This window comes from Eucalyptus grandis, chromosome 11 (assembly GCF_016545825.1).
Source record: "Eucalyptus grandis isolate ANBG69807.140 chromosome 11, ASM1654582v1, whole genome shotgun sequence".
NCBI classification, from domain to species: domain Eukaryota; kingdom Viridiplantae; phylum Streptophyta; class Magnoliopsida; order Myrtales; family Myrtaceae; genus Eucalyptus; species Eucalyptus grandis.
The window spans coordinates 10,911,556-10,972,503 of NC_052622.1; the positions used below are offsets into that span (position 1 = coordinate 10,911,556).

The following is a 60,948-nucleotide window of genomic DNA, read 5'->3' on the forward strand; positions in this document are numbered from 1 at the left end:
GCTGACAAAACGTTTCTATCAGTCTAGTCTGAAGTTTTGCAGACTCTTCTATTAAAGTCTGAAGACCTCCGGAACTACCAGACTCAAGACTAAAAGTCTATTCTCATTGACAGTTTCTAATCCATTGAAGAAAGGCTATCCAGATCTACTTCATTAAGGATTTGGCCTTATCGACTGGAGAAGATCTCTTGGCTGGATATGACATAACGGATTCCTTTATTCAAATTCAGAATGATTAAAGATCCGATGATTGGCGAAGTATTCTTGGAAGGTTCTACTTATGGAAACCAAGATCCTGATTGTATGGGCGAGTAGGATTGATGAGCTATCGACATGTTCCTTTAATAGCTCGAATAATCTTCCTAATTGTTTCTTTCAAACGGGAGGATTGGAAGAATTCCTTTGATAAGTGCCAACGGGTATGATGGCACAAAGGAGTATAAAAGGAAGACGTTCCAATTGTTCGAGGTGAGTACGATAGAAGAATTCCAAAGTCTGAAGCTCTTTGATTCTTAGTCAATTCATTTGCTGAACGAAATCTTGTACGCAAAAAAAGAGTCTATACTTTGAGATACCTTGAGGAAGTGTGATAGAATATCTACACTGTGGAATCAAGGGAAAGCAGTGCTGTAACATTTCTCTTGTTCATAGTGAAATCTAGCCAGTGGGCTGTCAATGCAGAAGAGTGGACGTAGGCTTGAAATAAGCCGAACCACTATAAATCTTGTGTTCAATTTTCTCTTCCCTACTCTCTGCTTTACTTTAATCGTAGTTCGATTTGTTAACCAAATGAGAGCTTCCTTTCTAATTTGTCTAGTGTTGCTTTCATATCTCGAGAAATTATTTAAACACCTATTCACCCCCTCTAGGTGCTATTACTAGCTATATCAATTGGTATCAGAGCCCATGTACTCACTTTGTTTGAAGTGTTTTACTTCAGAGTTAAAGATCCATGGCTAGTATGCTAGCTCCAGGGCTGGTGGAAGGACAGAGCAATACCAGACCACCTTACTTTGATGGAAAGGATTACAACATCTAGAAAAACAAGATGAAAGCGTTTTTACGATCAAATGATCCTTTGGAATGGGACGTTGTAGAAAAAGGAATCACTCCTAAAGCTGCATCTGTCACAGAAAGAGGAAAAGAAACTGTTGAGTCAAGTGAAATGACTCAGGAAGAGATAATCAAGAGACAAGCTCTTGATGCAAAAGCAATTTATTCTTTATATTGTGCTTTATCACCTACTGAATATAATAGAATATCTTCTTGTGATACAGCAAAAGAAGTATGGGATAGATTGCATATCACCTATGAAGGAACTGATCGAGTGAAAGAGACCAGAATCAATATTCTCATCGATCAATATGAAGCCTTCAAAATGAAATCAAGAGAATCTATAATTGACATATTTAGTCGTTTTACATAAATCGTAAATGGTCTTCAAAATCAAGGTCAACCAATTTCTGATCCCATGAAGGTAAATAAGTTACTGCGTGGACTCTCCAAGGATTGGAATCACATAAAGACCTCAATAAGAGAGACACAAATAATCATGCCACTATCCGTCGATGAGTTGGTTGGAACTCTTGGTCTTATGAAGTGGAACGAATCAATGAAGATGAAGATCCTAAAGGTAAGAAATCCATTGCATTAAAATCCAATGATGATTCGATGTCACAGATTCTGAAGACGATATGGATGATGAGGAGCTTGCTCTCATGATAAGAAGATTCAAAAAGCTGAACAGAAAAGGAAGAAGATTCAATCCAAAGAAACAGAGTTTTCAAAAGCAACAGACCAAGTCTGTTGATGATGATGAATCAAACAAAGATGTAGTCGCTTTGAATGTAAGAAAAAGGGACACATCGGACCCAACCGTTGTCCTCTTCGAAAAAGAAGAAATGAAAAGCTGAAAAGTATCGAAAAGCTCTTAAAGCGAAACACGGAGTGATACAGAGTGTGAAGAAAGTGATGATGATTATGCCAATATATGTCTAATGGCACAATCGGATTCTGAATCAAACTCCGAGATAGACTCAGATTCAGACAGTGAATTTGAGGTAAGTAACTTTAAAATCCCTGTTAAAGTTTCCAAATACATTGATGAGCTGTGTTTTAGTCTTAAGACTTCTCTTAAAAGGATTTCCGAACTTAAAAAGGAAAACTCTGCACTAAAACAACAGGAAAATGTTTTGAAAGAAAAGTTGAAACATCTAGACACGAATGTTTCTACTCTTAAAGAAAGCGAAGATAATCTATTGAAAGAAAATGCATTTTTAAAAAATGACTTATCAAATATTTCAAAAAGATTTTCAATAGGATATGAGAAACTTGAAAAAATTCTTTCAGCACAAAAACCTTATTTCAATAAATCTGGTTTAGGAATGACAGCGAAACCATTCCTTTAATTGATTTTCCTAAAGTGAAGGAAAGAATTAAGCAGAGACCTTCAAAGACATTTTACAAAAATCATTTTCAAAAAGTGTTTGTAAAACCGGTGGGTCGAAATGCTCTCGGATGTTCAAAGTGCAATAGTGCAGATCATTTTGAAAAATAGTGTCCTATGGTTTGGAAACCTGTTAAGAAAGTATGGGCAAAAACTGCATATCATACTAACACCAATGGACCCAAGAAAATATGGGTACCAAAGAAAGCTTGAGTTTCTCTTTTAAATACAGGTTACTATAAAAAAAAAAGGTAAAATGGTATCTGGATAGTGGATGCTCAAGACATATGACAGGAGACTCAAATTGTTTCATAAAGCTCGTTCAAGTAAATGGTGGAAAAGTCTCATTTGGAGGAAACAACAAAGGAAGAATTGTGAGATTTGGAACTGTAAAGATTGGAAACCTCACAATAAGCAATGTTTCCCTAGTGGAAGGACTCAACTACAATATGCTCAGTATCAGTCAGCTGTGTGACACTGGTTTCAAAATCAATTTTCAAGAGGGAATATGTTTAGGAATCAGTAAAGACTCTACTCAGTCATTCATGGGCCGAAGACATGGAAATATCTACCTCTTGGATGTGAAACCAGATGAATCGCAATGTCTAATCTCAATTCAAGATGAAGCAAGCTTATGGCACGAAAGCTTGGGCACATCAATATGAAGCGAGATAGCCAAAATTTCAGCAAAGAAGCTTGTTCGTGGTCTACCCAAATTATCATACCAAAAGTCGATCTATGTACACCATGCGTATTGGGAAAAGGGTAAGAAATTCCTTTAAACCAATAAATCAAGTTTCCATTAATCGTGTACTGCAGGCTTACGCATATGGACCTTTCGGACCTACCGAACTCGAGTATTGGAGGTAAGAAATATTGCCTAGTAATTGTGGATGATTACTCATGATTTACTTGGGTATATTTCCTGGCAAGTAAGTCTAAAACTTTCTCTTACTTTGAAAAGTTTGCAAAAAATGTTCAAAATGAAAAAGGGTATGTTATCTCGAGTATAAGAACAGATCATGGAAGTGAATTTGAAAATCATGATTTTACAAAATTCTGTGATGAATCTGGTTTTCAGCATGTGTTCTCCTCTCCATATACTCGAGCAAAATGGAGTTGTGGAAAGAAAGAACAGATCGCTTCAAGAAATGGCTAGAACTCTTTTAATTGAAAGTAACATCTCTTCACGTTTTTGGGCTGAAGCAGTTTCAATAGCATGTTACATTATAAATAGAGTTTTTCTAAGGCCTATTTTGGCTATATCTTGCTTTCTTAGTGTAATTAGACATTTATTTGCTCACATATTGAAAAAAAAATTGCCCTATGAGATATTCAAAGGAAAGAAGCCTATTGTTTCATATTTTCATGTGTTCGGATGCAAATGCTTTATATTGAAAAATGCAAATGATAGAGTTGGTAAGTTTGAAGAAAAATCATATGAAGGAATCTTCCTTGATATTCTACCTTAAGCAAAGCCTACAGAGTCTATAACAAAAAGAGTCAATCTGTGGAGGAATCAATGAATGTCAAATTCCAGGATTCTATGCAAAATGAATATGCTCAGACTCATCTTGAAGAATCGAACTGCTCCAGACTTTACAAAGTCTAAATCTCAAGAAGCAACTCGGACTCGAAAGACCAAAGCAACAAATGGTTATTGAAGATTCAAATGAAGGAAGTGATCATCAACCTAACAAATCAACCAAGAATGCGGAAGCATAAGTCCAATCATCCCAAAGACCTCATTATTGGCGACATTAATGAAGGAATTCGTACAAGATCCAAAAGGCGCGAAGAGTCTAGCGCTGTGGCTCTTATTTCTGAAATAGAACCAAAAAGCATAGAAGAAGCTTTATCTGATGAAAGCTGGATTGAAGCTATGCAAGAAGAACTCAGACAATTCAGTATAAATGATGTCTGGGAGTTAACTCATAAACCAAAAGGTAAATCTATTATTGGAGCTAAATGGGTTTTTAGGAACAAGATGAACGAAAAAGGTAAAGTCGTAAGAAACAAAGCAAGACTCGTGGCCAAGGGATATACGCAAGAAGAAGGGATAGACTATGACGAAACTTACGCACCAGTAGCAAGGTTAGAAGCAATTCGATTATTACTTGCTTTTGCTTGTTATAAGAATTTCAGGTTATTCCAAATGGACGTCAAAAGTGCTTTCCTGAATGGATTTATCCATGAGGAAGTCTATGTGGAACAACCACCTGGGTTTGAAGACCCAAGGAAGCCAGACTCAGTATTCAGACTGAAAAAAGCCTTGTATGGATTAAAGCAAGCTCCCCGAGCTTGGTACGACAGGCTAAGTAAGTTTTTAATTCAAAATGGATTTGAAAAAGGTAAAGTAGACACTACTCTGTTTATCAAAAGAGAAAGCAAAAGTTTTCTACTTGTTCAAATATATGTTGATGATATCATTTTTGGATCATCTAATGAAAGTTTGTGCAAGAAATTTTCTAAGTCTATGCAGGATGAATTTGAAATGAGCATGATGGGTGAACTAAACTACTTTCTTGGACTTCAAGTGAAACAATTGAAGGAAGGGACTTTTATTCATCAAGAAAAATATGCTAATGATGTTGTCAAAAAGTTTGGACCGGAAAACTTCAAAAAGACTGATATACCAATGTCAAGTTCCTTGAAGATAGACAAAGATGAAGAAGGAAAGAAAGTTGACCAGAAGCTATACAGGAGTATCATCGGTTCACTTCTTTATCTTACTGCTTCTAAACCTGACATTTTGTTTAGTGTTTGCATTTGTGCCAGATTTCAAGCAGATCCTAAAGAATCTCATCTAAGTGCTGCAAAGCGTATTATCAAATACATTGCTTCAACTTCAAGCATCGGCCTTTGGTATCCTAAAAGGGAGACTTTACTCTTCTTGGATATTCGAGACGCGAGATCTAGCCGGTTGCGAGTTGATAGAAAGAGCACCTCGGGTACTTGTCGTTACTTGGAAGCGGGGACAGTGTCTTGGTTTTCAAGGAAGCAAAATACAGTAGCTCTTTCTACAACAGAAGCAGTATGTAGCCTTTGGAAGTTGTTGTTCACAAATTCTGTGGATAAAACAACAGCTAAGAGACTTTGGAATTGAAGATTCATGCACGGAGATTAAGCGTGACAACACCGGTGCAATCAATCTCACCAAAAATCCAATTCTTCACTCAAGAGCAAAGCATATAGAGATTCGACATCACTTCATTAGAGATCATGTTCAAAATGGAGAAGTTTCGATTTAGTTTGTTGACTCAAAGAACCAACTAGCGGATATATTTACGAAGCCTTTGGAGAAAAATCAATTTGAAATCATCCGTTCTAGACTCAACATCTTGAAGCTTGAAGAAGTTAAAGTCTAAAGACTCTCAATCTCAGACAATCATGGTTCTTGATTGTAAGTCATTTTATTTTCTCTTTTATTAAATCTCGTAAAGGTACGATCATTTATCCATTCATAATTTATTTATGCTATCTTCAATTTCCGTGAAAAGTGCAATTTTTCCTTTTCAAAAGAGTTAATGGCAGTTATCTATTTTTGAAAAAGGCAGTTATTTTTTTTTTTAAAATGTATCTTTTAACCTTCCTTTACGACGTTTGGCATTCTCCCGTTTCGACTAAGCTATATACAGTCAGTTCCTCTTCACTTAACTCCAAAACCCTAAAAAGCATTGATCTTTCATTCCTGTCTTTCTCCCTTGTTTAATCTTCGAAAAAGTTGTCATCTTTCTTGGGAAAGTCAAGGAAGGAATCTCTCAAAAACTGAGAAAGATGTCGTCTTCAAGAAAGTCTTCGAGGATTGCAAGTAGGGGACCACGGCGAATGAGTAAGGGGCCTACTCACTTTGATCTCACCGAGGAAGAGGAGTCACCAAGTCAACAGCAGAGCCCACAACATTCTCAGCAACGTCATTCTCCACCATCTAGTCCACAGAATACTGTTCATCAACAAGAGGAAGAAATCGTCGAAGACGCAGATTCTGTAAGAGTTCAAAAGCCCTCTTTTATTTATAAGCTTTACCGTGCTTTAAAGAGCATTGGTACTCCATTGAACTACATCGATGAGTTTCTTAAGGACAAGGGATATGGGAATGAGTACATCTTTTTGCGAAAAATGGAGAGTTTGGAAATTGCTCCTAAGGGGTTGGTAGAAAAAACCCTTGCAAATATCCCAAGTGATCCGCGTGTTGGGGGATTTAATCCGATAGATGGAAATGATGATGACAGATTGTACAAAGAATTTCAACCAAGAATGGGTGTTGCGGCGAAAATTCGAGGAAAAAGAACAGAGTTGTTTATATCAAAGGAACAGAATGATCTATACTCCAAATTGTTGAAACGTGGGGTGATAAACCCTAGGAGTGTAGATTTTGATTTCCTTGATGCTGTGAATGTCAATTTGAGGGAAAAGTTCAGTTTTCTTCAACTTGAACAGTTATGTTTTGACACCACAGAAGCTTATGCTCAATTAACTGCATATTTCTATTCAAATCTTAGTTTCTTGGATGCGAATAGAATCTCCTTCAGTGTCCGAGATCAGGACTTTGTAGTGGATGTGGATATATTGGCAGATGTTATTGGGGTTGAGAGAGGAAGATATCAACCCATCAGTGTCTCTATAGCTCGTGCCACATTGGAACTTGTTAAAGACAAAATGACAGAGGGAATGATTTCCTATTCAAGGATGCATGCGTTCAACATTCTGCTTCACAAGATTGTTATCAATTGCCTCAGACCCAAATTAACTTCCAAGACTGATGTTTCTAACTCAGAGGCAAAGCTGATGTACGCCATCAATGCTGGGAAAACGTTTTCTCTTCCTCACACTATTCTATTTCACATGTATAGAGCAGTGGTGAAGGACAAGGGCCAACTTCCTTATCCAGGTCTTGTGTCAAAGATATTCAGACATTTGAATATTCAGCCTCCACAAATTCTCTGCGTTTGATCTTGTGACAAAATGGTGGTAGGACTGAAAATGGTGTCCAAAATGCGTCTGAAAGAACTTGACAAGGCATTGGAGAAATTTAAGGAGAAAACCCCTGTCAAATCTCATCAAGTCTCTTCAGCAGCGAAAAGAAAAGGGAAGGAACCCATGGTTGCTCTATCTAAGAAGAGAAAAGCTTTCATTACTGATGAAGATGATGAGGATGACCTCACAATTTCTACTATAGCATTAAAGAAGCTGAGTCGTTCTGTTCCTGAATCAATAGAACGATAGGGGAAAGAAGCAGAGGAGAGAGAAGAACAGGAGAAAGAAGAAGATACAGAAGCAGAGGAGAGAGAAGCAAAGGAGAAGGAAGAAAAGGAGAAAGAAGCTGAAGAAAAAGAAACAGACGAGGAAAGGTTTGAAGAAGAAAAAGAAAGAGAAAATCAAGAGGAATGAGAACATGAGGAAAACTCTTCTCCACCTGAAGCCATGGAAACAGGGGAGATGGTGAAAACAGAGGGATGTCCTCATATCCTGTTACCAGTGAAGGAGTCAGTCGCTCTCCAGCAGATCCAAAAGACATTCATGCCTCTCAATTTCCTGAGGAGGGACATGGTGCTTCATCACCAAATCTGCGTGATTATGCTGATATACCATCATCTGCCTTTACTCCATCAAATCGTGCCGAAGCTAGTACGCAGACTGATAACTCAGCAGATTTTCGCAGAATCATTGATGTTCTTTTGGAATTGCGGGGTTAGATATATGCTTTGGAAAGCGAAGTTTAGAACTTGAAGAATGCAGGACAAGCTTCTTCTGTTTCATTGTCTGATCAGATCCAAGCCCTTGCTCTTCATATTCAAGCCAATGCTAAAAGTGAAGAGGTGGATCATCTAAAGGAAGAATTGAAAAAGCTGGAAGGCATCATCCAGTCCATGGGAGATTTCCAGCTTGTTTGCATTCCCAAGCAAACTTGACTCCATTCTATTCCATCTCAACTTCTTTTTATGATGATGACAAAAAGGGGGAGAGATGCGAGATTTGAAATCTTTGAACTTAAACTTGTTGAATTTTTAGTTTGTTTTGATGTGTGACCTGTGTGTCTGTGTTTGGATGAGGATTGACTGAATATGGATTTGGATTTTGACTGCTGTTTATATTAAGTACTATCGATATCTTATGAATGGCTTTACTCTCATGAAAGACTAACCTATTTTCTGTGGTTGCAGATTCTAGTGTTATCATTAAGCTATTAATCTTTATGAGATATCCATATTTGCTTGAGTAATGTTTTGCAGGTCAAAGTTATTCAAATCAGAGGAAAGTTTTGTCACCATCAAAAATGGGGAGATTGTTGGAGAAATCTTTATGGAATATTTTGAAGCGACAAAACGTTTCTATCGGTCTAGTCGAAGTTTTGCATACTCTTCTATTAAAGTCTGAAGACCTCCGGAACTACCAGACTCAAGACTCAAAGTCTATTCTCATTGATAGTTTCTAATCCGTTGAAGAAAGGCTATCCAAATCTACTTCATTAAGGATTTGGCTTTATCGACTTGAGAAGATCTCTTGGCTGGATATGACATAACGGATTCCTTTATTCAAATTCAGAATGATTAAAGATCCGATGATTGACGAAGTATTCTTGGAAGGTTCTACTTATGGAAACCAAGATCCTGATTGTATGGGCGAGCAAGATTGATGGGCTATCGACATGTTCCTTTAATAGCTCGAATAATTTTCCTAATTGATTATGTCCAACGGGAAGATTGGAAGAATTCCTTTGATAAGTGCCAACGGGTATGATGGCACAAAGGAGTATAAAAGGAAGATGTTCCCGTTGTTCGAGGTGAGTACGATAGAAGAATTCCAAAGTCTGAAACTCTTTGATTCTTAGTCAATTCATTTGCTGAACGAAATCTTGTACGCAAAAGAGAGTCTATACTTTGAGATACCTTGAGGAAGTGTGATAGAATATCTACACTGTGAAATCAAGGGAAAGCAGTGTTGTAACATCTCTCTTGTTCATAGTGAAATCCAGCCAGTGGGCTATCAGTGCAGAAGAGTGGACGTAGGCTTGAAATAAGCCAAACCACTATAAATCTTGTGTTCAATTTTCTCTTCCCTACTCTCTGCTTTACTTTAATCGTAGTTCGATTTGTTAACCAAAGGAGAGCTTCCTTTCTAATTTGTCTAGTGTTGCTTTCATATCTCGAGAAATTATTTAAACACCTATTCACCCCCTCTAAGTGCTATTACTAGCTATATCATTATCCACATATGCCATTTGTGTTGACATCATGCAGACAAACTCTAGACAACGCCCCTTCATAATTGGTGTACTAGTGGGGTTTCGAATCGTGGCACCTCGACATCTCTTGGACTGTACATTTATGTTCTGCTAAAATTAATTCTTCAATTTTTTAGTAGAGGAGATAGGTTTCATGATGGTTTCAGATTGAAAATATCATAGGTAGACAAGAAACTACAAACCGAACATAGGAATTTCATTAAAGAAAAGGCTTGAAAAATACAATTAGTTCAACCAAACCAAATGTAAACAAACCATGTCGGAATTTAATCAACAATGTGACACTGAGGATAAAAATACACATCGAAATTTAATCAACAACGCGAATCTGGAAATTATATCTAAGAAACTCATTAGAATTTAATCGACATGAGTCTAAATTTGAAAGTACAATATAGAAAATCCTTCAACGAGGGGGAGAAAATGTAATTTAGGTCAAACTCCCTCCATCCAAACATGGCTCGAGAGAAACTGGATCAATTATTAGTGAGTGCACACGGTTCCTCGATACAATGCGCCATCCGTGCAAGGTTGAAAGCCATCCGCACAAAAGATTGATTGAAGGTTGAGTCACTGACTAGATATTTGTTCAGTTTCTTCCACGTTGTGTCGATCCGTTTTATAACGTATTGGCCAGCCTCTAACTCGGAGACCCCCATTTCTTGCATGTAACACCAGATTGAATTTGTCGCCTCTCCCCTCTCGAGCTCAGCCTATTAGGAACATGGTTATGCCAATTGTTTTAGAAGAAGCTGCTCGAGAAATTATAAATATGTGGACAGAAATTCCAGTTGTTTCGCTACACAAAAATGTGCCTGTATAAGGTTCATTGTGACACCAAAAAAGAAGAAGAAAAAAGGACTGAAGAGAGATGAAAACATGCATACCGATGAGGTAGCGAGATCATTGGTAAGATGGAAAATCATGGATGGCAACCGCAAGAGATCATGGTAATGTTCTAATGATTCAAGTTCCTCCTTTCTCATGCTTGGACTGGATAAAAAGTAGGCATGAATCAACATGACATGCCCTGATATTGAAATCCACCCATTGTTCAAGTACTCTTCTACTCGTGGGGTGATCTTGTTGTGACTCCATTTAGCTTCTTGCAAGAAGGCTTTACACGAATCATACCACTACGAAACAGTAGAAACACCAAATTTCCGTATTACGTAGGAGATTCCTAAAACATAGATGCATGCATGGTCGATTAATACAATGTCGAGTCATGTACCGCTTTTGTCAAATACGGGATGACATTTTCCCGAGTCTCCTTGAGAGTGTCGTAAGCCAGTTCGTTCACGCTGTTGTAGAGCTAAGAAGCACAACTTCCTATAGCCAGGAAGATCTTCCACAGCATTAATATCCCATCTGAAACCACGAATGATAAGATGACACTTATGAAATGCGTGAATATTATTATCTCCAGGCATGTCGATGAGAGATGGACCTGCGAACAGCGTCTGTGAGTAGCTCCAGTTCGTCCAATGTGCCATAAATATCGTACACATCGTCGATGATGACGATCAGCATGTTCACTTTGGTCAGCCCTTTCCGACAATTACTGAGTGGATGCTCATCTGCCACTGCGACCGCTGCAAAGCACTCCACTAGTCTATCCCTCGCGAAGTTTAGGTTGTTTGCGAGGCCAACATTATTCCACCATCTGCAGTAAATCAAAGAGTAAAATTTTTAGAGTATACACTGCAATTTTCTCGAACACATGTCAAGCTTTCTAAAGTCTAATTACCATACAGTCCATGATTTCATCGTCCATTATAGGATTTATCCTCATGAGTTTGCAGACTAACCTTGACATTTCCTGAAGATCTCTTTGGAGGATTGGTTGCGACATGTTGAAGTTCATCACCACAAATTCGAGGATTCGATGATTGGTGTATCCTCATCTGCTGTAAGCTTCAATGGACTGTCGAGCTTCTAGCAATGGCATTCTACAGTGCAGAGGCAGTTCTAATTCATGTTTCACTCGGTCTTGAAGATCTTTGTTGACTTTGCGATTAAGGTTTCTGAGATGCTCAATGGCGAATGATCTAGCCCCGTGCAATATTTCTTCTTCTTCAAAGGCCAAATGGGAGGCTTCGTGTAGACTCAGCATACCTTGGACATCACCACCAAGGGTCTTCATAAAACTGCCACTTTCGTCCATGAAAATCCTTAAAACATCTGTTTATTCGAAGCCAAGATTAGCCCATCTGATTAGAGAAAGATACTATGCAGTTTTTTATTTGTAAAGCCCTTGGCTTATGAGAGGATATCGTGAGGTCCTGTGCTGAGAGCTATTATAGATGTCACTACAAAGTGTATAGCATGTCATAGTGATTTCAGAATACTTTTGTGTTTCATAAAATCATTTCGAACCTTCATAGACAAGAGTTAGTATAACAAAAATTGCAAAAGCATCTTGGTCCCACTTTTGAGAATTATCTTCTAATTGCTTTTGTTTCATCAGATTTACGATGAAGTACCCTGAGAAACTTCAAAGCCGTGCTGTCTAAGAATCCGAAAGCTTAGAGCTGTGCCATGCAGGGACTTCTGCCGGCTCTTATTGACCGCATTCTTAGAGAGACATCTGCGAAGAGCTCTCGAAATGTCTTCCTCAAAATGTCGTCCGAGTCCTAAGCGTTGAATGTCATCAACCAGAGCAAATATGGTCATGGGTTCAGCTTTTTCGTCATTGAGAACACCTCTCACTTCTTCCAACATTTGTGCCTTTTCTCTCTGTAGCTCAACCTACGTTAGAAGAAAGTAAAATCCACAGCTTACTGTTTGAACCCTAGAAAAAAGCAATGAAAGATGCTCCCAAGGAGGAGGTGGAAATCTTCCATCTAGTGGTCCCATTTATGTCACATGCGTGGGATTATGACTATGATTTTTTAAAATGAAATAGTGTTGTGTAAAAGACGTCAAGATACACGAGGATAGAGGATTTCATCTTTTCGTGGCATGCCGTAAATTTTGATAGGTTTATATTGTTAACTAATCACAAATGACAATGGTTCATGACTCTCTATTCTCGTTTGGACAAGACTTACATACTTGTTGGAAGAAAACCTCTTCCAATCAGTATTCGGGTTGGTGGATACAAATACCGTGTGTGGCATAATTTTTGTATGATGCTCACTTAAATATCATAATTTTTTTTCAATTGTTTAAGTGTCATAATTTATATACGACACTCATTTGACTATCATAATTTTTTTTCGATCACTTAAATACCATATAACTTTTCAGTTGATTACTTAAATGTCATAACTTTTTTTAAAAACATTCACCACAAGTGATATGTCATGTTAGATTTCCAAGATTTGGATGAGCATTTATAAAAGGGTTTGGCACTTAAGTGATAGATTAAAAGTTACAATACTCAAGTAAATATGTTTTAGAAGTATGACACTTAGTGAATGCCGTAACGAAAGTTATGATAGTTGTGGTGTTCCTTACCTTTAGTTATATCCATATTTCGATGATGGCCTTCCAATTCATCCATCAAAAACATGATTAGAGGAAACTAGGTATGGAGGAAAACATGACCTATCAATAAAGGTGATAAATCTTGATTATGAGACCACATGAATTAATAATTATGACAATGGGGAGATCATTAAATCAAATGTCATACTCATCAAGTTAGTACAGTGACGCCTAACATAAAGTTACAGCACAACCGAGTTTGATCGACAGTTTGTCCTAGGGTAATTCTCCTCTCTAATTCCAAAATTTCATCTATGTTTTATTGAGAACGTGAGAATAATTGAACTTCCAATTAGACTAAATTCCCACCGATGCATTGAGCTGCCTTGTCCACGTACCTACAGCAATGCTCCACCCACAAGTGGCCAATGAAGGAACCAAGGTTACTCTGAGCGGAAGACATTATAATTCGAATACAGAATGTCTCGTATTGGAACCAAGTATTTAACCACTCATCTAAACATTATATTTAAGTTCAAACCAAATTACGAAAATCGTCTTCTTTTCTTTTGACAGTAGCATATATCTCGTATGGAGAACATATAGCTAGAGTGTAATTTTTTACCGCACGACGAGATTGACGGCTTTCATCGGCCACAAGTGACTGAAGGTAATTGTGAGTCCAGACGGTTGGCTGATAATTGGCCGATCTCCATCCTTCTTGAGTATCAGAGACCTGCGTGCTTGCTGAACAATGGACTCAACCATTAGCCGTTGGAGAGGGAAGCTTCGGAAGATAAGACGCAGACAAAAGACGAAGTGCCATTACTCACACGAACTGTGTTAAATTATGTCTCAAATTTGAATCCATATACGATACCTGATACGCACAAAACATGGACATGCTAAAACGAGAAAGATTGTCTGCGGAGCATTTGACGAGGAATGGCGTGTGATAGGAGCTGAAAGAATCCCGCCCTCGATATGCGCTTCACGTTGGAAATGAAGGCTACAATCCATGGGATTCTTCTCATTTGTCAGCATGAAATAAGGCTGAAGGGTTGATCCTCCAATTTCTTCTACGTCATTAAATGCATGCACATGGCCATGTGCATGCATGCTCGTAGAAAAGAGTTGGTCAACACTTGCTGCTTCAGAAGCCTATCACGTAGGCGCCGAATTCACCCTCTCTTCTTGGTCATCTTCTGTGGGCTTCTCTTGTTTTCATTAATAAAGAAAGAGGGAAGGCAGAAGGTATTCTACAAGTGTCAGTGCATGCTGGTCATTCGCTCACACGCTATCATTAATTTCATGGAGGCGCATGCTTTGAAGATCGGCACCGTTCTGACCATTGTGGAGTACAAGTTTATTTTGTTTTGTTTCCTCCCCTTCAACCGATAAAAGGTGAAGACGTCTGAAGCTCGAGACAGAGCGAAAGAATAGAGCTCGGCAAAGAGAACGAAAGGAAAAAAGCTCGAGAGACCAAGAGCGAGAGACGTGAGCTCAGAGAGATCTGTGCGGAGTCTGAGTCCATTGAGTTGTTTTGTTAAACACCATGAGTATCAGGTATAAAATAGGGCTGGGAAATACTTATGTGCATGAGTGATTGTAATCCCGTAATTCTCCAATTTATAGTGGATTGATTTGCTGGCTCTCCCCGTGGACGTAGGTTTCGACATTTGGACTGAACCACGTAAATTTCCGGTGTCCTGTCCTTTTATTGTTCCTCATTTTATTTCGATCGATTTCTATAGCTCCCAACATAATTGCAAAATACACGATCCACTTCCATTGCGACGCCGATTACAACAATTGTTATCAGAGCTGAGACTTTGCAATTATGTCTGGAGCAAAAGTAGAAATTGAGAAATTTAACGGAAGGAACAACTTTGGGTTATGGAGCGTCAAGATGAAGGCGTCATTAACAACTCAAGGATTAGCCAAGGCATTGGAGGGCAAGGCTCAATTGCCTGAAACAATGCGAGATGCCAAAAAGGACGAGCTAATGGAGAAGGCCAAGAGCATCATCATGTTGAACTTATCGGATGAAGTGCTAATAGAGGTGGCCAAGGAGGAGGATGCTGCAGCGTTATGGGCTAAACTTCAGGCCCTCTATGTAACAAAGGGTTTGAACAATCTCTTATATATGCTGAAGAGAATGTTCCAATTTCGATATACTAAAGGTACGTCCATTAGATCACACCTAGATGAATTTAATAAACTCATGATGGACTTGAAGAATGTTGGCAAAATTTTAGATGATGAAGAACAAGGCATGATGTTGTTGGCGTCTCTACCGGAGTCATGGGAGCACTTTACCGACTCCTTGTCACGGGGTCGTACTGCGATTACCTTAGAGGAGGTAAAATCTGCCATATTCTCAAAGGAGTGGCAGAGAAAGTTGCGTGATGACAGTCTAGAACAAAATGTAGCATGTGGACTGGTGATTCGAGGTAGAGACCAACAACGGAGGCCCGGCAACAGAAGCAAAAGAAAAAGCAAGTCGAAGTCGCGACATAGAAAATCAAAAGGTCGCGTGAAGTGCTTTGAATGTCATGAGGAGGGGCACATAAGAAGAGATTGTCTAAAGCTAAGAAATAATGGCGGTTGGCAAAATGCCACAAGCAGTGTGGCGAATGTTGCCGAGGAGAGTACCAGTGACGCCGAGGCTATCCTATGTGTATCTACAAGTTCGTCAGGAGACGAATGGGTGCTAGATTATGGATGCTCCTATCATATGACTCCTCACAAGAACTGGTTCACTACCTACCAAACTGCAAATGGTGGTAGGGTTCTTTTGAGGAATAATGCAGCCTGCAAGGTTGTGGGGATAGGAACGGTTCGAATCCAAATGCACGATGGTGTAAAACGGACGTTGACAGACGTAAGGCACGTACCGAAGCTCAAGAAGAGCCTTATTTCTTTGGGAACACTCGATGACCTCGGGTGCAAATACACAGCTGAAGGTGGAGTGCTGAAGATCTCTCGAGGTGCCCTGACAATGATGAAAGGGAAGAAAGTGAATTCTCTCTATCATTTACTGGGAGAAACTGTGACATCCCGATTTTCCTATTCTATTTTCAATAAATTGAGACGGGCATTTCGTTGGCACGCATATAGTTCTTTTCCTTGAGTCGGCTACTCATGTGGAAACTAGTCTATCGGGTGAAGTCGTTAAGAGTTTCTAATGCATCAGACTCGAGAATTTGACCAGGAAGCGATCTTTCGACCGAGTTAATATGCAAGGGTCATTACGGCACAATTAAAATCGATTAGAGATCGGAGATAGGTCGACTCGACAGAGGCATGTGATCGAGTGTGGGTGATTCCACCAGATCGCACAATTCTTGTCGATCGGCACTAGACCGAATTTTCTATCGATTGGGTACCCTGTGTTCATATTTGAAACCTTGAGATTTCCCCGACAACCGAAAGTCGCCAATGTTTCAAAGATGTACATTGTGGCTTGAGATGATCAACCACAGGTCAAATGCATGAAAATTTCTAAAGGCTATTCGGTAGGTTAGGCCGCGCTAGTATCGTGCCAAAGTGAAATTAACCGTGGAATTGAGATCGAATTCAGAAATTGGAAGTCTGAATGTGTCACAAATCATTTCAAGATCATTGAATCATCTTTGGGAAGATTTTTCATGCAAGCTGAGCTTTTCAGCAAAATAATCAAGAAATAGCTAATTTGGCTCGAGAAATTAGTAGGCCGCTTTTGGTCGCGCTTTTGGGACTTAAGTTGGTCCTATGGACAAGTGAAGATGTGAATTGAAGTGTGGTGACATTGAGTTAATTTTATGGACTTCAATTTAATTCAATTGGGAGAGAATTGATTGGAATTGAAGGAATTGATGTACAAAGTTTCATGCCCCGGCGGAAAAATAAAATGGACCCATTGAAGATTGTTGTGGGAAGGGATTTGAAGTTAGTGGAGTATGACATGGGATGATGTCATGGTGGGCCATTGTGTGGGATTAAAAGAATGAGAAAAAGAGAAAAGAAAAAGGGTCCCATCTCTCTCTCTCCTTCTTCTCTCTCCTCCCTCTCTTCTTCCTCCCAACCGTGCGACTCCTCCATCTCCATCTTCTTCATCTCCTTCTTCTTTGAAAACCCAGCAACCAGCGAAGCCGGAGAAGCCGCCGGACCTCGCGCCTTTGCTCGTCCGCTCATCGTCGCTGCCGCCCTGTGCCGCCCGCGCTCGTTTGCAGTTAGCTCCCTCCCCATTCCACCTCGGCCCGCGTCCCCAGCAGATCGAGAACCCCGAACCAGCAAGCCGAAGACCAGTTGAAGCCGCAGCTCCACTCGTCGCCGGAGCCCATCGCCGCCGTCGCGCGTCTTCCTCGCGCTCGCCCGCGCCTGGCCCGCGCCGCTCCGCCCGCTTCGCCCAGCTCGTCGTCCCGAGCTGCTGTTCAGCTCGCGCAAGAGCTGCCGGAGCTCGTTCGTCGCCGCCGTGCACCGCCGTTCGTCGCCGCCAGTCGCCGCCGTAGGTCCTCCGCCCACTCTCGACCCCAACTAGCCCCGGATCTGCCCTCCTTCGCCCCCAACCAGCAGCAAGCAGAGGAGAAGAAAATGGGTATGGTAGCCCCTTCGTGGGCCGTTTTGGCCGTCTTCCCGAGCCCGGATGCTCGGCCCGCTTTGAGGAAAGTCGATCCTCGCGTCGCCCTCGTCGTTTTGGTCCGCTCGGCTCGCTAATTCGGTGAGTTTAACTCACTAAATCTTGATTAGACGGTTAATGATGCCCTAAGTGTGCTTAGCCAAAGTTAAGTAAGCTTAGTTGGTTAAATTAGTTTATTTGGTTGATGATTAGATTATGGTGTTTAATTAAGTTAAAGTGTGTTTAGTTTAAAGTTAAGTATGTTTATTTTTAATATAAAGCCTTGATGTGACATAATAGGGTTTTAATTTTGAATTATTTAATTGCTTCGAAATTCTGGAAATTTATAATATTATATTAATTCCGAAATTATTAAATATTATTATTTAAAAAAAATCAGAAAAATTATTTTTGACCCCGGTTGCTCAGAATTTCGTGCCGATCGCTGTTGTGTAGTTGGATTTTGAAATTGATGATTGGATATTATAAATTGAGTGTGGATTTCGAAAACTATGAATATTATTATTTAATTAATTTTCGGAATAAATTTAATTATCTATTAAATTCGAAAATTTTCATTGGGATCTTATTTGCTCGAATTTCGTGCCGATCATTGTTGTGCATTTAGAATTTGAATTTGATGAATGGATGTGGCGAATTGAGTGCTGATTGTGATAAATATGGATTCTTTATAAAATTCTAAGTGTGGAAATTGATGGGCGATTGGCCGTGATATGCCACTTATTAGAGGTCGCGCCCAGTGGGGCCGTGATATGCCACCTACTAGAGGTCGCGCCCAGTGGGGCCGTTATATGCCACCTACTAGAGGTCACGCCCAGTGAGGCCGTGATATGCCACCTACTAGAGGTCGCGCCCAGTGGGGCCGTGATATGCCACCTGATAGAGGTCGCGCCCGTGGGGCCGTGCCGTATGCCACCTATTAGAGGTCGCGCCCGGTGGGGCCGTGATATGCCACCTATTAGAGGTCGCACCCAGTGGGGCCGTGATATGCCACCTGATAGAGGTCGCGCCCCGTGGGGCCGTGATATGCCACCTATTAGAGGTCGCGCCCAGTGGGGCCGTGATATGCCACCTATTAGAGGTCGCGCCCAGTGGGGCCGTGATATGCCACCTATTAGAGGTCGCGCCCAATGGGGCCGTGATATGCCACCTGTTAAAGGTCGCGCCGAGTGGGGCCGTGATGCCACTGATTCTAATTTTTCCGAGTAGGGCCATGATTGTGAGCAATGATTGATTTGTTGGAATGACATGTAATCGGCCGAGTCGATTGATCGCTGAGACGATCCAAGTGGTTGAATTGTTTTGATAATGTGATTGAGCCATGGTTGTTTGGTTATCATAATTGTACGTGGTTGAATTATATAAATTGCGCTAACCTGCAGATGAAGGCTGAGGTGTGGTAAGTCTTCTGTGTGATGTGGCTAGGCCATCCGGGGTGTATTTTCTTTCTAATAGGGGTTTAGGGGGTTGAACTTGTTGAGACATCGTCTCATCCCGGTTGTGGGATTAAAATTTCAGGTCCCCGGTGGACGGAGTGGCCAGATAGCTTTGGTTGGCATTGAGGAGTTGCGGAGGTGAAGTCATAAGGGTTGGAGAGCGTGTCCCGCTAGTTGGTTGTAGGATAGTTCCCCCTTTTGTCGATTTGGTCTATTTTGTAGAAAGTCCAGTGTTGTATTTAAACCCTTTGTGTTTGTAAATGAGTGTTTGATATTGTGATTAATTGCCTGCTTTTCTATCCCAAGTTAAATGTTGTCAGGGGATTTGTTTCGCTTCCGCATGCGTAAATAAATGAATGGGTCGGCAACATATTCTGGGATGTCGCATTTTTGATCGACCGTAGTGGGATGTGCGCGCGCTCGGGGTTCAGGGCGTGACAGAAACCGTGACCGGAGTTGCTGCAGTTTCATCAGGTGAGTCAGACTCAAATTTGACTCAGTTATGGCACATGCGATTGGGACACATGAGTGAGGTAGGTGTGACGATGCTGAGTGAGAAGGGGTTGCTGAAAGGTCAGAAGACAAAGCTGGACCTGTGTGAGCACTGCATCTTCAGGAAGCAACGTCATGTTAAATTTGGTACATCTCTACATTCGACCAAGCAACCAGTCAAATACATTCATTCAGATGTTTGGGGACCGTCTCCAGTTCCATCGAAAGGAGGTGCCAAATATATGCTAACATTCATCAACGATTACTCAAGGAAGGTATGGGTGTACTTCCTGAAGCACAAATCCGAGGTATTTGATCGATTCAAGAATTTTAAGGCATTGATTGAGAAGCAGTCAAATAAACAAATCAAGTGCTTGAGAACTGATAATGGCATGGAGTTCTGTGGTAAGGACTTTACCGAGTTCTGCCAAAAGGAAAAGGATTGTAAGACACCGCACAGTTCCCGAGACACCACAGCAGAATGGCGTAGCAAAATGGAAGAACAGAACTCTACTTGAGCGAGCTCGATGCATGCTTTCGCATGCAAGACTAGGCAAGGAATTTTGGGCCGAAGCAATAAATATGGCGTGTTACCTAGTTCATCAATCTCCATCTTTTGCTATCGAGTGAAAGACTCCTGAGGAAGTATGGTCGGGGAAACCTGTTGATTACTCTGAATTACGAATATTCAGATGTCCCGCGTATGCTCATGTGAGAGATGGTAAGCTTGAGCCGAGGGCGAAGAAGTGCATATTTCCGGGTTATGCACAAGGGGTGAAAGGTTACCGGCTGTGGTGCACTGATCCCAGATCACCCGATTTTCTAATCAGCAGAGACATGATATTCAATGAGACTGCAATGCTTCAGAAGAGGAGTCTTGAGACTCAACCAACAGAACAAATGGATCATGGTGTCAAAAGTGAGGTGGAGATTCAAGCGGAGTCTCCAAAGACCTCAGAGGTAACATAAGAAGAGATTGCGGATGAGGCCACAATTTCTGAAGACGGTGATACTGAACAACCAGCAAAGCCACAACACAACATAGCCACGGGCAAACAAAGGAGGCAAATTAAACCACCGGTATGTTATGGTTATTCTAATATTGCCTATGCATTAACTGTAGCTGATGAGGTGGAGATGGATGAGCCTTCATCCTATTCTGGGGCAATGGCTAGTACTGAGTTATCACAGTGGCTAGAGGCTATGAGTGAAGAAATAGAATCACTCTATCGAAATCAGACATGGGAGTTGGTCAAAGTACCCAAAAGTCAGAAAATTATCGGATGCAAATGGGTCTACAAACAGAAAGAAGGCATTCCTAGTGTAGAGGTAGCTAGGTTCAAGGCGAGACTTGTTGCGAGGGAGTATACTCAACGAGAGGGCATCGACTACAATGAAGTGTTCTCTCCTGTGGTAAGGCATACCTCTATTCATGTATTACTTGCCTTAGTTACTGCACAGGATCTTGAGCTGGAGCAGCTAGATGTGAAAACGGCATTTCTTCATGGTGAATTGGAGGAACAAATTTACATGAAGCAACTTGAGGGATTTGCTATTCCAGGTAAGGAAGACCATGTTTGCTTATTGAAAAAATCTTTATATAGACTGAAACAATCTCCAAGACAGTGGTATAAGTGTTTTGATGCTTTCATGACCAGTCAAAATTATTCGAAAAGTCAGTTTGATAGTTGTGTTTATTTTAGGAGATTGGAGGATGGGTCTTTGATTTATTTGCTATTATATGTTGATGATATGTTAATAGCAGCTAAACATATGTCTAATATTGATGTGTTGAAGCGGCAGTTGAGTGCTGAGTTTGAAATGAAAGAATTAAGTGCTGCTAAGAAAATATTGGGTATGGAAATTTTGCGTGACAAGGCTGCAGGAATGTTGCGTTTGTCTCAAAAAAAATATATATTGAAAAGATCGTGGCATGTTTTAATATGCAGTTAGCAAAATCTGTAAGTACTCCTTTAGTCGCACATTTTAAACTTTCTGACAAGTTATCACCGCAAACTGAGGAAGAGGAGGAACATATGTCCTGTGTTCCATATTCTAGTGCAGTTGGTAGTATTATGTATGCCATGGTATGTACTAGACCTGACATTTCACAAGCTGTAAGTGTTGTCAGCCATTACATGACGCACCCAGGTAAGGCTCATTGGGAAGCCGTGAAATGGATCCTCAGATATCTAAATGGGACAACAGACATCGGCATTATGTATCGGAGGAACGTCAATGGCAATGAGACCACAAGGTATGTGAATTCGGATCACGCTGGTAACTTGGATGACTGCATATCGCTAGCAAGGTACGTGTTTACGCTAGTAGGTGGTGCAATAAGTTGGAAAGCGTCTTTACAAGATGATGTTGCATTATCTTCGACTGAGGTGGAGTACATGGCACTAACCTTTGTTACAAAGGAGTCGATATGGCTAAAGGGTTTGCTCTCAGACCTTGGACTGGAGCAGAAAAGTGTCACCATACACTATGACAATCAAGGTGTGATATATTTGACTTATAATCCAATACATCACGAGCAAACAAAACATATCGACATCAGGTACCATTTCATCCGAGATGTCATAACGAAGGGTAAAATTGTTGTGAAAAAAATAGCAACAGCGGAGAACCCAGCAGATATGATGACGAAGCCTGTTCCTTGAGCAAAGCTCGAGCTCTGTATGAGCTCGATTGGCGTCTGTAGAGTATGAGCGCCCATCGGGGCGTTGGGAGAGCCGAGCATGGAAAATAAGCACTATAACCTGGCTTCAAACATTGAGCCAAAGTGGAGAATTGTTAAATTATGTCTCAAGTTTGAATCCATATACGATACCCGATACGCGCAAAACATGGACATGCTAAAACGAGAAAGATCGTCTACGGAGCATTTGACGAGGAATGGCATGTGATAGGAGCCGAAAGAATCCCGCCCTCGATATGCGCTTCACGTTGGAAATGAAGGCTACAATCCATGGGATTCTTCTCATTTGTCAGCATGAAATAAGGCTGAAGGGTTGATCCTCCAATTTCTTCTACGTCATTAAATGCATGCACATGGCCATGTGCATGCATGCTCGTAGAAAAGAGTTGGTCAACACTTGCTGCTTCAGAAGCCTATCACGTAGGCGCCGAATTCACCCTCTCTTCTTGGTCATCTTTTGTGGGCTTCTCTTGTTTTCATTAATAAAGAAAGAGGGAAGGCAGAAGGTATTCTACAAGTGTCAGTGCATGCTGGTCATTCGCTCACACGCTATCATTAATTGCATGGAGGCGCGTGCTTTGAAGATCGGCACCGTTCTGACCATTGTGGAGTACAAGTTTATTTTGTTTTGTTTCCTCCCCTTCAACCGATAAAAGGTGAAGACGTCTGAAGCTCGAGACAGAGCGAAAGAATAGAGCGGCAGAGAGAACGAAAGGCAAAGAGCTCGAGAGACCAAGAGCGAGAGACGTGAGCTCAGAGAGATTTGTGCGGAGTCTGAGTCCATTGAGTTGTTTTGTTAAACACCATAGGTATCGGGTATAAAGTAGGGCTGGGAAATACTTGTGTGCATGAGTAATTGTAATCCTGTAATTCTCCGATTTATAGTGGATTGATTTGCTGGCTCTCCTCGTAGACGTAGGTTTCGACAATCGGACTGAACCACGTAAATTTCCAGTGTCCTATCCTTTTATTTTTCCTCGTTTTATTTCGATCGATTTCTATAGCTCCCGACATAATTGCAAAATATACGATCCGCTTCCGCTATGACGCCGATTACAACAAACTGGACTAAGGCCAATCCTACAAAAGGTGAAAACTCAGCGATCGGTGCATGCCCTCATTAGCGTGAACGGTCTCCTATTTATACAAAATATCTGATTTCCTAGGACAAAACGTTGGAATACGCTACTAGATTTTCGACTTCAAGCGATCGTCGTTGTTGTCGTGGCGGACCATAAGCTCTTGTCCTCTCATTTTTCTATGTATGCTCGATCACACGCTGCTGCTGGATCGTCCCTCATCGAATCTTCTGTCCATGTTGCTCAATCACACGCCGCTGGGCTCGCCTCTCGTCCATTCGTTAGTGTCCTCGTGTTTTTAGCCGGAACTCCTGGTCGGAAACAAATGGCGCGCGAGAAGTCGTGTCGTTCTCAGGATCGAAGATTTTATTTGGAGACGTTGTCTCTATATACCATCATTATTCTTCCGCAAGCTATAAAGAGGGAATCTGCACGGAACATACAGTTATGGATGGTCCCTTGTTCTCCCAGAGAAGCAAGGACCCACCTTCTGGGAAAGGGATTGATGCTCGAGAGAAATAGGCTCGATTATCAATGAGTGCATACGGTTCCTCGACCGGTTGTCCGGAGCTCCATGCGCATCTCCATCCTGGTACATGAAATGTGTTGTCCGGGCAAGATTGTAAGCCATCCGCACAAAAGATTGATCGAAGGTGGAGCCATTGACTAGATATTTGTTCATCTGTTTCCAAGACGTGTCGATCAATTTCATAACGTAATCGCGAGCCTCTGATTCGGAGACCTCCATCTCTTGCATGTAACACATGATTGAATTCGTTGTTTCTCCCCTCTCTAGCTCAGCCTGTTAGGACCATAGTTTTGCCAATTGTTTTAGAAGAAGATTATTTTAGAAGAAGCTATCTAAAAGATTATTGAGTATATGGATATTATGACTGCAGAAAAAAGAAGTATTTGCATAAGGTTAACTGTGAAACAGGAAAAATCGAACTGGAGAGAGCTGAAAAAAATGCATACCGATGAGGTAACGAGATCATTGGTAAGACGAAAAATCATGGATGGCAAGCGCAAGATATCATGGTAATGTTCTAGCGATTCTAGTTCCTCCCGTCTCATGCTTGGGCTTGATAAAAAGTAGGCATGAATCAATATGACATGCCCTGATGATGATATCCACCCATTGTTCAAGTACTCTTCAAATCGTGGGTTAGTCTTGTTGTAGCTCCATTTGGCTTCTTGCAAGAAGGATTTGCACAAATCATACCACTGGGAAGCAATAGAAATACCAAATTTACGTATTAGGTGGGAAATTCCTAAAAGTCGGATGCGTACATGGTCAGTTAGTACAATGTCGAGTACTGAAAAGTCTTTTCGCTTACTGATTTTGCTAGATACGGGATGACAATTTTCCCAGTCTCCTTAAGAGTGTCGTAAGCGATTTCGTTCACGCTGTTGAAGAGAACTAAGAAGCACAACTTCATATAGCCTGGAAGATCGTCCACAGCATTGATGTCCCATCTGAAACCACACAAATGACAAGGTGGAACCTCAACCTCTAAAATGCATGAACGTTATTGTCTCCAAGTAAATCGACGAGCGATGAACCTGCGGACAGCATCAGTGAATAGCTCCAGTTCGTCCAATGTGCCATAAACATCGTACACATCATCGATGATGGTTATCAGCGAGGTCACTTTGGTCAGCCGCTTCCGACAATTAGCGAGCGTAGGTTCGTCTGCCACTCCAGCCGCCCAAAAGAAGCACTCCATTAGTCTATCCCTCACGAAGTTCAAATTTCTCGCGAGGCTAACATCATTCCACCATCTGCGATAACACAGTATAATTTTAGAGCATGCATTGCAATTTTTCGAATACATGGGAAGCTTTCCAAAGTCTAATTTCCTTATAGCCCATGAATTCCGTCGTCCATTATAGGATTTATCCTCATGAGTTTGCAGACTAAACTTGACATTTCCTGAAGATCTCTTTGGAGGATTGATTGCAACGTGTTGAAGTTCATCGCGGCAAATTCGGGGATTCGATGATCGGGGTATCTGCATCTTCTGTAAGCTTCAATGGACCATCGAGCTTCTAGCAATGGCATTCTACAGTGCAGAGGCAGTTCTAATTCATGTTTCACTTGGTCTTGAAGATCTTTGTCGACGTTGCAATTAAGGTTTCTGAGATGCTCGATGGCGAATGATCTAGCCTCTTGCAAGATATCTTCTTCTTCAAAGGCCAAATGGGAGGCTTCGTGTAGACTCAGCATTCCTTGGACATCACCACCAAGGGTCTTCATAAAACTGCCACTTTCGTCCATTAAAATCTTAAAAACATCTGTTTATTCGAAGCCAAGATTAGTCCATCTGATTAGAGAAAGATACTATACAGTTTTTTATTTATAAAGCCCTTGGCTTATGAGAGGATATGGTGAGGTCCTATGCTGAGAGCTATTATAGATGTCACTATAACAGTGTTTAGCATGTCATGGTGATTACAGAATCCTTTTCTGTTTCATAAAATCATTTCGAACCTTCATAGACAAGAGTTAGTGTAAAAAAAATTGCAAAAGCATCTTGGTCCCACTTTTGAGAATTATCTTCTAATTGCTTTTGTTTCTAAGATTTGATTTACGATGAAATACCTTGAGAAACTTCAAAGCCGTGCTGTCTAAGAATCCGAAAGCTTAGAGCTGTGCCATGCAGAGACTTCTGCCGGCTTTTATTGACCGCATCATTAGAGAGACATCTGCGAAGAGCTCTCGAAATGTCTTCCTCAAAATGTTGGCCGAGTCCTAAGCGTTGAATGTCATCAACCAGAGCAAATATGGTCATGGGTTCAGCTTTTTCGTCATTGAGAGCACCTCTCACTTCTTCCAACATTTGTGCCTTTTCTCTCTGTAGCTCAACCTACGTTAGAAGAAAGTAAAATCCGCAGCTTAGTGTATGAACCCTAGAAAAAAGCAAAGAAAGATACTTCAAAGGAAGAGGTGGAAATCTTCTATCTGGTGGTCCCATTTATGTCACATGCGTGGGATTATGACTATGATTGATTTTTTAAAATGAATTAGTGTTGTGTAAAAGACGTCAAGATACACGAGGATAGAGGATTTCATCTTTTCATGGCATGCTGTCGATTTTGATAGGTTTATATTGCTAACTAATCACAAATGACAATGGTTCATGACTCTCTATTCTTGTTTGGACAAGACTTCCTACATACTTGCTGGAAGAAAACCTCTTCCAATCAGTATTCGGGTTGGTGGATACAAGTACGACAAGTGCCATAATTTTTATATGACGCTCACTTAAATACTATAATTTTTTTTCAATTGTCTAAATGTTATAACTTATATACAACACTATTTTGAGTATCATAACCTTTTTTTTTCCAATCACTTAAGCACCATATAACTTTTCAACCGATTACTTAAATATCATAACTTTTTTAAAAAGCATTCACCACAAGTGATATGTCACATCAGATTTCCAAGATTTGGGTGAGCATTTATAAAAGGTTTTAGCGCTTAAGTGATAGATTAAAAGTTACAACACTCAAGTAAACATTTTTTAGAAATTTAGAAATTATGACACTCAAGTGACCGAAAAAAATTATGGCACTCGGTGAATATTATAACGAAAGTTATGATAGTTGTGGTGTTCTTTACCTTTACTTAAATCCATATTTCGATGATGGCCTTCCAATTCATCCATTAAAAACATGATTAGAGGAAACTAAGTATAGAGGAAAATATGACCTATCAATAAAAGTGATAAATCTTGATTATGAGACCACATGAATTAATAATTATGACGATGGGGAGATCATTAAATCAAATGTCATACTCATCAAGTTAGTACAGTGATGCCTAACATAAAGTTACAGCACAACCGAGTTTGATCAACAGTTTGTCCTAGGGTAATTCTCCTCTCTAATTCCAAAATTTCATCTATGTTTTATTGAGAACGTGAGAATAATTGAACTTCCAATTAGACTAAATTCCCACCGATGCATTGAGCTGCCTTGTCCACGTACCTGCAGCAATGCTCCACCCACAAGTGGCCAATGTAGGAACCAAGGTTACTTTGAGCAGAAGACATTACAATTCGAATACAGAATGTCTCGTATTCAAACCAAGTATTTAACCACTCATCTAAACATTATATTTAAGTTCAAACCAAATTACGAAAATTGTGTTCTTCTTTTTTACAGTAGCATAAATGTCTCGTATGGAGAACATATAATTAGAGTGTGGTTTTTTACCGCACGACGAGATTGATGGCTTTCATCAGCCTCAAGCGACTGAAGGTAATTGTGAGTCCAAACGGTTGGCTGATAATTGGCCGATCTCCGTCCTCCTTGAGTATCAGAGACCTGCGTGCTCGCTGAACAATGGACTCGACCATTAGCCGTTGGAGAGGGAAGCTTCGGAAGATAAGGCGCGGCCAAAAGACGAAGTGCCATTACTCACACGAACTGGACTAAGGCCAATCTTACAAAAGGTGAAAACTCAGTGATCAGTGCATGCCCTCAGTTAGCGTGAACGGTCCCTATTTATACAAAATATCTGATTTCCTAGGACACAACGTTGGAATACGCTACTAGATTTTCGACTTCAAGCGATCGTCGCTGTTGTCGTGGCGGACCATATGCTCCTGTCCTCTCATTTTTCTATGTTTGCTCGATCACACGTTGCTGCTGGATCGTCTCTCATCGAATCTTCTGTCCATGTTGCTCAATCACACGCCGCTGGGCTCGCCTTTCGTTATTTCTCTGGGTCTCTTAGGCTGCGCATGGTAACATTTCTTGGTTGGGGAAGAGTTTTTTTTTTTTCAGAAATAGTTCTTTTTTATTTCTATTCTGGGGAACAATTTCTGTATAAAAAAACCCGTTTGATAACTACACAAAATTTATACTCTTGGAATAGAAAAAGAATATAAATGCATTTGGTAACGCAACAATTTCTCTTTTGTATTTATTCGTTTTTTATTCTTGCCCACGGATTGCCGCCGCCCCGCCACCGCCAGTCGCCGCCACCGAGTCGCTGGCGGTGACCGGCGGCAGCGACAGGCGGCCGGTGGCAACATAAAAGAAAAAAAAATCATTTATTTCTGAAACTTATTCTCGGGGACAAGAAACAACTTTTTTTTACTTCTCATTTCTATTCCAAAACCATTCTTGGGCTAACTTTTTGTTCTCGGGAACAAAAAACTAACTTGCCGTTATCAAACGAGTTTCTATTCTTTTTTTGTTCTGAGAAAGAAAAGAATAGAAATTCTTGGGCTGGGGAAGGTTACCATGCGCAGCCTTAATATGCACCGCAAACAGTGTCTACATCTTTTTCAAGATGGTCAAGAATCCGACCCAAATAAGATCCTCACAGGACACCTAGAGGGCTCCCACTTTTGGTACTAGATAAGATGCCAATCGAATATTTTCAGGTTCAAATTCGACGCATGGAGGCAGGACTTCGGTCGCATGCAAGTTGAGGAAGGGAGAAATTGGAGATCCCTCACATTCGAGATGTCAACCCCGACCAACTAGACTATGCTTAGATGCCGTAATTGATATCAATTGATTGAGCACGCGATATCAAGTTAATATGCCACATTATGTAGCTCTCGCTTCCTTGAAGTAGGTTACATTCTGAAAGACTTTTGTATAGGACACGCGGACCCCTGGAGTGCCATAACTTGGCAGAAATGGACACTTAAGTGCCATAACTTATAAAATGTACACTTAAGTACCAAAATCGGAGCAAAATAGATCACTTGAGTGCCAATCTGACCAAAATCCAACCAAATTGCATACGTGGCATTTTTCCGACGAAGCGAATGCAAAACGACATCATTTTGCACACTGACGTGGCCAAATAATGCAAAAACGGCGTCGTTTTGGGCTAACGTGGTAAAAAAATAATATAAAAATTAATTAAATTAAATTTAGCTAAAATATTTTAAAATTATAATAAAGGGGGGGGGGAAGGCGGCCGAGGACCGCCTCCCCGCCATCGCCGGAAGGGCGACATTGGAGGGGGAGGGTCAGTGAAGTCGCCGAGCCTTGGCCAAGGGTCGGCGACCTGGCCAACCGGCGGCGAGAGCTCGTGAGCCCTTACCCCAAATCAAGGCAAGGGTTGCAGCCATCACGAGTGACCCCGGCCGAGCAAGGGCCATCGACCCTCGCCGGATCCAGGTGAGGGCCGCAAGCCCTGCCACTTGCCACGCATTTGGGCAGGGTCGGGGCCCTCACCCGGCCGGGTCAGGCCGCTGCCCGCTGGGGTCGACCCTCGCCCGGATCGACGAGGGCTCGCGGCCCTCGCCGAGATCCAGCGAAGGGGGAAGGAGGAGAAGGTGAGGCAGCCAGCGGTTGAGGAGGAAGAAAATGGGGGGGGGAAGGAGGAGGAGGGAGGCACCGACGGCAAGGGCTAGGGTTGTCAAGCCTTGGCCGAGGGCCATCGGCCCGGCCCAACCGGCGGCGAGGGCCTACATGCCTCGCCCCGGATCCGGGCGAGGGTTGCCAACCCTCGCCGGCCGACAACCCTCGCCGGATCGGGTGAGGGCCACGACCCTCACCCAAATCAGGGCGAGAGCACGCAAGCCCTTGCTACCGATCAGCTAGGGCCACCGGCCCTCAACCGGGCTCGACGGCCCCGGCCGACCCACCCCCACCTTCCGACGACGATGGGGAGGCGGCGGCGGCAGAAGGGCTCGGCCCTCGGCCCGCCGACTTCCTCCTTCTCCTCCGTTTTTTTTAATATTTTAAATAAATATAAATTATATTATTATTTTTTTAATTTAATTTAATTAATTTTATATTATATTAAAATTCAAATTATGCCAAAACGACGTCATTTTGGGTGAATTAGAGCTGAGTCAACTCTCCAAAGTGAGCCACTTGAGATAGCTAGTATAAGCACCTAGAGGGGGGTGAATGGGTGCACAAACAATTTATCGAGATACGGAAGCGATTCTTGGCAAATGATAGAAAGGAAGTTTATTATGATTAATGAAAATGAAGTACGATCAAGCTAAAAAGAGTAAGGAAGAGAAAATTAAACACAGGGTTTATAGTTGTTCGGCTTATTCCAAGCCTACGTCCACTCTTCCGCACTGACAGCCTACCGGCTGGATTTCACTATGATCAAAAGAGAAGTTACAGCATAGCTTTGCCTTGATTCCACAGTGTAGATGTTCTACCACACCTCCTCAAGGTTTCTCACAAATATAGACTCTCTTTTGTATACAAGTATTCGCTCAAAGTGATTGTCTAAACAAAAAGGAGCTTCAGACTTTGGAATTCTTCTATCGCGCACACCTCAAACAACTAAGACCTTCTTCCTTATATACTCCTTTATGCCATCATACCCGTTGGCACTTTCCAAAGGAATTCCTCCAATCTACCCGTTGGACGGAATCAATTAGGAAGATTGTTCGAGCTATTAAAGAAACGTGTCGATAGCCCATCAATCCTGTTCGCCCATACAAACAGGATCTCGGTTTCCATAAGTAAAACCTTCCAAGAATATTTAGGCAATCATCGAATCTTCAATCATAGAATCAATCTCGATCAATCAAAGGATTTCGTTACGTCTTCTCCAGCCATGAGATCTTCACCAGTTGATAAGGTTAAATCCTTGACGGAACATCCAGTTCTGGATAACCTTTCTTCAACGGATTAGAGATCAATGAGGATAGACTTTGAGTCTTGAGTCTAGCTGTCCGGAGGTCTTCGGACTTTAAATAGCGAGTCCGCAAGCCTTCGAGACTAGACGATGGAAACGTTTTGTCAACTTCAAAACACTTCAAGAAGATTTCTCCAACAATCTCCCCCTTTTTGATGGTGACAAAACTTTCCCGCAGATTTGGATAACTTTGACCGCAAAACATTCCTCAAACACATATGCATATCTTATAGAGATAAATGGCTAAATGAATAACACTAGAATCTGCAACCACAGAAAATAGGTTAGTCTAGTATACGATAAAGCCATCCATAAGATATCAATACTCGTTAATAAAAGCAGTCAAGTCCAAGTCTAGTTCAATTTTCATCCAGACACAAAACAAAGTCAAACAGAGTTCAAACAACAAAACAATCCAACAAACAGTTAAAAGTTTAACAATTGAAAGTTTGATCAACTCTTGCATCTCTCCCCCTTTTTGTCATCATTAAAAAGGTTGAGATGAAGTCAAGATTGCTTGGGAACGCGGACAAGTTGGAAATCTTCCATAGACTAAATGATGCCTTCCAACCTTTTAAAGTCTTCCTTCGTTGTGCAATCTCCTCACTCTTGGCATTGGCCACGATTCGAACGAAAGAGAGGGCTTGTATCTTATCATTCAATGAACATGAAGAAGCTTGACCTGCATTCTTCAAGCTTTGAACCTCGCATCCCAAGGCATAAATTTGACCTCGAATCTCCAAAAGAATATCCATGATTCTGCGAAAATCTGCTGCATTATCTGTCTGAGTACTTGCTTTGGCCCGATCTGATGGAGTAAATGCAGACGATGGTAGATTAGCATAATCTCGCAGGTTTGGCGATGAAACTTCATGACCTTCTTCTGGAAACTGAGAGGTATAAACATCCTCTGGGTCTGCATGTGAGCGACTGACTCCTTCACTTGCATCAGGATATGAAGACTTCCCTCCTTTCTCTTGATCTCCCCGTTTTCATGCCTACGGGTGGAGAAGAGAATTCCTCGGTTCTCCTTCTTCTCTTCTTTCTTCTTCAGTCTTTCCTCCTCTATTTCTTTTTCAACTTCTCTTTCTTCTTCTTCCTTCTCCTCTGCTTCTTTCGTCATTTGTTCCGATTCTTTCGTGGAAGAGGACGACTTAAAATTCTTCAAAGCCATTGCGAGATGGTGATGTCTTCCTCATCATCTTCATCCTCAACGAGGAGAGCTCTTCTTCTCTTGGATGGAGCAACCATGGGCTCCTTCCCTTTTCTTTTAGCTGCAGAAGAAGTTTGATGAGTTTTGGCAGGAGTCTTCTCCTTGAATTTTTCCAACTCCTTTCTCAGTTCCTTCAGACACATTTTGGTCACCATTTTCAGTCCTACCACCATATGATCGCATGGTCGAACACAAAAGATTTGTGGAGGCTGAATATTAAGATGTCTGAATAACTTTGTAACAAGGCTTAGGTAAGGAAGTTGACCTCTGTCCTTCATCATTGCTCTATACATGTGAAACATAATAGTATGAGGGAGAGAAAACTTTTTTCCACAGAGGATGGCATACATCAACTTTGCCTCTGAACTTGAAACATCAGTTTTGGAAGTTGATTTTGGTCGGAGGCAATTAATCACAATCTTGTGAAGCAAGATGTTGAATGCACTCATCCTTAAATAGGTGATCTTCTCATTTGTTCTCCTGTCCTTCACCAGTTCCAATGTGGCTCGAGCAATGGAAACTTTAATTGGTTGATATCTTCCTCTTTCAACTCCTAATACATCTGCCAGCATATTCATATCCACAACATAATCTTGGTCTTTAATGCTGAAAGAGAATCTATTCGCATCCAAAAAGCTAAGATTTGAATAGAAATATGCAGTTAATCCAAAGATAGGCCTCGTATTGTCGAACATAACTTTTCAAGTTGAAGATAACTTGAACTTTTCCCTTAAGTTCACATTCACAAAGCATCCGAAAATCAAAATCCACACTCCTAGGGTTTATTACCCCACGCTTCAGCAATTTCGAGTATAGATCCTTTTGTTCCTTCGATCGAACAAATCTCCCTTTTTCCTTGAATTTCAACCGCAATACCCATTTTCGGTTGAAATAGGCTGTACAAATTGTCATCATCATTCCCATCTACAGATTCGGCCCCTCACGAGGATCACTTGGGATATTCGCAAGGGTTTCCTCACCACCCCTTTACGAGCAATTCCCAAACTTTCCATTTTTCGCAGAAAGATATATTCGTTCTTATATCCTTTGTCTTTAAGAAAATCATCAACATAGTTCAAAGGAATACGAATTCCTTTTAAGGCACGATATAGCTTGTAAATAAAAGCGGGCTTTTGAACTCTTACGGGGTCTGCATCCTCGATGATTTCTTCCTGTTGTTGATGATCAATGCCTTGAGGACTAGATGGTGGAGAATGACGCTGCGAGAATGTTGTGGGCTCGGTTGCTGTTCGGAGACACTTCTTCTTGCAAGATCGAAGTGCGTAGGCCCCTCACTCATTCGCCGTGGTCCCCCCGCTTGCGATTCTCGAAGACTTCCTTGAAGATGACATCTTTCTCGTTTTTGGAAGATTCCTTGCTTGACTTTCCCAAGAAAGATGACAACTTTTGAAGATTAAACAAAGAAGACAAACGGGAATGGAGGATCGATGCTTTCTAAGGTTTTTAGAGTAAAGTGAAGAGTGCACGATCGGTTAAAAAGAAAAATAAACGAATCGTCACAAAAAAAATGTCTTTTCAAAATAACTGTCTTTTTCCGCAAAAATAGCCATTTCAAAAATAACTTCTTTTTGGAAAAGGAAACGATGCAATAATTACGCTGATTAAAGATAGCAATAAAACACGGTTACCAATCGTACCTTTTCAAGATAAGATTCGAGAGAAAGAGAGAAAGACTAACTTACAGTCTGACGGTCGTACCAAGACTAATTTACAGTTAAAGTCTTGCATGTCTGAGTTTGAAAGTCTTTAGACTTCAATCTCCTCATACCTCAAAATGTTGAGTCTGGAACGGATACATTCAAATTGATTTTTCTCCAACGGCTTTGTGAATATATCCGCCAATTGGTTCTTTGAGTCAACAAATTGAATTGAAACATCTTCATTTTGAACATGGTCTCTAATAAAGTGATGTCGAATCTCTATATGCTTTGCTCTTGAGTGGAGAATTGGATTTTTGGTGAGATTGATAGCGCTGGTGTTGTCGCAATTAATCTCCGTGCATGAGTCTTTAATTCCAAAGTCTCTCAGCTGTTGTTTTATCCATAGAATTTGCGAACAGCAACTTCCAAGAGCTACATACTCTGCTTCTGTCGTTGAAAGAGCCACAGTGCTTTGTTTCCTTGAAAACCAAGACACTGTCCTGCTTCCAAGCAACTGGCAAGTTCCCGAAGTGCTCTTTCTATCAACTCTGCAACCGGCCGATCTGCGTCCGAATATCCCATAAGATTAAAGTCTCCCTTCTTAGGATATCAAAGACCGATGCTTGAAGTTGATGAAACATATTTAATAATACGCTTCGCAGCATTCAAATGAGATTCTTTTGGGTCTGATTGAAATCTGGCACAAATGCAAACACTAAACAAAATGTCAGGTCTAGAAGCGTAAGATAGAGAAGAGATCCGATGATACTCCTATACAGCTTTTGATCGACTTTCTTCCCTTCTTCATCTTTGTCTATCTTCAAGGCACTTGACATTGGTATGTCAGCCTTTTTGCAATTGTCTAGACCAAACTTTTTGACAAGTTCATTTGCATACTTTTCTTGATGAATAAAAGTTCCTTCCTCCAATTGTTTTATTTGAAGTCCAAGAAAGAAGGTTAACTCACCCATCATGCTCATTTCAAATTCATCCCGCATAGTCTTAGAAAATTTCTTGCCTGAGACTTTCATTAGAAGATCCAAAGATAATATCATCGACATATATTTAAACAAGCAAAAAACTTTTGCTTTCTATTTTAATAAAAAGAGTAGTGTCTACTTTACCTTTAACAAATCCATTTTGAATTAAAAACTTACTTAATATGTCGTACCATGCTCGAGGTGCTTGCTTTAAGCCATATAAGGCCTTTTTGAGTCTGAATACTAAGTATGGTTTCCTTGGGTCTTCAAACCCTGGTGGTTGTTCCACATAGACTTCCTCATGGATGAATCCATTTAGGAAAGCACTTTTGACGTCCATTTGGAATAACCTGAAATTTTTATGGCAAGCAAATGCAAGTAATAAACGAATTGCTTCTAACCTTGCTACCGGTGCATAAGTCTCGTCATAGTTGATTCCTTCTTCTTGTGTGTATCCCTTGGCCACGAGTCTAGCCTTGTTTCTTACGACTTTACCTTTCTCGTCCATTTTGTTCCGAAAACCCATTTAGCTCCAACAACGATTTACCTTTCGGTTTTGGAGTTAATTCCCGAACATCATTAATTTTGAATTGTCTCGAGTTCTTCTTGCATAGCTTCAATCCAGCTTTCATCGGATAAAGCTACTTCTATGCTCTTGGGTTCTATTTCAGAAATAACAGCCACGGCACTAGACTCTTCTCGCCTTTTGGATCTTGTGTGTATTCCTTCATTGATGTCGCCAATAATAAGATCTTTGGGATGACTAGACTTATGCTTCCAGTTGCTTATTGATTGATGATCACTTCCTTCACTTGAATCTTCAACAGTTACTTGTTGCCGATCCTTCAATATCTCGAGCGCTTCTTGAGATTTAGACTTTGTTGAGTTCGGCGATTCGGTCTCTTTAGATGAGTCTCGAATGGATTCATTTTGAATGGAATCTTGGAATTTGACATTCATTGATTCTTCCACGGTTTGAGTCTTCTTGTTGTAGACTCGTATGCTTTACTTGTGGTTGAATATCCAAGGAAGATGCCTTCATCGACTTTTCTTCAAACTTACCAACTCGATCATTTGCATTTTTCAATATGAAACATTTGCATCCGAAAACATGAAAATATGAAACAATTGGCTTCTTTTCTTTAAATAGTTCATAAGAGGTTTTTTCTAAAATAGCCCTTAGAAAGACTCTATTGATAATATAACATGATGTTGAAACTGCTTCAGCCCAAAATCGTGAAGAGATATTACTTTCAATTAAAAGAGTTCTAGCCATTTCTTGAATAGATCTATTCTTCCTTTCCACGACTACGTTTTGCTCTGGAGTATATGAAGAGGAGAACAAATGTTGAAAACCAGATTCATCACAAAATTTTGTAAAGTCTTGATTTTCAAATTCTCCTCCATGGTCTGTTTTTATACTTGAAATGACATACCCTTTTTTTCATTTTGAATCTTCTTAGCAAATTTTTCAAAGTGAGAGAAAGTTTCAGACTTACTTGACAAGAAATATACCCAAGTAAATCGTGAGTAGTCATCCACAATTACTAGGCAATATTTCTTACCTCCAATGCTCTGCGTTCTTGTTGGTCCGAAGAGATCCATATGCAAGAGCTGCAAGTACACGGTTAGTGGAAACTTGATTTATTGGTTTAAAGGAATTTCTTACCTGTTTTCCCAATATACATGGTGTACATAGATCGGACTTTTGATATGATAAATTGGGTAGACCACGAACAAGCTTCTTTGCTGAGATTTTGGCTATCGCTTCATGTTGATATGCCCAAGTTTTTTGTGCCATAAGTTCGCTTCGTCTTGGATTGAGATTAGACATTACGATTCATCTGGTTTTACGTCCAAGAGGTAGATATTCCCATGTCTTCGGCCCATGAATGACTGAGTAGAGTCTTTACTGGTTCCTGAACAAATACCTTCTTGAAAGTTGATTCTAAAACCGGCATCACAAAGCGACGATGCGAGCGATTGTAATTGAGCCCTTCAACTAAAGAAACATTGCTTATTGTGAGGTTCCCAATCTTTACAGTTCCAAATCCTACTATTTTTCCTTTGTTATTTCCTCCAAATGAGACTTTTCCACCGTTCATTTAAGCGAGCTTTATGAAGTAATTTGAATCCCCTGTCATATGTCTCGAGCATCCACTATCCAGATACCATTTTACTTTTTTTCTTGATAGTGACTGCATTCAAAAAGAAACTCAAGCTTTCTTTGGTATCCATATTTTCTTGGGTCCTTTTAAGTTAGTCTGATATACGGTTTTTGCCCAAACTTTATTGACAGGTCTCCAAACCATAAGACATTCTTTCTCAAAATGATCCGCACTATTGCATTTTGAACATTTAAGAGCATTGCGACCTACTGGTTTTACAAAGTTCCTTTCAAAATGATTTTTGTAAGCATTTCTTGTGGGTCTTTGTTTGATTCTTTCTTTTACTTTAGGAAAATCGATTAAAGGAATGGTTTCAGCAGTCATTCCCAATCCAGATTTATTGAAATAAGGTCTTTGAGCAAAAAGTATTTTCTCCAGCTTTTTCAGAACCTAAAGAAAATCTTTTGGAAATATTTGAAATATCATTTTTCAAGAATGCATTTTCTTTTAAAAGATTATTTTCACTTTCTTTGAGAGAAGAAACATTCTGATCTAAGCATTTCACTTTTTCCTCCAAAACATTCTCTTGTTGTTTTAAAGCAGAATTTTCTTTTTTGAGTTCTGAAATTCTTTTAAGAGAAGCCTTAAGACTAAAACATAATTCATCAATGTATTTAGAAACTTTAGTAGGGATTTTAAAGTTACTCACCTCGAATTCACTTTCGAATCGAATCGTCTCGGAGTTTGATTATGAATCCGATTGTGCCATTAGACATATGTTGGCATAATCATCATCACTATCTTCGCACTCTGTATCACTCCAGGTTTCAGCTTTGAGAGCTTTTCAATATCTTTCAGTTTTTCCTTTCTTCTTCCTTAGAAGAGGACAGTTGGGTCCGATGTGTCCCTTTTTCTTACATTCAAAGCGACTACATCTTTGTTTGATTCTTCATCTTCAGCGAGACTTGGTCATTGCTTTTGAAAACTTTGTTTCTTTGCATTGAATCTTCTTCCTTTTCTGTTCAGCTTTCTGAATCTTCTTATCATAAGAGCAAGTTCTTCATCATCCATGTCGTCTTCAAAATCTGTTACATCAGAATCATGATTAGATTTTAATGCAATAGATTTCTTACCTTTAGGGTCTTCGTCTTCATTGATTCGTTTCCACTTCATAGGATTGAAGAGTCCCAACCAACTCATCGACGACAGTGGCATGATTCTTTGGGTCTCCCCGATCGAGGTCTTTATGTGATTCCAATCCTTGGAGAGTCCACGCAATAACTTGTTTACTTTCATGGGATCGAAATTGGTTGGCCTTGATTTTCAAGACCATTCACGATATCGTAAAACGACTAAACATGTCGGTTATAGATTCTCCTGGTTTCATTCGAAGGCTTCGTATTAACCGAGAAGAATGTTGATTCTTGTCTCTTTCACTCGATCGGTTCCTTCATAGGTAATGTGTAATCTATCCCAGACTTCTTTGGCTGTATCACAAGAAGATATTCGGTTATATTCAGTAGGTGATAAAGCACAATATAAAGAATAAATTGCTTTTGCATCAAGAGTTTGTCTCTTGATTATCTCTTCCTGAGTCATTTCGCTAGACTCAATAGTGTCTTTTCCTCTTTCTGAGATAGGAATGACTTTGGGAACGATTCCTTTTCTACAACGTCCCATTCCAGGATCCTTTGATCTTAAGAATGCCTTCATCTTGTTTTTCCATATGTTGTAGTCATTTCCATCAAAGTAAGGCGGTCTCGTGTTGCTTTGCCCTTCTACCAGTCCTGGAGCCAACATACTAGCCATGGATCTTTAACTCTGAAGTAAAATACTTCAAACAAAGTGAGTACACAGGCTTTGATACCAATTGAGATAGCTAGTATAAGCACCTAGAGGGGGGTGAATGGGTGCACAAACAATTTATCGAGATACGAAAGCGATTCTTGGCAAATGATAGAAAGGAAGTTTATTATGATTAATGAAAATGAAGTACGATCAAGCTAAAGAGAGTAAGGAAGAGAAAATTAAACACAGGGTTTATAGTGGTTCGGCTTATTCCAAGCCTACATCCACTCTTCCGACCGCTTGACCTCTACCGGCTGGATTTCACTATGATCAAAAGAGAAGTTACAGCACAACTTTGCCTTGATTCCACAGTGTAGATGTTCTACCACACCTCCTCAAGGTTTCTCACAAATATAGACTCTCTTTTGTATACAAGTATTCGCTCAAAGTGATTGTCTAAACAAAAAGGAGCTTCGACTTTGGAATTCTTCTATCGCGCACACCTCAAACAACTAAGACCTTCTTCCTTATATACTCCTTTATGCCATCATACCCGTTGGCACTTTCCAAAGGAATTCCTCCAATCTACCCGTTGGACGGAATCAATTAGGAAGATTGTTCGAGCTATTAAAGGAACGTGTCGATAGCCCATCAATCATGTTCGCCCATACAAATAGGATCTCGATTTCCATAAGTAAAACCTTCCAAAAATATTTAGGCAATGATCGAATCTTCAATCATAGAATCAATCTCAATCAATCAAAGGATTTCGTTACGTCTTCTCCAGCCACGAGATCTTCACCAGTTGATAAGGTTAAATCCTTGACGGAACATCCAGTTCTGGATAACATTTCTTCAACGGATTAGAGACTGTCAATGAGGATAGACTTTGAGTCTTGAGTCTGGCTGTCCGGAGGTCTTCAGACTTTAAATAGCAAAGTCCGCAAGCCTTCAGACTAGACTGATGGAAACGTTTTGTCAACTTCAAAACACTTCAAGAAGATTTCTCCAACACCACTTCGGCGAAAAATATTAATATTTTATGGCCATGTATGATTTCCAGCCGGCTTCGCCGGATGTGGCATTCAAATGTCCCACTTTTCTTCAAATGTGGCACTTAAGTATCACCTTCGTAAGTTAAGGCACTTAAGTGTCCTTTTGTACCAAGTTATGGCACTTAAAGCATTCTTATGTCCTTTTGTATATCATAATATCGATTGTTTGGAAAATTTCCTTGATTCATAGGTCACTTGATCGCGAAATCCAAGCGTGTCACTCTTACAAGTTTTGTCGCCGTCTATGCTCATATCATGTAGACAAACTCTAGTCACGCCCCTCCATGATTCGTGTACTATCAGGGTTTCAAACTACGGCACACCTTAACGTCTCTTAGACCTAACACATAATTGCCTAAGCTTGTGAGTTGTAACACCAACGATAGGTTTTTCTTCATTCCCAACATGTGATACGCATTTTGCAACTCAACCTGATATGAACTGAATCAGGATGTTATCACCGTTTGATTGACATGGGTATTTAGCAACCTTGAGTTGTCTATGGTGACAACTACTCATCTATCGATGTACTTAAACATGTTTGATAGCTTGACTTGATCTCTAGTCATATGACTTGAGCACCCCGAATCAATTGCCCAATCATTATTAGAATTGATTAATTTATTACTTAAAGTGAAAAGGATTGTCACATATTTTGACTAAATGATAGAGGAGAATGCAAGCTCTTTTTATTCTTCACTGCAAGGGATACATGGAAATCCCAGTCCTCTTCACCATCATTTTCCTTAGACATTGCAATGTTTCCTTCTACTCTTTTGAATTGAAAATCCCTAGCAAAGTGACCTTTTTCTCACAAATATAGCAGTGATTGTCTCATGTTTGGCTGTTTTTACCTTCATTCTCATTATCTTTGTACTGATCCCAACAAGCTCCCCCTAGCTGAGCACTAGTCCCTTCTAGTCACCTTTGCCAATCTTAGTGGGAGTTTTTTCTCAATCTACCATCTTTAGTGCTAGCACCATTTCTCATCTAACTCTCAAACCCTCTTTTATTACTAAATAGGACAGTCTTATCATCATTTACTAAGACCTTAGACATCTCTTCATCTAAAGCCTCTTGGTTGGCCAAAATATTCTCCAAATCAGTCAAAGTTGGATCTTTAGCCCATCTACAAGGGGTCCTAACGATAGTGTTTTACTCTAATCATAGCCCGTGAATGGTGATTCTTTTTATCCTAGTCTCAAAGATGGCACTTTGAGGATCTAACTTTGAAATTTCTTCACAAATAAATTTGACTTTGGAAAAATATCATATCTTGTTGCAAGATCAATAGTAACTTGTTTTTCAATTATTCTAACTTGGTATCGTTTGTCCTCACGAACAATGCCACCAAAGCATCCTATGCCGCCTTTAGGGGCTTTGCACTCTTGATATGCTATAATAATCCATCTTCTACTGTGATCGTAAGACATAGAAAGTCTTACCATTATTGATCTTCCACTTCCTCCGCTCTTCATCATTAGTGGATGGTTTGGTATTGCCATCGCTAACCATATTCCACAAATCTTGATCTAATAGGTCAAACTGCATGCAATTACTCGAATTATTGCAATTGAAGTTGTTGAGCTTCTTTATTGCCATTCACCAAACTCGAGATATTCACGGACTTCATTAAAATGCCCAACAATATACCAAGTGAGCTTCATCCCAGTTTAACCAATCACAGTCCCTGACTATACACTACCAAAACTCCAGTGTACTTCGATTTCTAACCACCTACTCACGTGCAATGGTCCCTAATTGTTGGTTCACAATCCCTAACTACTTGCTCTAATTTGGTCACTGGTCCCTAGCTCTTATACCACTTGTTAAGAATCAAATGGATGCTCAATTGGAATAAATGCTCTTTTATTATTGCTATTATAAGAACAAACACTTCACCCCCACTCACATTTGGAGACTTACTCAACAATACTTTCAGGGCAATTACCAAAAAATATTTAGACCTATTACATTTGTGCCAATTCATTCATAAACCCTTTAATTGTGCCAATTTAATTATAAACATCTTCACATTTTGTCAAATGAGTCCATCAGATCAATTTTAGCAAAAATCCACTAGTATGATTGCCGACAGTCTTATGTAGCACAACCGGCGCTAACGATGACATTTTTTCATAATATTCGACTTAATACCACGAAAAAATTCAAACTATTCACCTGTGACAAATTTTTCCCAAATTAAATTTTTGTCATCAAAAACCCCAAATTGGTATACATGTGACAAATTTCTCTCAAACTTATCATTTAGTCTTAAAAAAATCTAGATAGGTACACTTGTGACATATTTACCCTCCATTAGCTTCCATCAAATTTACCATGAAATTGTTGAGTTAGATAACACATAACAATAATTTTAATTGACATAGTAAATTCACGTGGAAATCCTTATCAATTTTGGATAAATTTGTCACAAGTATACTAATTTATGGTGTTTCATAGTATGAATTCATATTATTTTTCTTTTTTTATTCTTTTCTTTTCTTTACTTTACTTTTCTTTTTTAGACTGAGGGCCAACTAGGGTTGTTGACTGACCCTCGTTGTGACTAACAACCACCAACCCTTAGTATAAACAAAACAAAAAAAGTAAGAAAAAAACAAAAAATATATACCAAAAGTTCAAAATATTATTAAAAATGTTAACGTCAACACTAATTGTGTCACGTAAGACAGCCAGTATCTACATTCGTGATTTCTAGCCAAAATTGATCACGTTGACTCAATTAGAAAAATGTGAAAAGATTTATGACTAAATTAACACAAATACAATAAGTTTATGATTTTTTACCCACAAAAGTGGTTGCTTCACTCTTGTTTTTTTTTTTTTTTTTTTTTGCTTTGCTAGTATAATAATCTTTGACTTATTGTAAGAATTACAACTTGTCGTGAATCATAAATTCTTGAAGGAGTAAGCCCCACAATAATTTATAATTATTTGTTATTTAATTTTTGGTGGTCCAAAACAAACTGTTATTCTTACAATAGATTAAAAACTATCACTTAATCATTTATCTTCTTTTTTTAACACTCTACTCACTACGTTGCTTTTCTCTACACAAGCTAAAAAAAAGGGCTGCATATTTATAGAGAGATTCCCACTTACATAATGGACTCATCTATAATTACAAACTTTAACTACTCCCATGTTGATTTTCAACCACGCGACTCAACTATCACTAAAAGATTTCAACACCACAAACAACAGCTATCTATTATTAAAATTTAGGCTCGGTTTGTTTCGTAAAATTAAATCATTTGAAAAATATTTTTTTTAAATTGATCGTCCACAATTACTCTTCAAGGAAGTGACCGCATTTCTTGGTCATCGAGGATTGGTCTTCAAAGTGGACACTAGCTGCACCACGCTCGATGGAAAGCTTGCACAGCTTGACAGTCGCTGTCGTGCCACCAAATCCAATGTCGCCATCAGCTATGATGGACTCGACATAGTCGACTTATGGGGTCCTGGCCTTCTCCTCCCGGCTCATGCTTATCCACGCCTCTCTCTCTCTCTCTCTCTCTCTCTCTCTCTCTCTCTGCTTACGACCAGGTATTGTTGAGCAAAAGAAAGGTGTTTGACCTGGTTCGGGATGGTGAGTCCTAAGGATAGTCAGCGAGGTCCGGCCCCGGTTTGTTGGTGAACTGTGGGTCAACGAGCAATGTCAACCATATACGTAGGTCGGGTCCAAGTGCGTGGCCACCAGCACGGGGTCGGGGCGCACCAAAAGTCCCGAAGGCTGTGCCATCGGCTTGGTAGGTTTTCAGGGTCCTCCAGAGCTTTTTCGCCATCTCATTCGAGCCATAGCATTGTCTCAGGTTGCCGTGTAGCACCACGTCGTCTTTAGCTGTGAAGGGTCGTTGGGTTAGTTTAGAACCTCTCGGAGCTCCCCAATCTTTGCACCGCGGCAACTTCAGCTTTGAACCTCCCTTCTTCCTCCATCTCTATTCAAAGATTTCCACCATTTTATCGTACACTTTTAGAAATCTTGAGTGATATCATGTGTCAAGCAATTCTCATTTTGTCCCAAAATATAGCTTGAAAAGTTTCATCGTCACTAGAGAATACTGAATATATAGAGTTCTAGAGTGGCAAAATGTACTTTGCTTTTGTGTGTAGTTGGAGATTGGTATTACCAAACATATATAATCGAGTAAATTAGTGCAATTCGTTAAGTAGTCCTCTCCTTTTGTCAAAGTGGATTATTGTCACTGGTGATCTTTGTTCATGTGTTTGTTTTTATGCAAATCTAATACGAAATTAGCATCAAATGGACGGACATAGGGAAGGAATCAAATGGACAAGGTAGAACCTCTAGAACAATGAGTCCTTTTGATGGTAACTTAATGATCAAGATAAACAACTATTAAATAATCTGCAGGTGCTGAATTATGTGGCAACAATAATCTAATGTAGAATAACAAGACATTTAAATCACTATTACCATACTAGTTTGAAGTCCCAAGTGTGACATGGTGAAGTTTTTTTTTTTTGGTCGAAAATAGGACTTTCATTTCATTCTGGAAAACGAGAATTACATGGAAAGGCAAGTTGAAATCGAAGCATAAAATATTCCAAAGGGGTTGCGGGGGTTCACACTTCCAAGTTGAGGGGAGGGTTTTAGGCAAAAAGCTTTTGCTATCCAATCTGCAACGTAATTTGCATTTCTCGAACAATAAACTACCCTTACGTGAGGCATTTGGGCCAGTATCTGTCAGCATTCTTGGACCAAATCTTTCACGGCCCATGGGTCGTCTATCTGGCCCAATAGTGCATCCACAACCGTGCAGCAATCAGTTTCACAAAGTAAAGTCTTCTTCGGTTCGTGTACTTTCCCTCGTGCGTCTCCTCCCTCTGTTTCAACAATTGCAAGCCATGGAGCATCGCTAGGGTTTCCGCCTGCACTGGTGAAGCGGCATGGACGTCTTTGGCGAAGCCCTCGACGATTACGCCCATGGAATCGCGCAAAATACCAGCAATCGAGCTCAGAGGTTCTCCTTCCGCCCACGAATAGTCAACATTCAACTTCAGATCTCTACCTTCCGGTGCTGTCCAGTTCGTAGGTGAGTTTGATGTTTCTTTTTTGTTTCTGTTGCACCGATTCCACCTTTTGAAGCTTCGATTTTGTGCTAGGGCGGTCTTGATGATGGCCTCTGGTTGTGGCTTTTTGGCTCAGAAGATGTAGTTGCTTTGGTCTGTGTCCAGTGAGTGTTTCTTTGCTTCAAAAAATTCCGCCAACCACATGTCCATTCTAGTTATCGAGTGTATACTGGTGCTGAGATTTAAGTTTGGATCTGACCATATGCTAGCGATTTTTTGCAGAAGAAAAATACATGCTCGACTGTCTCAGGACATTTGGAGCAGAGCGGACATAGCAGATCAAGGAAGATACTTCTATGATAGAGTTTCTCTTTAGTTGGGATAGCATCTTGACATAGACTCCACATAAATACCTTTAATTTGGGGGGAATTGATAGGCGCCATAGTCTTGTCCATAGGGTTCAGGGTGACTGGTATGACGTTGATGCTCTGTTTCTGGCTTGCTGAATGGTGTTGTCATACACACTATTATAGCCACTTTTGACTGTGTAGCTCCCTTTGTTGTTTCCTGTCCAAATCAATTGATCTGTTTTAGACTGCACGGTGATAGGTATTGATAGGATATCATTAATAATTCTTCTTTTGAAAAGTTGTTGCAATAGCGGTTCCTTCCATTCCCTTTTTTCCTCATCAATTAATTCCGCCACCATTTTAGGATCTTCTTTATTCACGAGGCCTCCTAGCACACCCTATGATAACCAGGGATCTTATCGGATATTAATGGATTTCCCATCACCTACAGCCCATCGTATTCCTAGTCCAATGGCATCCCGTCCCATGAGGATACTTTGCCATCCCCAAGATAGTCTTTGGCCTCTTTTGGCTTTCCATAAGTTTCCATTAGGGAAGTAGATACCTCTCAGGATCTGTCCCCATAATGCTGAGGGTGATTGAGATAGTCGCCACGCTTGCTTTCCCAACAATGCTTTGTTTAAGGTGATTAAATCTTTAAAACATAAACCTCTCATGTCTTTTCTGGACTTTAGAACCTCCAATTTCTTCCAGTGCATGCCTTTCTTAGCTTCGTTTTGCTTCCACCAGAATACTGCAATTCTTTGTTCAATAGCTCGACAAACCAAGATAGGTATCTTGAAGATGGACATTGGATATTATGGCAACTCTTGCACAACAATTTTAATCAAAATTTCTTTCTCGGCTTTAGACAGAAATTTCTCTTTCCATCCCTCTAGCTTCATGTTTACTCTTGCTAGAACCCATGCAAACATTTCTTTTTTAGTTTGACCCCAATCGGATGATATCCCTAGGTATTTCCCAGTCTTTTCAATGCTTGGCACTCGCATTTCTTGGGCCATGTTCTCCTTCAAAGCTGGTGGACAGCCATTACTAAAGAAAATGCATGGCTTGTTTAGATTAATTGCCTGCCCCGTTGCATAGCAATATTGATTTAGGATAGCCACCAAACTTTGACATTCTCTAACCATCCCATCCATGAAAAATATGGCATCATCATCGAACAACAAGTGAGAAAGATTTTGGCAATTTATGTTCAGCTTAATCCCTTTAATACTTCCATCCTCTATTGCTTTGTGCATCATCCAGAAAAGGACATTGGCTATCAATATAAATAGATAGGATGATAATGGGTCTCCTTGTCTAATCTCCCATGTCGGTGAGAAATACTCCGTTAACTCTCCATTAACTTTCACATTAAACGTGACCGTTGTCATGCATTGCATGATTAGATGTACCCACCGGTCACAAAATCCCATCTGCATCATGCTCATTTGAAGAAAGTCCCATTCCACTTTATCATATGCCTTCTGCATGTCCAATTTAGTATTGCCTGGAATTTCTTTTTCCTCTTCTTTATCCTCAGTTGATGTAACACTTCTTGAATAATGAGGATATTGTCTTGTATTTGTCGGCTTTGAACATAGGCACTTTGTTCATGTTCTATAATCTATGAAAGACACGGCTTTAATCTGTTTGCTAAAACTTTTCATATGATTTTGTAGCTGAAGTTGCGTAAACTTATTGGTCTAAATTGGTTTATGCTTTATGGATTTTTGACTTTTGGTATAAGTGCAATGTGTGTTCTGTTGAGGATGGGGTCAAGGCTCCTTGAATCGAAAAAATTATGGACTAACAGCATCACATCCCTTTGTATATCTTCTCATAAATGCTGGTAAAATTGTCCATTTAGGCCATCTGGTCCTGGAGTCTTTAGTGTGCCTAACTGGAAAACCGCTTCTTTCACTTCCTCCATTGAAATGGCAGCCATTAAACTTTCATTCATCTCCGCCGTCACTACTTTTTTGCATTGATTTAGTATGGGTTGGAAATTTCTGGAGCCCACCGAGTCATAGAGAGTTCGGTAATAGCCCACAATGTATTGTTTGAGTACCCATCCAATCCTGGTCATCAATCTTCAGCATTGTAATTTTGTTTCGTTGCCTCCTTTGGACAGTTATGGCATGGAAATATTTAGTATTTTTATCCCCCCATTGAAGTCAATTAATCCCGGATCTTAATCCCCAATACATTTCTTCCCGTCGCCATAGTTGATCAATGCTTTCTTTTATCTGCTGCATTTCTTCTTTGTTGGATTCTCTGTTTTTGCTGTTTATGATGTCCGTTAGTCGCCTTTTAAGTCCCTTTATCTTATATGCTGCATTAGAGAACTTCTGTTTACTCCAAGTTGCTAAATCCTCCCTGACTTGGTGAATTTTCTGTGAAAAGCTACTATGGTCTACAGCCCAACTATCCTTAATGACAATCCTGCACTCTTTGTCTTCTAGTCAGTATGCTTCGAATCTGAATTCTCTCTTCCTTTTGCCATGACCCGGATGTAATGAGAGCAGAAGGGGGCTATGATCCGATCCCACCGCTGGTAACGCCATAACTTCAGCATTTGGAAAGGTAACTTGCCATTCCATTGTACATACAGCTCTATCTAAGCGCTTTTCACCTGTTCTTCTCCTTCTCTATTGTTGGTCCACGTGTACATGCATCATTTACTATCCATGTACATTAAAGAGCAATCATTTAGCATGTCCCGAAAGGCTACAATGAGGTGATAGTCTGCTTCCCTTTTGCCTTCTTTCTCCCAATTATATAGTATGTCATTAAAGTCCCCTATACATATCCATGGAAGTGAATTAGATGCATGAAAGCAGCGAAGTTGTTGCCATAATTGTAATCTCTCCTGGAAATTTGTTGGTGCATGTAGGAACATTATCCTTATAAACTGTCCACTTGTAGGATCCTCACATTCCGTATCAATAAAATGATGCGAGCTGCATTTTACTTTCACTTTAAACTCCTCTCTCCACATTAGTGTTAATCCACCCACAATTCTTATTGGCTATACCAAGAACGACTTGTGGTAATTAAGTCTCATTCTCGCCCTTTCCACTATTGTTTCCTTGTTTTTTGTTTCCATCAAGAACACCACACTAAGTCTTTCAAGAGCCACTAAGGCTCTAAGCTCCTGGAACGCCAGGGGGTTGCCTAGCCCCTGATAGTTCCAGCTCAAAATCTTCATAATGTCACCGGTGGCTTATTAGGGCTAGTCACCAAAGCCCATTATTTCCCTTCTTTCACCAGCTGAACAGGTGTCTCTAGTAACTCCATCTCATCGATTAATAACATACTCGACTCTTCAACCTTCTTCTATTTTTTTACTCTTAGAAGTTTTGATCCCTTCTTGTTACTTCCTTCTGTTTCAAGTAGCCCTGCATCAATAGAATCTAGCAAGTACAGTGGTTGTTTCCCTTTCCCTGTTTTAACTGTTGATTCCCCTCTATCTTCTTCTCTGTGCTCAGTTGATGATGGGTTTTCTGCCCTTTTTTTACTTTGAGCAAGGCCAGCAACTGTCTCTGGTTCTCTGCTACCAACAATCTGAAGAGTAGTTGACTGGATGGGGGTTTCAAGTACATACTCCTCTTCCTCTTGAGTAGAGATAATTTTGCCATAGAAAGCTTCGCAATAAGGACTCATTTCTCGTACCTCCGCTTTGAGCCAAGGCCCATATTTCCCTACCCTATTTTCTACCCATTATGTTTTCTCATAGGGAATTTCTTCACAAAACGAGGCGTAGTGCCCTAGTCTTCCACAGGAATAGCAATAATGAGGGAGGCGTTCATATTTAAACTCCACCCTTATATGTTTTTCTCCGATCTTCACTAGAGCCCCTGTTTTTAAGGGTACCGATAGTGGAAGTTCAACTTTTGCTTTCCCTGTTTTGTTTAGCATATTTCCTCTAGCTTCTAACTGAATTTCCTTCACTTTTCCGACTTTTCCAGCAACATCAGCGTATACTTCTTCTAAAATCCATCCAGGAGGCAGTCCGATAATATGGACCCAAAAATCATAGTGCAAGAAATCATAATAGTGTTCCGGTATATCAAGTGAGCATTGCTTGAGGACCAGCAAGTTGCTTGCAAAAGACCATGGGCCAAATTTTATTATCCGTTCTTTGTCCGCTTCAGTTTCGAATACAAAAGAGAAGAATCCAGGTTCCTTTTGGAAAATTTCCATTGATTCTACTTTCCACGCATTTTTCATCGTGTTGCAAAAAGCATGAAAGTTGACATTCAATTTCGATAGTAATTTACCAAAGAGAGTATGTTTGCATTCAATAATTTTATTCGTTGGGGTTTCCTCCCTAACAGCAACCATGTCATCATCAGACCATAAATGCCCTAAACTCTTGCATAGAGCAGCAATACGAAGTCGGTTTTCCTCCTTACTGTCCATTCTACTTTGATATTGCAGAATCAGAACTTGGTGGGGACATACCTGCTTTGTCTGTTTTCCTGGGTTTTGGTCGAAGGGAGCTCCAGCAACAAGATGGAGGGGATCTCAGTCGCTTTGAAGGATGGAGCATTACGGTTCTCCATTTATCAGTCTATGACTGGGATTTCTGAAGAAACGAAGATGGAGTAGGAGCATCAAGCAGCCCTCCAGCAATCGCGGGCTCTTTGGGGGAATTTTCGTGCTTTAGGGTTTGTATATGGTTTTTCGGGTGTTGTATTTCTAATGGGTATTCTATCTTTAAGGGAGTGGGCGGGATGGGTTCTTCATTTTGGGAGAGATGGAGACTGGAATCGTGGGTTTTTAGGGTTTGGTTTGGCTATCACCTTGGGGGATAGGGAAGAAACTCCATTGAAGGAGAGAAACCTCTACCGAACGAGAGAATGCTGAACCGACTTTGCTATGGCAACTTTGACATGGTGAAATTGATTAAGTGAAATTTTTCTCGGTTCACAGATAGATATTTACTGTCAATAATTATGCCCAACGCTCAACACCTGAAAAGTTCTCTTAGGAAAAAAAGGATCGATCTTCTTGTCATTAGAACCTTCTCTCCCGAAATATAATAAAAATCTTTCGGTCCATATCACAATTGATGCCACCATTTGTTCAACACAATGTCATTTGGTATAAAATTGTGACATCCTGATTTTCCGCTCGATAAAATAGCGGGCTCTCCATCGGACTACGCCGTTCGCATCCTCATCACGACATCACCGAGTCGCCACCGCTACCTCGTCGTCAATAAACTACGTTGATCCAAACATCCTAACCCCAAGAACTTCGAAGGCATTGGCCTTTAAAGAAATAGCTTAGAAAGAAAAAAAAAATTACCAAGACTCTTGAATCTTCTCCAAGGTGCTCCACGTTCCAGCTGGCATGAGTCAACAAGTGCTGCTCAAATAGACCAAGTATGGCGGTGGAGAAAAGAAATAAATAAGAGAGAAAGAGGGAAGCTCTTCCTTGGTCACTGAACCCCCACGCCCACCTTCCGCCCTTCATTTCACCGTCCATCTCAGCCAGCAAAGTGCAGAGAAGCCAGCAACGTAGGGCCTCTCCTCAGCACAAGAATGTTGGGTTTTCTCTCTTTTCGGCCCTTGCGTCATCGCCGCTATCTTGTCTCCGTTCCACCAAGCCGCCACCGCAACTCACAAGGACCCGAGGCAAGTGGATATCCTCCATTCTATCCTATATTGATCGTTGTCGTGTAACAAGAATAGTTTGTAGAAACCCAAGAACATTGTTGAGATTTTCGTTTAATCAAAGTTTCGACTACGTTGTTCGTTTAGTCGGAAGTTCCAACTATGTTACTTAGCTATGTTGTCGAGTTCGAAATAGTCGAACTTTTAGTTAGGTCTATAGAGGCATGGATAGTTGATATTTGGCACATGCGAAGGCCGGAACGGCAGAAATTTTGAAAGAAAATCGGGACAGGCTGAGGGCGGGTTCAGATCTAGCCCGACCCAGAAGCTTGCTAATTTTGTACCGACTTATGTGGTGCAAATTTCATGAGGTGTTCTTCACAAGAGTTGTTCCTTATTGACTGTTCTATGACATACTTTAATTTCATAATTTTTTGATTTCATATGACAAAAAAATATATTGGAAAAACTTCAGGATTCAAAATCTGTTTTTGGGTCGCTAGACCGACCTCTTTATGCTTTTCATTTTCTACAGATTTTTCGGTCCAGAATTTCAAAATATGTTCTTCACAAAAGTTGTAGAGAACATCCCAAGCTACCATATACTAAATTTTCATAATTTTTCGATCTCAATAGGTTGGTGAAATATTTATTTTTTCGTCCTGGAGATTTTGACTGTTCTGAGCCTGGAACTGTATGAACTGAACCGGATTTTAAGTTCTTCACGAAAGATATTTCTTTAGATCTTTTCCACCTCATACTAAAGTTTCATAATTTTTGGAGATCGATTACCTAGACAACAAACATTGACTCTAGAGACGTGGGAGACACCTTATAAGGCTAGTTTAGGCCTAGAATGTGGGACCTTTCCCACGGTTCACTTAATATCTGTATGGATGAGTTTGTATTAGTCTAAGGGATGAAAATGAATGATGATTCATTATATGCATGCTTGAATCCCTGAATGGTAGTGGTGTTAACGTGCTTTTAATTGAATTATGAAATTGTTGCATCGTAGTGTGAATGTGTGATTGATAGTGCCATCAGTCCTTGGGACGACGATGCCCCGAGTTGTAGTAGGGATGCCTGAAGGGGTAACTGGGTTCCTCCAAATGCCTAAGGGGTGTAACATGGTTCCCCCAGATGCCTCACGATACCGGATGAGTGCGAGATGCTCGAGGGTATCAGGGTTCCCCAGAAGATGATGGCAGTATGTACTTGTATTGATTGCAACTTTGGTATTCTTGAATTGAACTATTAGTCATTTGTTAAGGAAATTTATTTCTTATATTGATCAACCGTGTATTCTGAAAGCTTCTCGGATCATTAGAATGTCAATCCCACCTGCCTCCCCGATGATTCGCGACGAGGTGACGATGAACTTCACTTGGGAGGAGGGAACAAGATTTTTTGGAGCTCAAAAGATTTTGAGAACATCAAGGGCCACTGTTAAACGAGACTTGTACAGCTAGGTGGGGAGGGGTGACCGACCTAGAGTCTAGTATAGTTAGTCTAGTGCTGACCTTTTGTACTTCCCCATGGCACCCCACTTGTCATTTGATGTACATGTATGAAGAAATAAAAAATGAAATTGCCCTATTTATAGAAAATCGTGTACCTTGGAATTTTCTGTTGTCCCTTACGCTTCCACATGCTTAAGAAAAAAATTACAATGAAGAAGATATTGGCGATAGTAGTTCATTCTACAGCAGCCGTGATGTACTAGGGTCGTCACAAAAATACACTTCGATTGCTGTTTATTACAAAAATGTTGAACTATGATTAGATGGATTGAATTAACCGAAATTAAAGTACTTTGTACATTAAGTGCCTTTAAATCATTTAGTACAGTAGGATCCACCTACTTTATTTTGTAGTTTCCGTACGTCCATTTTCCTTCCCCAACGGGAGGAAATTGATGTTGTCCAAACTAATTTAGCCATTTTATGCCGCAGGAGAAATAGGTTTGATTATCAAGGAGTGCACACGGTTCCACGACAGATCGTCCGGAGATCCGATCGCATCTCCATCCTGGTACACGCAATGTGCCATCCGGGCAAGGTTATAAGTCATCCGCACAAAAGATTGATTGAAGGTCGAACGGTCGACCATATATTTGTTCATCTTCTTCCATGCTGTGTCGATTTCTTCTTTAACGCACTCGCGAGCCTCTAACTCGGAGATGCCCTTTTCTTGCATGAAACACCGTATTGAATTCGTGGTCTCTCCCCTCTCTAGCTCAGCCTGTTAGGATCATAGGAAGCTATTTAAAAGACTATGAACATGTGGATATTAATTTCACTTGTTTCGCTACGAAAAAGAAGTGCTTGTATAAGGTAAACTGCGACACAAGAAAAATTGGACTAGAGCAAGCCGAAAGGATGCATACCGATGAGGAGGCGATATCATTGGTAAGCCGGAAAATCAAGGACGGCAGCCGCAAGAGATCATGGTAATGTTCTAGCGATTCGAGCTCCTCCTTTCTCATGCTTGGGCTTGCTAAGAAGTAGGCATGAATCAACATGACCGACCCTGATGATGATACCCACCCATTGTTCAAGTACTCTTCAACTCCTGGGATGATCCTGCTGTTACTCCATTTTGCTTCTTGCAAGAAGGCTTTGCACAAGTCATACCACTGCGAAACAGTAGAAACACCAAATTTCGTTCTTTAGGCAGGAAATTCCTAGAACTCGGGTGCATTCGCGGTCGATTAGTACCAGGTCGAGTACCAAAGAGGGCTGTTTACGCGTACCGCTTTGGCTAGATACGGGATGACGTTTTCCCCTTTCTCCTTGAGAGTTTCGTAAGCCATCTCGTTCACGCTGTTGTAGAGAGCTAAGTAGCACAGCTTCATATAGACAGGAAGATCTTCCACAGCATTGAGGTCCCATCTGAAACCACACAAATGACAAGGTGAAGAACTTCCAACTTCTGAAACGCATGAACATTAGTATCTCCAGGTGATATCGAAGAGAGATGGACCTGCGAACGGCGTCTGTGAATAGCTCCAGCTCTTCCAATGTGCCGAAAACATCATACACATCATCGAGGACAAGGATCAGCGCGAACGCTTTTGTCACCGCTTTCCGACAAATACTGAGCGAAGGCTCGTGGGCAATTCCTACTGCCCAAAAGAAGCACTCTATGAGTCTATCCCTCGCAAAGCTCAACCTTTTTGCGAGGCCAGTATTATTCCACCATCTGCAATAACCCAGAGAGTAAAATTTCAGATTATGCGTTGCAATTTTTTCGAATGCGTATCAAGCTTTCGCAAGTCTAATATCCTTATTGTCCATCAATTCCATCATTAATTATAGGATTTATCCTTATGAGTTTGTAGACTAACCCTAACATTTCCTGAAGATCTCTTTGGAGAGTTGATTGCGAAACGTTGAAGTCCGTCAAGGCAAGTTCGAGAATTTGAGGATTCGTGTATCCGCGTCTGCTGTAGGCTTCAATGGAACGTCGAGCCTCTAGCAATGGCATTCTACGGTGCAGAGGCAGTTCCAATTCATGTTTCACTTGGTCTTGAAGATCTTTGTCAACATCGCTATTAAGGTTTTCGAGATGCTTGATGGCGAATGATCTAGCCTTGTGCAAGATGTCTTCTTCTTCGAAGGCCAAATGGGACGCCTCGTATAGACTCAGCACGCCTTGGACATCCCCACCAAGGGTCTTCACAAAACTGCCACTTTCGTCCAAGAAGATCTTAAAAACATCTGATTATTCGTAGCTGAGATTAGTCCATCTGATTAGAGAAAGATACTATGCAGTTGTTCATTAATAAATTCTCTCTTCCCTAACATATATGTTCATGAGAGGATATGGAGAGGTCCTCTGCTGAGAGCTGTCATAGATAATACTACAGAATAATTGTCTGTTTCATATAATCATTTCGAACCCACATACTCGAAAGTTAGCATAACAAAAACTGCAAAAGCATCTTGATCCCACGTTTGAGAATTATCTTCTAATTGGGTTTTGTTCTCATCAGATTTACGATGAAATACCTTGAGAAACTTCATAGCCGTGCTGTCTAAGAAGCCGAAAGCCGAGAGCGGTGCCATGCAGAGACTTCTGTAGGCTCATAAAGACCGCACCCTTAGAGACACATCTGCGAAGAACGTTCGAAATGTCTTCCTCGAAATGATCTCCCAGCCCTAAGCGTTGAATATCATCAACCGTAGCAAATATGGTGAAGGTTTCAGCTTTTTCGTCATTGAGAGCACCTCTCACTTCTTCTTCCAATATTTGTACCTTTTCTTTCTGTTGCTCAACCTACGTTAGAAGAAAGTAAAAATCCACAGCTTAGTTTTTGAACCCTAATAAAAAGCAAAGAAGGAAACATAATTCTTCAAACACATATGTTGGCTCTCCTAAAAAAGTTCTGATACTTCAAAGAAAGAGGAGTGAATCTTCTATCTTAAGATCACTTTTTAAAATGAAATAGCGTCACATGTGTGCAACAAACGTAAAGAGATTAAAAGATACAGGAATTCCATCTTTTTCATGGCATGCTCTAGATTTTGTTTGGGTTATGTTGCTAACTAATCGCAATCTGTAGAGAGGCTCGTGTTTTTCTCCATTCTTGTTTGGAAAAAAATTTCTCCATCCTTGTTTGGAGGAAACCTCCTCTAACCAGTGTTCTGATTAGCGGGGACAAACATGGACATCACTCACGACCTGCAATTCATGCATCGTAAATATGGTTGGAGAAAAATAGGGATGGAAGAAAATATAACCCATTAATAAAAGTGATAAATCTTAGTGATGAGGCCACATGACTTATGATGATATGGAGATCATTAAATAAAATTTCATAGTCATAAACTTATTAGATCAGTGCCTAACATAAAAGTACGATACACAAAAGAGTTTGATCTACAGTTCATCCTAGGATAATTGTCCACTCTAATTCTGACATTTCATTCATGCTTCATCGAGAACATGTGGATAATCAAAATTTCAATGAGAATAATTCTCCCACCGATGCACTGAACTACCCTGTCCACGTGCACTTGATATTGCTCCACACCACTAGTGGCCAATATACGATCCAATTTTTTTTTTCTTTTGAATGAAAGGCGTTGTGATTTGAGCACAAAATTTATAGCGTCCAATCATCCAACTAATCATTATAATTAAGTGGGATCCAAATCGCTGAAATCTTCTCTACTTTGTTCAAAAACTTTAGCATAGATATCTCGAAGAGAGAACAAACGGCTAGGTAGGGTGTGGCTTTTCACCTCGCGGCGAGATTGCCGGCCTTCACCGGCCACGATGGACTGAAGGTAATTGTAAGTCCAGACGGATGGCTGATAATTGGCCGATCGTCGACCTTCTTGAGGATCAGAGATCTGCGTGCTCGCCGAACAACGGACTCGACCGTTGGCCCTCCGAGAGGAAAGCACCGGGAGATGAGGTGTGAACAGAAGACGAAGCGCCATGAACTGCTTGAATCGACCGAACCGAACCGAACCGAGCTAAGCCAACAATATAAAGAGCGAGAGCTCAGGGGTCAGTGCAGGCCCTCGCTAACGTTAACACTCCCATATTTATACTACCATTTTTCCGATTTTCTATGACAGAAGTGTTGGAATATGCCGATAAATTTTTTTGATGGCCTCAGGTGCTTCCAACTTGCCTTTTCGATTTCCAGCGACGTCGCCGTCGTCGTCGTCGCAGCGGATCACATCCTCCCCATCCTATCTTCTTCCTCTCCATCGTTACGCTCGATCACACGTTGCTGGGGCTCGCCTCTCGTCCAATCCTTTGTCAGCGTCTCGCTTGGATCACACGTTTCCGGGCTCGTACCTCGTCCACCCATTGGCGTCGTCGTGTTTTTACTGCAGCACCTGGCCGAAATTTGCTTCGTCCACGTGACGCTGCGTGGTTCATGGGATCGAAGATTTTTTTTGGGAGGGCCTGTAGCGAGGGAATCTCACGCGAGACATGCACTTTAGCGATGATCATTGTTCTTCCGGAGATTGCGCGGCCCCCACCTTCTGGGAAAGGGACTGGCGCTCGAATGTTCAAGAACCGAATCGAAGACTGGGTTCTAGAAAAGCTAGGATCTTGCGGCGTCGTATGGACGGTCCCTTGGCCTGGGCTTGCAGGCCTCGTTAGAGGTTTCGATCCCTTTGAATTCTTTTGGGTTCTTGATGTTCTTGGGCCCATCCGTTTTGCTGGATCGGTAAAGCAATCGGCTTTCCTCATCACTCCCGTGAAAATCTCTTTAACTTGCGTCGCAAATGGAACCTGGTACTAGATAAAGTCCAAACTGAGAATTTTCAGATTTGACTCGGTCGACGTAGGCTATGCAGTATGTACGAAAGACTTTTGTAAACCATTTCAGAAACGTGAGCTCCGGGGAGGAGAGAGTGGGTGGCCTTCGTTTCGCTGCTAAGCGAGGAGGACTGACCGTAACGTTCGTTGGGTTCATAAAGAGTCCATTTTTACGTGAGACGACCGCGGTTTATCGAGGGCCATTGTCTAGGAGCCGATCGCTTTTATAGGTAGGCTCTTGATTTGACTCACCAGCATTCAATCTCCCTCCCCTTTCGGTAATCCAAGCCACCCATCTTGTTATTCGTCGTCGAAACGATCTGTTTGGACAATTACCTTGATTCGTGGGTCGCTTGAAAGTGATTGGAATCCTCGGTTCGAGGGACAGAAACTGCACTCTTGGCGGGATCGGGTGTTTGTGACGACATGACATTGCGCTCCATCTGGTTGATGAAATTCCCAGAGGACTTGCCGCAAATGTTCCCCGTGCTTTGCCTCTGTCAGCACTCGTTTGCATAATTACATTGGCCCCACTCTACGTGATTTGCTCGTGTTCTTTCAGCGATGAGAAAATTTACAGTTCAAAAGTTGTCTGGGGCTACTAGTTACTTGACATGACTAGATTATGGATCTTGGTTTGAATAGCGGTTGCCACTCGGTTCCCCCTTATTTTTGTGTTCTGTCGGTTATGATACTGTCTAATGAATTGTTACATTTCACATTGAAAGAAGATAGAGCAGAAAAAGCCAATGCCTCCCTCTACAGAAGTCCGATTGGCAATCTACTATATCTCACTACTACACAACCGGATATTATGTATGCGACAAGTCTAATATCACGATTTATGCAAAGTCCAAGTCAAATTCACTTTGCAGTTGCCAAGAGAATTCTCATATATTTACGAGGAACTATAGATTACAGCATTTGATATTAGTCAAGTACAAATGTCAAAGCTCATTGGCTACACTGATAGTGACTGGGCTGATACAGTGATGATAGGAGAAGTACTACTGGTTATGCCTTCACACTGGGTTTTAAAATATTCTCATGGACATCCAAAAAACAAGACTCAGTGACACAGTCTACTACAGAAGCTGAATACATTGCAGCTGCTACGACCGCCGCTCAAGCAATATGGCTTCAAAGAATTTTAGAAGACATTGGAGAAGCACAGATGGAATAACTCCAATACTTTGCGACAATAAATCCGCAATTGCTATATTAAAGAATCCAGTATTCCATGAAAGAACCAAACATATTAACATCAAATATCACTTCGTACAAGAAGTGCAAAACAACAATGAGATCTAACTCAAATATTGCAAGACCGAGAATCAAGTAATAGACATATTCACTAAAGCACTATCGAAAGCCAGGTTCGACACATTGTGGGAAATGCTTGGAGTAACACGAAATTAGATCAAGGAGGAGTGTTAAATTATTGATCCAATTTTCTAGAAACTTCAAGATAAATTTGAGAAAATTCAAGAAAAAACCTAAAAGAATCTATGGAATTATCTCTGCAAATGGCAGAGATATTTGCCTTAAAAAAGTCTATTGTTCAAGAAAAAAAATTGTAAAAGAAACTCCTAGAAGATGGCCATAAGTGTGGAGTACTCCTATAAATAGGGAAGGGGGAAGCGCAGTAGACTAGAGCAAAAAGGGAAGCTCCTCCCCTTCCCTTTGTACTACAATAAACAATAAATAAAAGTTCCTTTTTTGTTCCCTTGTATTCCATTGCTGCAAATTATTCTCTTACTCATATTGTTCTTTCCTTTGCTCTCTTGATAGTTCACACATAAAACACACTTGCACACATATTAAACACACGCTTCCGCAAATACCAACAGCAGGATTCAAGCAACCGTTGAGGGCGTGCTGCAGCCACCTGCTCTAGTTCGAGATCCCTCAGTTGGTCATGCTGACTAATTTAGTTGATAATCCCTTGGCAATCGGCCGGGATGACCCTTCCCTCCAGCTATTCCTTCCGACTCGGCCCTCTTCTGCGTCATTGCAGCCTAACGTAAGAGATCAATCTGACCTGTCAAATGCCCTACATACAGAGGATTATTTATCTCTGAGATCTAACAACGGTGATGAAAAGGGAGATGCAAAGAGGGAATCTAATCTTACCTGGTATGCAGAAGAAGCCATTCCAAACAGGAAGCCGGCCAGGAAGCTGCTCCGGTTGAAAGAGGCAGTGTCGTAATCGCTGGGCTCAAAGTCACCGTACTCAGCCTTGCAAAGACTCGCTGAGCTCACGAGGACTAGAATGCATACGAGCACATTCGTAGTGGCCTTAGGAAAAATCTTAGAGGGATACACGTGCTCCTTGGACACTTTATGTGCCTCGATACATTTGAGGCGGTCAACTGAGGATGCTCAGTTTCCTGCTGATGTATCTTCTGGAGTTGGATGTCTGACAAATGTGGTGCTGTCGGATATCTCACTGTTGGAGGAGCAAATATAAGCAAAGACACTATTACGTTTGCATAATGAATAGGCAATGATTCCAACCAATGGTCCAGAACGTGCTGCTATCCATATTAACAACTTGACTAAACCTACCTGTAACAATCTCTAACTTGAAGCTGTGTGACATGGCTTTTTACTTTTGTGTCTAAAGCTTTAAGTTGGGCGGCCAAAGTTTCCATAAACACAGTCCATATGCTGTGGTTTGGGAGCAGCGGACTCCATTTATTGGAGTTTCTTTTGGAATGTTTCAAGCAATTTGTTTGTGACTGGGCCTCCTGGAGGGGATCGACGCCGTGGCCGTCATCTCCAAGAACTAGACCAAGTCGAGGTGGTGCCTGGAGGAGCTCGGCACATCGTCGAGCGCCGGAAGCTGTTGCTCCCGGTGTTCTACAACCTGGACCCCTCGCACGTGTGGAGGCAGGCAGGCCCGTTCGAGCGGGGGTTCCGGAAGCACGAGGCGAGGTACGGAGCGGAGGTGGTCCGCCCGTGGAGGACGGCCATGGAGAAGGCTGGTGGAATCTCCCGCTGGGATTCGCTACTGAAACGACGCAGCTAGGAATTTCGAAGTTGATAAGCGCACCTGCAGCTGCACCGGCACAGGCTTTGCGGAGGTCATCTCGAGCGTCCCAGCTTGCGGCGACGTGTGAAGCTCCGCCTCCAGAAGAATCTTGATGATTTCAAGAAACTTGGAGCGAAATCGCAATGCAGATCTGCCTGTAAATTTGGCTTAACGAATTCGATCAATCCACATATATAATGAACATAGACACACAGAGAGGGAAAATTCGGGGGAAAGTAAAGTCCTCCCATGCGTCAATTAATAACTTTCTTATATATATGATATTACATAGCAAAGAGGAAAATTCTTAAAGGAAATGAGACAAGACGTTAAAAGCAGTTCTTTGAAGAGGCTTCGTCGATGGAGAATTTCATGAGATCTAAAACTAAAACTAATTATGTCTTCATGCAAGTTTACAAATATCTATCAAGTACAATATTGCAAGTAGAAGTGATTTTCTCATATTGAGTTTAATGTTGCAGGGTTGCGACTGTTTGGGCTACATAAAATACTTTGACGCTCATTTTATAAATTTTACTGGAGGTGTAGAAACAATTGAAAACTGTGTTTGTTTGCATGAAGAGGATCATGGGATCCTGTGGAAGCATCAAGACTGGAGAACTGGTTTAGCAGAAGTCCGGAGATCCAGAAGGCTAACAGTGTCTTTCATTTGTACAGTGGCCAACT

General features: G+C 40.8%; 2 protein-coding genes and 1 pseudogene across 2 annotated transcripts; all 3 read right to left on the bottom strand.

Annotated features, from left to right (window-relative positions):
- Positions 1-10,168: 10,168 nt before the first annotated feature.
- On the bottom strand, positions 10,169-13,950 carry LOC104427203 (annotated as a pseudogene).
- A 9,951-nt stretch (positions 13,951-23,901) lies between these two features.
- On the bottom strand, positions 23,902-27,901 carry LOC104427205 (isoprene synthase, chloroplastic). Its single transcript, XM_039305053.1, has 7 exons — positions 27,678-27,901; positions 26,059-26,323; positions 25,385-25,751; positions 25,020-25,316; positions 24,794-24,932; positions 24,432-24,680; positions 23,902-24,258 (listed from the first exon to the last, which is right to left on the bottom strand). The coding sequence occupies exons 1-7, from the start codon at positions 27,876-27,878 to the stop codon at positions 23,902-23,904; spliced, it is 1,875 nt and encodes a 624-aa protein (XP_039160987.1). The 5' UTR covers positions 27,879-27,901.
- A 24,657-nt stretch (positions 27,902-52,558) lies between these two features.
- Positions 52,559-56,476, bottom strand: LOC104424822 (isoprene synthase, chloroplastic). Its single transcript, XM_010037321.3, has 7 exons — positions 56,189-56,476; positions 54,953-55,220; positions 54,289-54,661; positions 53,925-54,143; positions 53,695-53,833; positions 53,329-53,577; positions 52,559-53,183 (listed from the first exon to the last, which is right to left on the bottom strand). The coding sequence occupies exons 1-7, from the start codon at positions 56,387-56,389 to the stop codon at positions 52,884-52,886; spliced, it is 1,749 nt and encodes a 582-aa protein (XP_010035623.1). The 5' UTR covers positions 56,390-56,476; the 3' UTR covers positions 52,559-52,883.
- Positions 56,477-60,948: the final 4,472 nt, after the last annotated feature.

Coding starts and splice junctions, on each gene's coding strand:
- LOC104427205 (XM_039305053.1), bottom strand. CDS start 27,878: ATGGCACTTCGTCTTTTGGCCGCGCCTTATCTTCCGAAGCTTCCCTCT. Junction 26,324..27,677: donor GCCATCAATCTCGTCGTGCG/GTAAAAAACCAC, acceptor CTTCTAACGTAG/GTTGAGCTACAGAGAGAAAA. Junction 24,681..24,793: donor TCCCGTATCTAGCAAAATCA/GTAAGCGAAAAG, acceptor ATTGCTTCCCAG/TGGTATGATTTGTGCAAATC.
- LOC104424822 (XM_010037321.3), bottom strand. CDS start 56,389: ATGGCGCTTCGTCTTCTGTTCACACCTCATCTCCCGGTGCTTTCCTCT. Junction 54,144..54,288: donor GATCTTCAGGAAATGTTAGG/GTTAGTCTACAA, acceptor GGGTTATTGCAG/ATGGTGGAATAATACTGGCC. Junction 53,184..53,328: donor ATGATATCGCCTCCTCATCG/GTATGCATCCTT, acceptor TGATCCTAACAG/GCTGAGCTAGAGAGGGGAGA.